At 37.6% G+C, this 68,334-nt stretch overlaps 6 protein-coding genes, 3 long non-coding RNA genes and 1 pseudogene across 16 annotated transcripts in view; 3 read left to right on the plus strand and 7 right to left on the minus strand.

Annotated features, from left to right (window-relative positions):
• LOC116207469 overlaps positions 1-187 on the minus strand; it is a 4,419-nt pseudogene extending 4,232 nt beyond the window's left edge.
• Positions 188-15,776: 15,589 nt separating this feature from the next.
• On the minus strand, positions 15,777-23,919 carry LOC116207904 (beta-catenin-like protein 1). The gene is made up of 8 exons (XM_031541019.1): positions 22,674-23,919; positions 21,164-21,248; positions 17,869-17,965; positions 17,728-17,791; positions 17,594-17,650; positions 16,906-16,943; positions 16,725-16,806; positions 15,777-16,179 (listed from the first exon to the last, which is right to left on the minus strand). The coding sequence occupies exons 1-8, from the start codon at positions 23,736-23,738 to the stop codon at positions 16,090-16,092; spliced, it is 1,578 nt and encodes a 525-aa protein (XP_031396879.1). The 5' UTR covers positions 23,739-23,919; the 3' UTR covers positions 15,777-16,089.
• Positions 23,920-26,077: 2,158 nt separating this feature from the next.
• Positions 26,078-27,226, plus strand: LOC116207976 (NDR1/HIN1-like protein 6). Its single transcript, XM_031541123.1, has one exon. It carries the CDS (start codon positions 26,228-26,230, stop codon positions 26,984-26,986), a length of 759 nt encoding a protein of 252 aa, XP_031396983.1. The 5' UTR covers positions 26,078-26,227; the 3' UTR covers positions 26,987-27,226.
• Positions 27,227-28,728: 1,502 nt separating this feature from the next.
• LOC116207977 lies at positions 28,729-29,636 on the minus strand. The gene has a single exon (XM_031541124.1). It carries the CDS (start codon positions 29,530-29,532, stop codon positions 28,915-28,917), a length of 618 nt encoding a protein of 205 aa, XP_031396984.1. The 5' UTR covers positions 29,533-29,636; the 3' UTR covers positions 28,729-28,914.
• Positions 29,637-34,103: 4,467 nt separating this feature from the next.
• Positions 34,104-35,358, plus strand: LOC116208401 (glutathione S-transferase F11-like). Its single transcript, XM_031541816.1, has 3 exons — positions 34,104-34,362; positions 34,592-34,640; positions 34,715-35,358. The coding sequence occupies exons 1-3, from the start codon at positions 34,216-34,218 to the stop codon at positions 35,155-35,157; spliced, it is 639 nt and encodes a 212-aa protein (XP_031397676.1). The 5' UTR covers positions 34,104-34,215; the 3' UTR covers positions 35,158-35,358.
• Positions 35,359-36,208: 850 nt separating this feature from the next.
• LOC116208404 lies at positions 36,209-38,607 on the minus strand. Its single transcript, XR_004157065.1, has 2 exons — positions 36,719-38,607; positions 36,209-36,620 (listed from the first exon to the last, which is right to left on the minus strand). It is a non-coding gene; the product is annotated as an uncharacterized LOC116208404 (long non-coding RNA).
• A 1,480-nt stretch (positions 38,608-40,087) lies between these two features.
• LOC116208403 lies at positions 40,088-43,658 on the minus strand. The gene is made up of 3 exons (XR_004157064.1): positions 43,224-43,658; positions 40,984-41,471; positions 40,088-40,362 (listed from the first exon to the last, which is right to left on the minus strand). It is a non-coding gene; the product is annotated as an uncharacterized LOC116208403 (long non-coding RNA).
• A 1,707-nt stretch (positions 43,659-45,365) lies between these two features.
• LOC116208400 (NAC domain-containing protein 45-like) lies at positions 45,366-60,711 on the minus strand. 8 transcript variants are annotated; one of them, XM_031541813.1, is made up of 10 exons: positions 60,392-60,711; positions 60,133-60,222; positions 57,637-57,829; positions 50,503-50,545; positions 50,018-50,273; positions 48,742-49,019; positions 47,941-48,336; positions 46,937-47,365; positions 46,570-46,660; positions 45,366-46,358 (listed from the first exon to the last, which is right to left on the minus strand). In XM_031541813.1, exons 5-10 carry the CDS (start codon positions 50,172-50,174, stop codon positions 45,562-45,564), a joined length of 2,148 nt encoding a protein of 715 aa, XP_031397673.1. In that variant the 5' UTR covers positions 50,175-50,273; positions 50,503-50,545; positions 57,637-57,829; positions 60,133-60,222; positions 60,392-60,711; the 3' UTR covers positions 45,366-45,561. The 8 variants fall into 8 exon arrangements, with proteins under 8 accessions (XP_031397673.1, XP_031397672.1, XP_031397668.1 ...); XM_031541812.1 differs by having other exon boundaries at positions 57,637-57,835; positions 60,392-60,710; XM_031541808.1 differs by having other exon boundaries at positions 60,347-60,710.
• On the plus strand, positions 55,746-57,031 carry LOC116208402. The gene is made up of 2 exons (XR_004157063.1): positions 55,746-56,222; positions 56,454-57,031. It is a non-coding gene; the product is annotated as an uncharacterized LOC116208402 (long non-coding RNA).
• A 6,136-nt stretch (positions 60,712-66,847) lies between the features above and the next one.
• The window catches only part of LOC116208635 (expansin-A13), a 2,738-nt gene continuing 1,251 nt past the window's right edge, over positions 66,848-68,334 (minus strand). Inside the window, exon 2 of the mRNA XM_031542168.1 lies at positions 66,848-67,459. Within this exon, the coding sequence (XP_031398028.1) occupies positions 67,150-67,459 (310 nt within the window). The 3' untranslated portion in view covers positions 66,848-67,149. The remainder of the gene's footprint in view (positions 67,460-68,334) is intronic.

Below are 68,334 nucleotides of genomic sequence, written 5' to 3' on the forward strand. Positions count from 1 at the left end.
TCTACTGATACGCTGTGGGCTTGCAACGCCTGAAATGGAACCATCACCTCATAGTCTTCCAAGTAGCCCCCGCAGAGAAGCACAACACACACCCTCCTCTGGACTTTGGAATCCGCCATTGCTGCCTCCTGCTCCTCTTCCCCCACTGACAATGCTGTTAAATTATTCATCCAAAAAAAAATGAAAAAAAGAAAGGGCTGCTATAAATTCTTTCTGGCAGGTAAAACTTTTTTTTTTAAAGTAAAGGAACGCACTATCCCTTATTTTTGGGTAAATTTTCAAAAAAAACTCAACCTTTTCACTTTTCTAATTTTAAAACTTTGTCTAATAAAATCACAAACTTAGCCAAAAATTTCAAGTTTAGCACGCTATGAACTCACCCAACATTTCTAGCAAGAAAAGGTTATGTGGACTATTAACGGTGTCAACATGAATAATGGTGATCCATCACTCGACATTTCTAGCAATAGTGCTCTGTAACATTTAGGGCACAAATATGCCTTATGGGGCTTTTCAGCTCTAAACAAGGGAAATTTTTCAAATTTTCAATTAGTTGTGGACTGTCGTTATTCAAGTCGACAACGTAACGGTTCACATAAGCTTTTTTCGTTAGTTCGTGTTGAAATTTAAAAGAGAGAGAGAGTGAAAAATAAATTCTTTTTTTTATTTTTCTCGCTCATAAATTTTTGTAGAATATTTGGAATCTCCAAATTTATTCATGTTGTTGAGGCATGATATGAAACTTTTGAAGATTTATTTTTGGAAAAATTACACTATTGGTCCTATATGTTTTGCATTTTTTGACTTTTAGTCATAAAAGTTTTACAATGGGTGATCAAGTCCTATAAGATTTCAAAAAGTGTCAACATTGGTCCTAAATCTGACTAACCGTTATCGTCATACCTACGTGGACCTAACACCGTCAAAGTCATCATGTTGGCCGTTAATATGATGACGTGGCACGTTCCTATTGAACCGATTTGAAATCCGGCGGATTTCAACCCGTCTTGCTCATGGCCAACCCGACTAGCTCCTGGTAATCCCATTTCAACCCTGCTTGACTTCCATCTTTTCAACCCGAGTATTAACCCGATTGGGCAACCTTTTAACTCGAACTCGAGTGGCTTCATGGAGCAACCCGTGGCCTCACTCAAACTACTGAGCTCCGAATGAGGAAGCTCGGAAGAAAACAGAGTTGAAGATGAGGTGCAGACACGAGAAGAAGAAGAAGAGGAGGTGTTGACTTGTTCTGACCGGAAGAAGTAAAGACTGGAAAAGCTGAGGAAGAAGACGATTACAGAGGAGAAGCCGACTGGAAGAGCTGAGACTGGAAGAGTTGAGGAAGAAGACGATTACAAAGGAGAAGCAGATTGGAAGAGCTGAGAAAGCTGTGAGTTTTCCTCATCATTTCCCATTCATTTACTGAGGAGATGAGAGGAGGAGAAGAGAGGCGCATTAACGAAGAAGGAGGGGAAAGCTGTGAGCTTTTTTGGCGAGGAAAGGCTCATTGAGGAACAAAACCGACCTTACTGTCAATATTGTTGAATTCTTGTTCTGTTACATTGTTGTTGTAGAATGGATTATTTGCACTTTGTCAACTTCAACTATCATGAATACACTATTAAAATACACCTCAGCGGATCCTTTAAGGAAGAAAGAGGGGAACTGTTATACAGTGGTGGTGAGATTTTGTGTTCGGATATTAACCCAGACAAAGTGTTTGTTACTCATATGGTGAAAGAATTGGAAAAGATGGGGTATAAAGGTAATATAGAGGTGGTCTTGTGTAGGGTCCATGGAAAGGGGTTAAAAGACGGATTATTTGAAGTATACAAGGACGGTTCTGTCATTCAAGTCATATGGTAGTTGTTAGAGCATAAATATTACCAGTTGTATGTGAAGCACATAGCCGACCCTAAAGCATATGTTGAGAACCCTAAGGCAGCTACAGAGGGAAGTGCTTTGGAGACTTCTAAGGGGATTGTGTCTGGTAGTTTAGGAAGGAAGAGAGTTAAAGCAGTTGTAGATCCAACTGTAGAAGAAACTGAAGACAACAGTAGTGGGAGTAAGAGTGATTTTGGTTATGGGAATGTGGCTGCAGATCTAAGTGAAGAAGATGATCCTAAGCTCCAAGACATCATATCCCTAGTTGAAATTGCAAAGAAGAACAGAGCCGAAAAGTTAAAGAGTGTGAGGCTAGAGAAGGATCTAGAGACCATCGTACGAGAAGCAAAACAAGATAAGCAGAAAATCAAGGAGAAAGAAAAAGAGGGTGCAATTGTTACTGCTGATGCAACATATGAAGGATACATAACAGATTACCTATCTTCTAATGAGACATGCAGCATTATCTCTGGTTAATCAAGTTCAGAGTTTTGGGATGATGAAGACACATTGAGAGAAAAGCAACCCAGATGTTACTTTAGAAAGTCATGTACATTCCTTGAATATGAACCGACTTATAAGTTACCCACTTTTACTGTAGGCCAACTATTTGAAGATGGGAAACAATTTAAGGATGCAATTTGTTTAGCTTAAGTGAAGACCCAAAGGAACATATACTTCAAAAAAAATTACAAAGAGTATATAAGAGTGAAGTGTAAAGAGATGAACTGTCCTTGGAAGATAGTTGCTAAATTCATGAAGAACCTTGGTGCTTATCCAGTGAAGAAACTTACTGACAATCACACATGCAATGTCACTTACAAGGATAGTAGAGTGAATAGCTAATGGTTGGCTAGACATTACATAGGCACAGTTAGGTCACTTCCATCCATCAAGTTAAATGAATTCAAAAAGCTAGTGAATGAGCAATTAGGTGTGGAGGTATCTAGGTTCCAGTGTATGAAGGCAAATGAAAATGTGTATGATTTGCTAGTTGATGATAGTAAAGTATAGTATGCATTGATGTGGTTTTATGCTAATAAATTGAGAAGAACAAAGGCCAATACCAACAGAGCCACCTATTTTTTATATGTGCGGTACTACATATCAGATATCCAATGTACAATTCATGATATCATTTAATTTGTCACTTTAAACATCCATGATAATTAGGGGCGGATAAGGAGTACCAATATTGGAGTGGAGAAAGTAGAAAAAAATCCAACTCAGAGATCAATGCAGCTACATATGAAAGCTAGGCATCCCCAACTCAGTCATCAGAACATAACAGAAGCATTACAGCAACAACCCCAACTGTTAATAGAGAATACATTGTCATGAATGTGAGTCAATTAGTATAATGCAAGTGATCCTCTTTTAATTTGATCATGTTATTTGTGGTTTCATACAGTGATACATATTTATTTAAGTGTAGGAGAGTTGCTCGTGGCTAGGGAAGGTGATCATTCAAGCTAAACAGTGACTGCTAACCAACTTCAAGCCCAAGCACAAAGGAGATTAAACTAGAAAAAAGGCATATGCAAGCACAAAGGGGACTGCAATCATCTCAAGGGAGTTCAACTGGAAAAAATGTCTAATGGAATTTGTGTTTAATATATGTACTACGGAAGAAGATCTGTATAGTATTTGTTAAATTTTAAGATGTTAAGATGTCGGCAATTCCTGCAATATTAGCATAGTTATGTATAAACATATGTTTTTTGTTAAATATTTGGCAATGCAGAACATCGGTTAACTGTCTAATGGAATCTGTGTTTGATATATGTACTTGGTTGTGCTGAAGCATAACTGTCTGATCGAAGAAGATCTGTATAGCATTTGTTGAATTTTAAGCTGTTAAGATGTCAATGCATAACTAATAACAATCTGCATAAAAGACTTTACACAAGACATGATAACAAGAATGTATAAAAAAGGACATGACATATTACAATCTGCAAAATCTGTTACAACAAGAGGACACAGTCACTAAGATAGATCATTTATCCCCCACATATGTTCAGCCCTCAAGTTTGTAAAGACAACATCTATCAGGATCCCCCACATCTGTTGCCTCATTTTTCCCTTCTTCATATGTTGAATCATTTCCCCCTCCTTCATATGCTGCATCATTTATCCCCTATATCTGTCAGGATCATCCACATCTGTTCAGTCCTAAATTGTTCTCAAGGGACTAGAGGACACAGTTACCACAGAACAGAGGACTACAACACATAACTGTTGAACTGTTGAACATACACAACATAAGAATAGTCACAACACATCCAAGTAGAATAGTCACAACATATCCAACCGTCACAACTCTAAACTGCATAACCATCAGACAACAACAAAAGCCCACAATTGTCATATCTAACGAAGGCCCCAACACTCACAACTGCCATATCCAACAACACTCACAACTGCTACAACTTGCCATATCCAACTGCAAAAGGCCCCAACATTCACAACTGCGAAGAAGAACAGATTGTCATGTCCAACAACATTCACAACTTGCCATATCCAACTCACAAACTCCCATAACTTGTCATATCCAACTACATATTCAACAACACTCACAACTGCCATATCTAACAATACTCGCAACATATCCAACAGGACAAACTGCATATTCAAGACAAGCATATTCATCATAATGCCAAATGCATATTCAGGCAAACACGGCAAGCCAAATGCATATCCAACAAACCTTGTATTTCATTACAATAACTCAGTACAAAGTACAAGGCTATAAGGCTATCCTACTTGCCAATACATAATTTACAATCCAACCACATCCCAAACACAATTCTTATCATAATACAGATGCAAAATGAACAAACAACTACCCTAACATCACAATAATGACTATTTTGTCGATTCTTTAACTCCTCCTCCAACTCCTAAATCTTAAATTTCATATATTTCATTTCCCATTCAAACGATGAAACTTCTTCTTCAGCAGTTTCTGAAATCGATTTCTACTGACAAGCTTCAAATGGATGATCAATCCACCTAAAATAGCCACACCCTCTATCTTCCCGGTACCTTGGACATCCAACGAACCTTCTACCTTCTTTTTTTTTCATTGAATAAAGCATATATCAATAAAACGTAGAAGCGTTTACAGAAGTAGCAAAGTTCGGATACCTTTTAAAAGTACAAAGCGACTGAAAATTTGACCTTGTGTTGAATTGGCTCAGATCATGAGCAAGAGTATTATCCGACTTAGGAATCCAAGAACACAACCATTCAGAGAAAAACTTAAAAGACGAATTAATATCCAACACTATATGCCACGTAATCGTATTAACTACCAACATGACGACTTTAACGACGTTAGATCCACATAAGCGTGATGGTAACGGTCAGTCAGATTTAGGATCAATGTTGACACTTTTTGAAATCTTATTAGACTTGGTTACCCTTATAAAACTTTTAAGACTCAAAGTCAAAAAATACTAAACATATATGACCAATATTGTAATTTTTCCATTTATTTTTTGCCAGGGTGCACAGGAGCTCTTCTATACTTCAAAGGTGAGATTTTTTTTTTTTGCGTCCTTTACAACTCATGAACAGATGTACTAATTTGTATCTCGGTACAAACTTTCTCTACGGAAAGATTTTTCAAGATTTACATTGACTTTTCTTTGTAATGAATTTTTTTATCTTATTCGTGAGATTAAATTACCATTAGTCTTATATATCTAATAGTATACTGTTATTGATTGTAAATTACTATATTTTTTAACTTGTAATACCTATTTTACAAAATAAGATTAGCAAAAATTATAAAACGACTATGTTCTATCTCGTACAACGCACGAGCATAATGACTAGAATAACATATGACAATACCATTAAGATAATATGAATGCGTCAATGCAAGATTATAATCTCCTTAAAAGGATGCCTATTTCTTCCTTCGAGTAAGAAAGTAAAAATAAAACATTTGCAGTAGGTGTTGTTTTATTTGGATCTTATTATAAAATATTTTTTAAAAAATCATTTTTGTTAAATTATTATAAATTGAAAAACTTCTAAAGTTCCATTATTGGTCCTAGTATTTTTAGTCATTTGGTCGGACACACCATGTATACATTTTATTATATACTAGTTGTAGAGCTTGGGTATTACTCGGGGTAGAATATGATCTTTGGCTAATTTTATTATAAAATATGTGCCATAAATAGTTGAAAACACGATCAATAACAATATACTATTAGATATATAAAATTTATGGTAGTTTAAAATCACAAGTAAGATAAGGAAAAAAATATATAAAAGAAGAGAAATCAATATAAATCTCGAAAAATTCAAAATTATCAAGATTATGTGTAAAAAAATTTAAAAGAAATTCAATCATGGCAAGATGAATTTTTGTCTTCAACATTCTCGAGATTTATATGATATTATATCGTGTCTTATGTAAACCATAATAAAATTGAAAAACTCAAAAATTCTGCAATAGTTTATATGTGATAAAAAGTAAAAAAGTTAAAGAATTCACATTCAGAATTCTAGTTGTAGACGTACTAAAATAAACTTTCGTGTTGTGCAAAAATTTAAGAACACTACACGTGATAATATTTTCCGAAGGCGGATCGACGGTTCATGTATAGTACCTCTACTATTTATAACATAGTGAATACAATATATAATATAGAAAATCTATATCTATAAACAAAATTGTATGCTTTGCTTTTTGAAATGCAAATATATAACACATCATCCCAAGAAAAGATTATCTAATTGTTTTTAAAAAGCAACTATGATCTTATATGATTTGTTTTATCTGGCTATTCTCAAAACATATTTGTGATTTTAAAAAAATTTTAAAAATATCTTCTTCTTTTAAAATTTTTTGAAAAAAATCGTTTCTTAAAAACAACACAAAAATCTAAGAAAATAACGTCCCACAAATCTATATTTATATTATTTAAAAAGTTTCAAAAAATTAAAATTGAAAGTTCGTTTTCTAAAAGGAGCTCAAAAAATCGAGAAAATAACGTCCCACAAATCTATATCTGAAAATTATTGCTACCTATAAAGTTCTTCAATTTTTCCCACAATATGCGAGTTTACTTTAATATGTCGATATTTTTACCCCTTAAATCTTAATTAAGATTAAGGACAAGAAAAGAAAGAATAGGTCTTATTTTTCCTACATCTTAGGAAGATTCGATACAACTAGACTTCTGAAGATGAATTCTTTAACTTTTAAAAAATAAATAAATATATATATATATAAACTCTTGTAAAATTTTTAGTCCTCTAATTTTATGTATGTGATTAACATAAGACGTAATATAAGATCGTATGAATCATGTCAATGTTGAAAAGAAATTTTCTTTTGCAATGGTTAAAATTTTTCTTTTTGATTTTTTATGCATAATGTTGACAACGTTAGATTATTCAAGACTTATATTGTGTTTTCTTCTTTCATATAATTTTTTCATTATCTTATTTGTGAAATCGAATTACCTTTAGTATTATATATCTAGAAGTATATCGTTATTAATAGTATTTTCAACTATTTATAACATATTTTATATAATATAATTAGTTAAAAAAAGATTACATTTTATCGCGTGCAATGCACGGATTCCGGGATTAATAGTAAAATAAATATATCCATTACTTATCACAAACTCCTCTCCTTTTAACACGTGTCCCACATGACCCTTTACTCCTCTCTCTACTCTCTTTTCTGAGTTTTCTTCTCCAATTTCTTTAATGTTTCCTCCTTTACTCTATCCATCCCTTTGTCCTTCTTTTCTTTTCTTCTTTTCATTTTAGGTAACAAGTTATTTTTAGTCCTTAACAAGTTTCTTTTTCATTTGATTCTATCATAAATGTTACACAATTTGTTTGTTTTATTCCTAACGTTAATTTTTCATCAAAAGACCATTTTCCATCCAAAAATATTGTAAAATATATTATTTTATTATAAATTAATTTTTAAAATACAAAAATAAAAAAATAGAAAGGACTAGGGAGACCCCAATTTTGGTGGATCTCTTGATTCCGAGAGGAAAGGGCCCCATCGGCGACTGCCCTTCCCCCTCCGAGGTCGCCTGCGGTCATCGACAACCTCGAAGCATGAGGGGTGGCCGCCTATGGCCTCATACCAAGGAAGGGTCGCCAACGATGGGACCCCCTATCCCTAGAATTAGGAGATCCCAACTGATTGGGCTAGGAACCCCCATTCCCTTTTTTTATATTTGTTTTTTCTTTCTTTTATATTTTCAAAATTTATTTTTAATTAAATAATATATTTTAGATATATTTAGGATGAAAAAATAATTTTTTTTTACAGAAAAATTGACAAAATTATAAAGTGAACAAAATATGTAATGTTAAGGATAGAATTAAAAAAAAAAGGTTTAGGATGAAAATGAAAAAGTAAGTAAAGTTTGAGAACTAAAGTGACTTTTTCCATTCATTTTAATATAACTTTTTTTATTTGAAAATTTTTAAATATGGCTTCGATTAATTTTTATGCCACGTCGAGTGTAAATTCTAGTGTAACTAGGTGATAATCAGCAAATTTCGCAAGAAAGATTCTCTTAATTTTTAATAATAAGTAATATTGTAAATTAAGTACATTATGAATTTGTATTCAAGGAAAAATATATTGTGGATTAAAATTACTTTACCAAAGAATTAAATGAGTTTAGCAAAAAATTATATTTCATTAAGGAGCGAAATTTTAATATCCTGAGTGGACTTTTTATTTTCTTACACTGAAATAACACGCCATTTGAAATTGGAAAATAATCTTCATGGAAAAAAGGAAGTAATGTACCCGGTTTTCAAGTATAAGAAAATGCAAATCTTGAATAATTGTTTTAGGAAAGAAAATTACTAAAAATGGTATCTATTCAAAAATATAATTTTTTCTCCAAGACAATAACCATAATTATAAATTATAATATAATTATTTCATACTATCAATATTCTATTAAGCTCAATTTTTGACAATTTACATTTTCACAATTACTATCTTTAACAAAATGTACATCTCGCATGACAATCACAACTCTCAAATAGAATAGAAAATTTTAAATGCTCAATAAATAGACAGTGCCAACTCATAACAATTGAAAAGATCAAAATAGTATAGAATAATAACTAAATCGTATTGTAGTGGAATTGCTCTATGAATAAATTTAATGAAAATAAACAAAAACCTTATGAATGTGAAAAAAAAATGAGGACCAACAAAAGAAAGAGTATTCTAGCTCCAGTTAATGAAATTATCCATGAAATGATAAATATGTTATTATTTTAAAACAAAGAAAACAAAAACTACCTTCAGATCACATGAGTAGAAAAAATCTACATCCAAATCTGATTCTTTGGTCTAGACGACCAAATATATATACATAATTATTTTCTTAAACTATTGAAAAATTTCTCATCTATTAAAACATTGGACTATAATTATAATTAGCTAATATAACAATACATCTAAACAAAGTACTATTTCACTATGTATTTCATATACCCTTATTAAATTATATTCCGCTAATATGCCTCAATTAAAAATATATTCCGCTGTATACTCCAATTGATGCAAATCGTAGCACGACTTCAAGGGATCCAGTTCAAGTTCCAATTGGACCGATTACACGAGCACGAGCAAAGAAGTTTAAAGATGAATTTAACGGCCTGATTCAAGAGGTTCGGGCTCAAGCAAATTCGTGGAGGCCCATTGGACATGGATCACGTGATCAACAAAAATCCATCAATTTGATTCAAGTTATAGAAGATTCCGGACAATGCTAAATTCAGCAAGTGTTTGAGGAAACTTCTAGAATATTTTATGATCAAGAGAAGATATCATCTGAGGGTTCGTCAATCAAATCTGATAGTGGAACGATCTTGGGTTTCTTTAGTTCTCGAGTCTCGTCATTCTTGGCGGGAATCGCATCATTTGGTATCAGAGCATCATGCTCCAAATCGGGTTTATCCTATCCTTTTTTGTTTCAATTTGCTGAGTTTCGCTTCGTCGAGTTTGTTCTTTGTGAATTGTTAGTAGTAAAAAAAAAGAGCTGAAAAAAAAATCGGTCAAAAAAATACAGAGCTGAAAAAAAAAATGATTGAAAGAAAAGAAAGAAGACATCATTATCAATTTGATCCAAATTCTTTACATCAGACCATTCTAAAGTTGTTATTTCTCGTTCTTAGTAATCTGAATTGATTCTGATCCCATAATTTCATATAACATTCTGGTTTATTTAATCCTTCATAGTAGTTGCCTTCTCTCTTATTTCCTTTCTTCCTTAAATTTCCTTCGACCATTAATTTTCCTTGGTAAGTTCTTGGTGAATTGCTGCTGGAAATTTTAGAGAATTGTTCGTTTAGTTTAAAGAGATCTGAAAGAGAATTATTGAGTGGAAAAAGGCAGGAGTGGTGAGAACATTAGAGGGTTAAAAGCCACGTTTGTTTGAGTGAAAACACGAGTGTAGAGTGATTCACATTCTTGAGTGTAAATACGTAATGATGAGGTCATTTCTTTCTAACTTTATTTTGCAGCAATCATGTCTCACAACAATTCTAAGAGTATTCTCGAAGGTGCTACGAAATTGGCTGATTCGAAAGTACTTATGGAGGCCATGATGAGTGAGATGAGGCATGTGATGAGGTTGGAGTTGGAGCAGGTTCATGAACAGATAGATCGGATGGAGAACACAGGTGTGGAGCAAACACGAAACGCTCCGAATGTACGTAGGGGGAAAGAGTTCAACCGAGGGAAGTAAGGGTTGAAGATGAAGATAATTATGTGACAGGTTTTGATGAAGAAAATGATCGGGATTCGGTTGTCAGTAATAGGAGACGTGCAGGGCGGTTTAGAGAAGTTAAGAATCGGGAAGACAATGTAGTATTAAGATGAAAATCTCATCGTTCCAAGGAAAGAGTGATCCCGAAGCATACCTTGAGTGGGAGAAAAATGTGGAGTTTGTATTTGATTATTACAATTATTCCAAACTTAGGAAAGTCAAATTGGCAGTCATTCAATTCTCGGAATATGCAATTGTTTGGTGGGATCAATTGGTGATAAATAGGCGAAGAAATAGAGAGCCACCTATAGATACGTGGGAGGAAATGAAAAGGGTGATGATGAAGCGATTTGTTCCTAGTTATTACTACCGGAAGTTGTATAATAAGTTGCAAAGTCTTAGGCAATGTAACCGGAGTGTAGATGAATATTTTAAGGAGATGGAAGTGGCCATGATTAGAGCTAACGTAGAGGAGGATCGGGAGACTACTATGGCAAGATTTTTGGTTGGATTGAACCGAGAAATTCAAAATGCCGTTGAATTACAACATTATATGGAGTTGGAGAATATGGTGCACATGGCCATCAAGATTGAGAATCAATTCAAGAGGAGAGGCAATACCCGTGCAAGCCAAAGTCCAAGCACATCCACTTTGAAACCGAATCAGTGGAAGAAAGATGAGAAGCAATCCACGTCGAAGTTGAAAACCGAGCAAAAGCAAGAAGCATCCAGCCACGTTCCTCAAGGTAAAACCGACGCTTCTACCTCCAGGAATCGTGACATTAAGTGTTTTAAATACCAAGGCAGGGGACACATAGCAAGTCAATACCCAAACAAGCGGGTCATGGTGATACGAGACAATGGTGAAATTGTGACCAACAATGAAGATTCTGACACCGATGACATGCCCCCATTGGAGGACGTTTCCGAAGAGGAATATTTAGCCCCTGATGCTTTGACATTGGTGGCAAGGAAAGCATTAAGCTTGCAAACAAAGGGAGTTGAAGAAGTGCAGCAGGAGAACATCTTTCACACTAGGTGTTACGTTAAAGACAAGGTATGTAATGTGATTATTGATGGTGGTAGTTGTACTAATGTCGCAAGCACAACCATGGTGGTAAAATTGGGACTGTCCATGTTGAAGCACCTTAGGCCGTACAAGTTACAATGGCTAAATGATAGTGGTGAGATAACGGTGAACAAGCAGGTGTTAGTTGCATTTCGAATCGGTAAATACGAAGATGAAGTGTTGTGTGATGTAGTACCGATGCAAGTAGAACACTTGTTGCTAGGACGTCCATGGCAATTTGATAGGCGTGTGAAGCATGATAGCTTTACGAATAAATACTCCTTTGTACTTAATCAACGATCAATCACTCTTGTACCATTGACACCGCAGCAAGTATATGAGGATCAAGTGAGATTGCAAAAAGAGAGTGATCAAAAGAAAGAGAGTGAACAAAAGAAAAAGAGTGAAAATCAGAGAGAGGCCGAGAAAAATGAGAGAGAAAAAGAAAATCAAAATTCGGCTATTGAGAGAAAATCAGAGAGAAAACAAAAGAATTTTTATACAAAAATGGGAGAAATTAGACAAGCAATATTTTCAAATCAGCCGATGATTGTACTTTTGTACAAATAGGCATTTTTCAATACTAACGAACTTGATCTCGCTCTGCCTAGTTCTGTTGATTCTCTTTTGCAGGAGTATGAGGATGTCTTTCCCGAGGAAATACCACATAGGTCACCTCCAATCCGAGGGATTGGACATCAAATTGATTTTGTTCCCGGTGCGGCAATTCCAAACTGACCAGCCTATAGGAGCAATCCTGAGTAGACAAATGAGCTTCAACGGTAGGTAAGTGAGTTGTTAGAGAAAGGGTACATGAGGGAGAGCTTGAGCCCATGCGCTGTTCCAGTAATACTTGTACCTAAGAAGGATGGGACGTGGAGAATGTGCGTTGATTGCCGAGCAATCAACAACATAACGGTAATGTATCGTCATCCTATTCCTCGCTTAGATGATATGTTAGATGAGCTGCATGGTTCTTGTGTATTTTCTAAAATTGAATTAAAGAGTGGTTATCATCAGATTAGAATGAAAGAATGAGACGAATGGAAAACTGTCTTTAAAACAAAATATGGTTAGTTATGCCTTTTGGTTTGACTAATACTCCGAGCACTTTTATGAGACTTATGAATCATGTTTTGCGTACATTTATAGGTAGATTTGTTGTTGTCTACTTTGATGATATACTCGTTTATAGTAAAAACTTGGATGATCATAAGGTACATTTGAAATCTCTTTTAGATATGCTTAGGAATGAAAAGTTATTTGCTAATATGAAGAAGTGTATGTTTTGCACCAATAAGCTTGCATTTTTGGGATTTGTTGTTAGTGCACAAGGTATACAGGTTGACGAGGAGAAGGTACGTGCAATCCAAGAGTGGCCGATTCCCACAAGTGTAGGTGCAGTTCTCAAGCAGGAAGGACGACCAATTGCTTATTTCAGCGAAAAACTAAGCGGTGCAGTCTTAAACTATCCAACTTATGATAAAAAGTTGCATGCATTGGTTCGAGCTTTAGAGACGTGGCAGCACTACCTATGGCCTAAGGAGTTCGTGATACACACCGGTCATGAGTCCATGAAACACTTGAAGGGCCAACACAAACTAAACAAAAAGCATGCTCGATGGGTGGAGTTCATTGAGACGTTTTCATACATCATTCGATATAAGCAAGGTAAAGAGAATGTGGTCGCCGATGCACTTTCTCGCAGGTATGAATTACTCTCTACACTTGATGCAAAATTGCTTGGTTTTGAGCACATTAAAAATTTATATGCTGATGACCATGAATTTTGTGAGGAATATCGGGCTTGTGAGAAAATCCCTTGTGGTAAGTTCTTTAGGCATTATGGGTTTCTGTTTCGAGAGAATAAGTTATACGTGCCTAATTGTTCCCTGAGAGAGTTATTAGTGTAGGAATCACATGGTCGGGGATTAATGGGACATTTTGGAGTTACAAAGACTTTAGCTATTTTGCAAGAACACTTCTATTGGCCACATATGAAAAGAGATGTTGAGAGAATTTGTGGTAGATGCATTACGTGTAGCAAGCTAAATCCAGAGTGCAGCCTAACGGTTTGTATACTCCTTTACCAATTCCTAGTGAGCCTTGGATTGATATTTCAATGGACTTTGTGTTATGATTACCTAGGACTAAACTTGGGAGAGACTCAATTTTTGTGGTTGTGGATAGATTTTCTAAGATGACACACTTTATTCCATGTCACAAAACGGATGATGCTTCGCATGTTGCTTATTTGTTCTTTAGGGAGATTGTGAGGTTACATGGCATGCCTAGAACAATTGTTTCGGATAGATATGCTAAGTTCTTGAGCTATTTTTGGAAGACTTTGTGGTGTAAGTTAGGTACTAAACTGTTGTTTTCTACTATTTGTCACCCACAAACTGATGGTCAAACGGAAGTAGTAAATAGAACTTTGTCTACTTTGTTGAGGGCAATCATAAAAAAGAACATTAAAACATGGGAAGAGTGTTTACCACATGTTGAGTTTGCCTATAACAGATCTGTTCATTCCGCTACTAAATTTTCACCATTTGAAATTGTGTATGGATTTAATCATTTAACTCCATTGGATTTATCTCCTTTACCTTTGTCTGAGCGTGTTAATTTATATGGCAAAAAGAAAGCTGAATTTGTCAAGCAGATTCATGAGAAAGCAAGACTCAACATTGAGCGAAGAACTGAGCAGTATGCAAAACACGCCAACAAGGGGCGTCATAAGCTGATTTTTGAACCCGGAGATTGGGTTTGGTTACATATGAGGAAAGAGAGATTTCCGACGCAAAGACGTTCGAAATTGCTTCCAAGAGGAGATGGTCCTTTTCAAGTCCTGGAGCGCATCAATGACAACGCTTACAAACTAGACTTACCTGGTGAGTACAATGTAAGTGCTACTTTTAATGTAGCTGATTTGCTTCCTTTTGATGTAAGTGATGATTTGAGGGCAAATCCTTTTCAAGAGGAGGGGAATGATGCAAATCGTAGCACGACTTCAAGGGATCCAGTTCAAGTTCCAATTGGACCGATTACACGAGCACGAGCAAAGAAGTTTAAAGATGAACTCAACGGCCTGATTCAAGAGGTTCGGGCTCAAGCAAATTCGTGGAGGCCCATTGGACATGAATCACGTGATCAACAAAAATCCATTAATTTGATTCAAGTTATAGAAAATTCCGGACAAGGCTAAATTCAGCAAGTGTTTGAGGAAACTTCTAGAATATTTGATGATCAAGAGAAGATATCATCTGATTTGTTTAAAGTTTAAATCTCATGGAGATATTTTAGGAATATTTAGATTTTATATCTTTATAGATTATGTCATATCTCTATCGATATTCTAGGTTTTATTTTCCTTATCTTTAGGAGGAGATATGGCCAGATTAGTATTACTTTATGTCTATATATATTCATCTTAGTCAATTTTTAATAAAAATGAACATTCAGAAAATTGTGAGAGTATTCTCTTTGGTTCTTGAAGAACTAATTCGAACTTATCGGAAATTTCCGTGACGTTCATCAACGACTTATCAAACGGCTTTCCACCACCATTTGTAGCGTCTTCGTCGACTTATCAAACGGCTTTCCATCACCGTTTGTGACGTCTTCCTATATACCGAGGTTCTTGTTTCGCAATAAACAACAGGTTGATATCAGTTATACCAAGGTTCTTGTTTATATTGTAAACAACGGGTTGAAGATTCGTCAATCAAATCTAATAGTGGAACGATCTTGGGTTCCTTTAATTGTTGGGTCTCGTCATTCTTGGCGGGAATCGCATCATCAATTTCCCTAATCCCACTTATATACCCTTAATGGAATATATTCCATTGCATATTATCCTACTATATATTATTGCCTTGTATATAACATATTCAGCTGAGCTATATGTTAATATAATCTATATATTCTACTACATATATTAAACAAGAAAAATATTATGAATATTTTTTTTCGCCAGATAAATATTTCTTAATAAAAAATTCTAAAATTTCCTCACCATATAAATGATGATGATGTGACATCAAAAGAGAACCCCCTCTTATATTTTTTATAACATGGAGGCGTGAGAATTCAGATCAGAACTTTATTTTTATAATTCTCACCCTATCCTATCTCCAAGTATCACCGCAACAGACTCAAAGGCCCAATACAAGAAACATACAATTCTAGCATGCTGCAAACATCAATGCTCAATCTCCAAACAACCTTGAGAGACTTGTCCCGTAAGACAGCCCAAATTGATAGCTCCAACCAAAGAAAATGTACTTAACCATCGACCAACCACCAATTATATAGATCACGGGCCATCAAGAAACCATACATCAACAGTCAGAGAGCTGAGATGAACTTCTGAATCCTTCCCTGTGCTCGTTCTTTCTCATCTGGACCATCCAAATCACCAATGTTGTCATGATACTCCTGTAAAACACGCAAGATCAATTAGGTCCTAACTTCAAATTGCACTCTAGAAGCTCCCTGAGGTGAAAAACGACATGCTAAAGTCATACATGATCAAGCGCAACAAGCTACCAGCTATTGACCCAAAATCAAAAAAGACATGAAATAAACTATACAACATTTGCAACACCCTTTACATATAAGAAGGTCCCAGTCAAAGTGTCGCAAAAGTGCAAGCAAAGTTAGACTTGCATACGGGGTGCTATGCGGTGAAATTCTACGAAAGGTCTACTGCAAAAGAATCTCGAAAGAAGTCAACATTCTCCTACTACGCATAATAATTAATATCCAGCCAACAGAAGTCCTAATAAGCGTTCTCTTTCAAAATTGAGGGATGAACTTTCCCTTGGTCTTGCATTTTTGGATATTCGCATGTCAACCAACAGTACTCAGTAATTGATAAGAAGCATAAAAGGCTGCAGGTCCAAAATCTCGACCCAAAAAAAGGGAAGAGAAGGAAAAGAAATCTGCAATAATCAACTTAAGACATGAGATTCTACAATCACCTGAAGGATGTCTATGACATCTTTCTTGGTAAGTTTCTGCAGCTTGAGTAGGTTCTCAATTCTGGCTCTCATCCCTGGGTGCCTACACAGCAATTACAAACCAAAAGAACGACAGTTCCTTCACACAATTGATAGATACACTTACAAAATTAATTATGCAAAAGTTTTAAAAGGAACTTACTCCGAGCACCAGAGGTGGCCAAGAATAATAGCAATCAACTGCAGAAACATATAAATGATCAGAGAAATGTAGAACATGATCTGCTGGATATAAAGGGACTAGGTTTGATGTGCTATAAAATAATGCTAGAATGCACTATTTTATGGTGGCAACACAAACGTATCTATGAATTAGTCTTTCATTATAAGACCAACACTTTAAGAGAGTGCAGTAACACTTCTACAGCACATTTATGACCAGAGACCAAGCCATTCATCGAGAATAGCTTGTATGAGATTCACGAGTGTGCTCATTTACATGAAAGTCAATTACGCTTCTAGTGACGAAACAACGAGCAATGGTTTCAAAATGGCATGTATCCACACACATGATGAAGCACGGGAATGTGGTAATGAGTTACTTTATAATCAGTTAACAAGAGAACAAAGTGAATCAACACATCAGTGACCTCCATGGTCAAACCAAACAGCTACGGACTGCCTCAAGTAAGTCTTACTGCAGTAGCACAAGCTAGCTAAAACAGAATAAACAAACATCACATAACTTAGAAGAAACAAAGTTGACATAGTGATCATCAAACTATTATGCAAGAGTACCTCTCTTTATATTAATGAGAGAGAGAGAGAGAGAGAGAGAGAGAGAGAGAGAGAGATAGATAAAAATCAGAGAAGGTAATTCAGAGACTGACCTGGAGAGTGTATAGCCCAGACTCAAGTCTACGGCTGTAGATTTCATCCTCATCCATCTGTAGAATAAACAGCAGATTTATCAGGACAATGTCAATATTGCAGATAGCATTTCTGGAAAAGAAACTAAACTTACCTCCAACTCTTCAAATTTAAGCTGGTTTAACCTTTCAGTCTCTGCCTTAACTCTATCCGAGTATCTGAAGGAAGTACAGAGGAAAATCAGTAAAATTTCAGATTTCAGCCAAACATGACTTGCGGCAAAATGAACAATCACCTTACATAAAGTTCCATCAGCCGGTCTATCTTTTCACATTCATTTTCTACAAACTTGCTCAATAGTCTTTCCCTTCTAGAACCTCTTGAAATTCCATCTGAAAAGCACAGAGTAGTTACAGTGAACTGGTTAACATATATGAAGCCTGCCGCCATATGAAACTGACCTCGGTTTATGCTGACGTTTTTTTATTAATTCATTTACTTCAATTGCTGAGCTGCTTCTACAAATTTTGCCCGCCAAGTGTTCACAAGATTTCTAGACAAACAAAAGACATTTTCTAGGACTACTCGCATTGATTGCTCATTTAATTGGTCAATAACAGAGAGCTTCTCGTTCATGCAGTGATCACTTAGTCATTTCCCGTCTGGAAGATGCAGTCAGCCTATATCTCGCCAACTCCCACCAAGAACATTGTTTGATCACCATTCGCTCCTTCTGGGGAAGGAAGTATGAGATAGACTTAGATTTGAAGACCAAGATGCACTCATCAGTGCTGGAACCTAGAGGACTGGCCAATTCTTTACGACCCCCTTGTATTGCGATTAACTGGCTGGTTTACTGGGTCATGTTACTGCAGGTTTTAGATAAAGAGAACACAAATGGAAAGGCAAACAAGGACAAGATGCAGAAGTGTGTTAAGAGCTACCCATTAAGTTCCCGCATTACTATAATGAAGGCCACTTGCCGGGTTTCATCAATGCTCCATGTAATCTAGCCTCCTCCTACTTATCTGCTTCACTATCTTGCAGCTCTTGCCTCCATCTCTTTCAATCTCCTCCCTCTTCTTGCTCTTGTGCAGATTCTTTTCCTTTCACCATTACAGCAAGTACACTAAAATGATCTGAATTTCCAAGTTTTTTACATAACCAACATTGATGATTACGTCAATTTAGGGGTAGAGGTAAAATGTAGGTTTGAAAGTTTTTATCCTTTCTCCTTTTAAATTGTATGTACAGTTCAATTTTGTCCCCAAGAAGATCTATTTGGTTCTTTATCATTAAAACCTCAAGAATGAATTTACTTGTAGGTGGTAATACTGATGGCTTATTTCTCTTGTTACGCTCTTCACTAGAAGAAGGCACACATATTTATAATACATTATTGAGTATATCCTCGAGTTGCAAGTTTGATACGTTTATTTGCTATTAATCTTATGTGGCAGGACCTGTTGATTCCTAGTTGGATCCACGGGCAAATGAGCCATAACCGAACCACCTTGATGTTCGCCAAAATGTAACACTGTTCATAGGCTCCGTTGTGCAAGGAGATAGCTCAAAAATTCAAAAGGTCTGGCAATCATAATTTCACCACAATCAAGAATGATAGCTAGTCTCTATTCTAAGGTGATTTTGGCAAGGAAACACACCCATATTTACACCCCCCAAGTCACATGCTTCTTACTTCCCCAATCTATCAAGTCACACAAGCAACACCAGACGATATACTCTCCAAGAAGTCAACTCTATCAGTGGTGAATTTGAGACAATTTGTCAAAATTGCAGGGAGTAACCTAAGACGACTAAAGGATTTATATTGAAATTGCAATCTACCCCTTCGATATTCTATTGCTCTTTACCAATCGAAAACCAAACTACCGCAATCTTCAAAGGCCCCCTCTCCCAGATTCCTGTTAAGACTCTTCATTTCAATCCAAAGCGCAGTCATCAAATGTTAGCCACTACTACTATGAGCAAGGCGTTGCTCATACTGGGTGGTCAAGGTAGAAGCATAAATGCTAGGCGTAAGCAAATGCAAATGGATGAACACACCATCCATGGTATTCCCTCCAAAATGCTTAACCAGAGAGTAATTTCGAATTTAGACATCATGTTACAAAGGACGAGCAGTCTCGGCTTCTCAGAGAGGTTACAACAATACCAACTTCCAGTGGCACAAATCAGGTCATTCATGAATATATGGTTTGTCAAGTTAGAAATATCAAATTCAACTCTGCATCTAAGAGGACCAATTCAATCCACCACAGAAGAAAAGAAGAAAAAAAAAAAAAAAAAAAAAGGTCCTAAAAACTTTACTCCTTTCTTTTACTGCTCTCTAGTAACCATGTTTTGCTTTGGTTATATTGCAGCTTTAAATTATTCAAAATTTTCTTATAGATGCTGACGCCTCCATGCTTTATTATGTTTGAGATGGTTGGGGCTTCCAGATGTGGTCCTCCGGCTTTCTACTTGTGGCTGGGTAGTGCTAAACTGTGACTAGTACCTTGATGTTTGGAAAATGGAACTTTAAGCCAGATGTGCTAAGAAAAGAAAATTTTCATGAATATTGTTATGATAATACATGAAATTATTTATGGGAAACGTTTTAGCATCAAAAGCAAATAAACACTCAATCGTCTTTAGTCAGATTAACATCTCGTTTAGCTTATATTATACATATATCAAAAAATATATTTTATCCTAATTAAAGAATTCTCTAGGACATTTCCATATTAATTTTTTGTCCAAGTCAAAGACTATTCTCTTGGACTTTCCCATGTAAACCTGCAACCTCCTCCCAGACCATCGTCATTTCCCTGCTTCTCTCCTTTCCTCTACTCCCTTCACTTCTCCCTCGGCAAAAACTTTTACCTGAGCTTCACTGATACAAAAGGGGGCCAGAGAGAGAGAGAGAGAGAGAGAGAGAGAGAGAGAGAGAGAGAAATCTTTGTGAACAAGAAGAAAAACAGAAGTTAGAAAAGAAGGGCCTGATGCCCGATTAATAGAGGCTAGAGAAGGATCAGCTCTTAAGGAGATGCTATAGAGTTGCAGACCATGAACAATATAAAATGGAAATTCTTTTTTCTTTTTTCGATCATTAATAGATGGTTACAGTGGACTTTTCAGATTGAAGTCCGTTAGAGGAAGCCGAGAAGCTCAGATTCCTCGGCTGTGGGAAGCTGTTGCAACCAACTTCATCTGGCCTATCAGTCCCCAAAATAAAGTTGGGAACCATTTGGAGAAGTCTCCAAGAAGTTCATGGGCAAAAGTCCCCCAAAACATGCTCTTAAATATGATAATGATAAACAAGGGACATTCATAAGAAAAATAATTGAACTTTAACCCACTTTTATGGGAAAAAATAGCTTCATCATCCCATTTTCCTTCTCAATAGTGAATATTTTTAATGGTCTCTGTCCTCCCAGATAGTTTGTCTTCTAACTTTCGATCTATCAAGCAGGTTGCCAAACTGATAATCATTCAGATAAGCATTTGAGAAAATGCTAAAAAAAATTAGCTAAGGCAAGACAATATCAATATGAGCATCTCTTTAAGCACTTAACTTGCATGCTTACCAAATAATGATGCAACCAATGAGACAATGCGCTCCTCTAATTCCTCTTGATACCTTTCTCTCTTGTTCCTCTTGTTCAATGGAATCTGCACAACAAAAAGACAGAGTTCTCCAATGAAATTATTTCTCTATCCATATTAGCAAAAGATATAAACACAGCTTTTCAGCATCCTTTTTTATTTTTTATTCATATTAGCACACTTGAGCAAATGCATTCAAGTTTCCTCATGTGTACTATGATTGGTAGAATGTGAGAGGGAGAAATTGCATACTAGCATTGCTACTTTGTTACTTTATAGAGCAAAAGTTGCCATTTGAAAACATAAACGAGTGTAACTTAAACAAGAAATGCAAACATAAAATCCCTCAACGTTCTTTTAACATGTAAATTGAAACATAATGAAGTAGCAAGTAGCTATACAGAAACATATTCAACTTCCTAAGTGGTACTGGATAGACAACCTCATAGAGAACCACTAAGCCAGCGATGTCAGGCTGACCAGATAAAACAAAACATTTGACACTTTTGAATCATTAAAGAGGCATCAACTAGCACATGTATCAAAGTATACACGTTCCAATGGAAATTTTTTTTTTTCCCCTGATCTGCTTTTCCTTCCCTTGCAACTTTTACACTATCACTGGATTAGTGTTCAAAGATTCATAGTCTTCTAGACCAATTTTCTGCTAATGGTAAATAGTTTTAGGCGATCCATGCTAATGAAAGAATCAAATTGTCAAAGACGATCCAGAACCATTCCAAAGGTTGGTTTGGCTCCCAATGTATAGCCACCACAACAAACAAGAGGTCCAAAGAAAAAGCTGATCGCTGACAACCAAAAAATGCATTTGAATCCATTAGAAACGAACCACTAACTAGTCCGTCCATAAAACCTCTATACGTGCACTCATCTGCCATATTTCCCCAGAATATTTGAATCTCACGCTACTGAGGAACCTAAAAAACTGACAACAAACCCATCCATAAAATGTAGAAATAACTCTCCAGAAAGAACGGATAGTCCATGTGAGTAAACTTCCCCCTAATTCCAGAAGTCCAAACATGCAAGTGTGCGGACTCGAGGGTATAATTTTGCAGCAATAATTTTCTCCATGTGATCCCTTTCAGAGATACAAAAATGCACCCATTGGAGCTCCACTTTTCATTATTATTGCCACTTTCACCACACATGTAATTATAAACGTAAGTGTCGTAATTGTGACTACCACCTAAAATGGAACTCTCAACACAGATTTGAGAACAAAGATAAGAGTCAACGCAACTGTTGATGTGATCATTCCAACTTAGACATGTTCGAGGGTTCCATTAGCTTCCATCTAGTAGGAATTGAACTACGAATTACTATCAACCATTCCACTGATTTTGACAAAGCTAGTCTAGCGGGTCAGCGTACCGGAACCAAATGCACCACCAAATACTTAGAACTGAACTTAGCCAAGGGCGACTCTCGCAGGTGAAAAGTAGAAAAATGGAAAACGGATTTACTTGCCTTACCCATGAAAGCAGCAAACGCAGTCTTCAGTCCCAGCACATCCACGAACCTCTCGCATGCTGGTGGGTACTTGGTCATGGCGAAATCAAGAGCCCTAACAGCAGAACCGTAGGCAGATTTCTTCTGCTTCATAATGATAATCATCAACTCCACCCCTTCAGCTTTGACAAACCTCTCCTTGTTCTCCAAAGGCATCAGCAAGCAGCACAGGCAGTCGAACAGATTCTCCAACATCTCCTCCTCATCTGATGTCTTGGGGTCCTTGGATTTGTACAGGGCCACGGCCTGCAGCACCACGTCCACGCCGTTCATTTGCCCTAGCTTCTTCTGATTGGCCGTGCTATTCTGCAACAGAATCGCAAGGATCTCCGAGGCGTACTGCTTGTTGCTGTCGAACTCCTTTGCCCTAATCTTTGCGAGCAACCAACGCAACAGCTTCGTCCTCTCGCAGACCAACTCTGAGACCGTCGGCTTCACCTCTATCAGATTCTCTATGGTCGCCAGGGTATTGTAAACTGCGGCCATCTCGTCCGAGTCCGACTCCGACAGCCGCTGCAAGTTCTGGACGAGGAGTTCAAGAACACTGTTTTCAACCAAGGCATCGACGAGGGCCCTCGCAGGCTCGTCATTGTCCTCCAACGCATCCTCGTCGGTAAGGTCCTGCAGGAGCTGGACCACGTCGATAGCGATGTCAGTGTTGTCGTGGCTGAGGAGGCCGAGGATGGAGGGGACGGCGTTGAGAGAGACCAGGTCAGGGTAGAGCTCGGGGGATCCGGATAAGACTTTGAGCTTCTGAATCTCCTCGTGGAGCTCAACCTCGGAGTCCGCAAAACGGTCGGGCTGGTCAGGATACTTGAGGCGAGCCTCGATGTTCTCCTTGAGGCGCCGCTCGAAGGAGAAGACCAGCTTCTTAAGGGTCTTGAGGTCGAGCACTTCCACGGTGTTGTGGGATCTCTCTACGGCTTCCAGGAGAGAGAGATCGATGTCGCCGTCGTCGCCCCTCTTCCGCTTTGAGTGCAGCTGCCTTTTATCAGTATCACTCTCGGCTACTTCCATTGTCATCGTCGGTCGTTTTACTATTACTACTAGACTAGAAGAGAAAGAAGAGATCAGTTGGTCAGAAACCCTTTATTATATGCATGAACTTGAGCTGCTGCTTCATTCCACTGGAAGAGTGAGCGAGCGAGCGAGAGAGAGAGCAAGCAATGGACACTGAACCGCATAATTTCGGACCTCAGCTCGGGTTAAATTAAATCTGAGCTCAGCCACGGTTTTATACTTCTAAGGGCCCAGTGTTTTTCAACCGGCAAAACGGCCCAAGTTCGAGAGTTGTCCATCCGGTTAATCGGCCCATCTATATCCACATTACGCGCGATCTTAATATCTTCATAATATTTTTGAATTTTAAATATTTCATTTTTATTTGCATAGTATATGTTTTAAAATCTGTCAATTTTTAAATGGTAAATATAAATAAGTATTTTCGAACAAAATATAGTATTTATAGAATATATTTTCAAACTTTTAGGGAATTTTAGAATTTTCAAAGATTAAAATCTTTCAAATATATATGACGGTGCAAACTTTACACATGTAATTAGTGTCTTAATTTTTAACCCCGTATGTATATCTAATATTTTTTTAAAAAAAATATGTTATTTATAGAATAGAATTTGAGCTTTCAAAATTTTAAATAATATAGTAAAATAATGATAAAAACACTTCCCGTGTAGTTTTGCAATCAAATTTTTAAAATTTTAATTTTAACTTTAATTCTATTCACTGCACAACTAAAATTAATAACACAATTATTACTTTTCACTTTTCCTTCAATTTTTTTAACCATTCAATTCAATTTTTAATACTAAATTCTCTCAACTATCCATTATTTTTTCCACAATTCAACAACACAATCATTATTTTATTTCAATCATTTATTACTTTTTCACACTTTTTTATCATAATTCAACAACACAATCATTACAATCCAATTAAAATCAAAACTCAACTCTACCAGCCCGTTTGGTTTTAGGGTCAGTTTTTAAAATTTTAACTTCAACTTTAACTCTACTCACTATACAACAAAAGTCAACAACACAATTATTACTTTTTCCATTTTCTTCAATTTTTTTAACCATTCAATTCAATTTTTAATATTAAATTCTCTCAACTATTCATTACTTTTTCATATTTTTTCTAATAATTCAACAATACAATCATTACAATCCAATTAAAATCATAATTTAACTCTACTTAACTCTAAAATCAAACGCACTGTACTTAACTCTAAAACCAAATATACCATTAAAATTCGGTAAGGAAATGACTTGTTCCACAATTTATAATTCATTAAAAAATTTATGGAAAATACTATAAAGTACAAGAAAATTTCATTCAGCAATTCAGACATAACTTTTTGCTGTATATATACACTTAGCGTGGGACCACATATTGCAAGGTATAAAACGTGATCAAATTTTCATTTTCATCGATTTAGTTATATAATATGTGCATACTTTACAATCAGTACAAATTTATTATTAGATGTATTTAGTTTATGGTAATTGAATTTATTCAATAAAATGAGTAAAAAAACTAAAAACTGTGAACTAGTACGCCAGTATATTGTTACATTTATTAGATTGGAAAAGTAAAAGAAAAAAAAATTTGCTGAGTGGATCGGAGTTGCGATTCCAGAGTGTGAATGGAACTAGAATTCTAGAATTAGAAGAGAATCAGGAGGCATGACATTAGCGCCCAAGGAAATTGTCAATGCTTTGGTTTTGTCCTTTCCACATCGAAAGAAATTCCTCATTGCTCCGGGTGCATGGATGCACCGGCTATCACTAGGTGGAATTAAGGAAGAGGATGCACGCACCTGGCTCATCGCACAGTTCCCACATATTCATGCGTTGAAATTACACCATCTATTCTTCAGCCGCATGCCTTTATATATTTGTGTATATATATATATATATATACACACACATACATATATCCTGATTGGTTAATTATAAAACCATCCATCCGGCCATCCCACTTGGGGGCCACATCATCATGTATTATCTGAGAAAGAAACTTCGCTAGCTTAACGCTCAAGATGACGGCGGTCACAAGAAATAATAAAGTCAAAAGGGCGGGGCGCAACAAAGAGAGAAGGAAAAATCCAAAGGTTCACCAGGAAATTGAAAAGAAAAGCATGCAATGATGTTATATCCGCGTTCGTCTGAAAGCAGATGAAATTGTTGCCGTGTGGGGCAATATATATACGCCAACATTCTAGAAGCATTGGCATGTTTGAATTTTTTGATGCGTGGGATGGCATATGAATGACTCTTTCCAAATGAAAGCATTTGTTTAGTCGCTAAAGTCAAGAAAAGGAAGCTTTAACCACCCGCATACGACTATATCAAACCAGAACAGCGTTGCCATGCGGGTTTATATAGATTCAGGCAACTCACAGTTTTGGAAGAGAGATTTGAACGATTGTTGATCTCGATCTCTCATTTTGTTTTATTTTATCAGTATATAGAATTACTGGCAAGTTTCCGATGGCTGATCACCAAAGAATCCATCCGGTCCAGGATCCAGAGTTGGCACAGCCTCAGACACCGACTGATCCATTAGTGCCACGGGGTTCCTCAAGATCCGACAAAGGGGACCCGATAGAGTACCAACCTCTTCGACGCACCCTCCCAGTTGTGCACTCCAAGCCACCCAAGAGGAGAAGCTGTTGCTGCAGGTTCCTCTGTTGGACACTGTCCATCCTTTTGCTCCTAGTGATTGCTGTCGGGGTAACTGCTGGTATCTTGTACCTGGTGTTCCGACCGAAGCTCCCAAAATACTCAATTGATGGCCTGCGAATAACTCAGTTCAATCTCAGCAACGATGACAGCTTATATGCCACCTTTAGTGTGAACATTACTGCTAGGAACCCCAATAAGAAAGTCGGGATCTACTACGAGGGAGGCAGCCGCATAACTGTTTCATACACGGGGTCGCAACTCTGCGAGGGGGCGCTACCAAAGTTCTACCAGGGCCACAGGAATACAACTGTGCTTCAAGTGCCTCTAACGGGACAAACCCAGAATGCCAGTGCGCTGCTCCTGTCATTGCAGCAGCAGCAGCAGCAGACTGGTGTCATCCCTCTGAACCTTAGGGTCCGACAGCCGGTGAGGATCAAGCTTGGCAAGCTGAAGCTCCCAAAGTTAAAGTTCTCAGTCCGATGCAGGCTTGACGTGGACAGCCTCTCTGCTCAGAATGTCATTAGAATAACGAGCAGTAGCTGTAAGTTCAGATTTAGGCTATAAATTATACAAGACGAAATATTCCCGGAGGCTCGGCCGACTGGCTTGCGCACAGCACAGAGGCAGTGACCCATTATTCAGGATAGCTACTATACTTACCACCTGATGCCATGTCAAACTGCCCTATTATTTATTTCTCCATTTTTCTCGAGGTTATAAGGTTTCAGTTTTTGTTTTCAATTTCTCTTTGCCATTGTTCACAGCCATATAATAAAGGTATACCACCCTCACTGTACATTTTCATTGGAGAATCATATGATATCACTATTCCACAGCATACCCAGGTAGATTCTGATAACTCAAGCTCGCTGGCCACCAAAAAGTTTAAAGAAAGAGATAAGTAAAACCTTATCTAGGGCCGGTGAAAGGCATAACAATTATAAGTATGATAAGCACATATGAACATATAATTTGACGTGGTAATTTTAAGAGGCAATGCACCAGATAAATCTATTAATAGCTGATCCTTGCAGCACAAGATTTCTGAGAAAATAAAATGCCAGCAGTCAAAGATATGATGAAACTCAGCAGAGACTCTGCGTTCCGACTTGCCTTTGGGAAATAGACTAGGATAGTTGTTGGAGAAATGAAGTAATTGGTAAGATCGAATTCAGCTTGGACAAACCTCCAATTCCAACTAGCACTCCAAAACAAAACGTGATCAGCATGGGAATATAAATCACCTTTGGAGAAATAAAGACCCAATAACAAGATCCCCCTCTCAAACATTCAAATACTGCGCTGCACATGAGAAGACACACCATTCAAGGTCTAAATGCTAGGTCATGCCAAGAGACGGTGAAGAACAGCAGAAAAATATTAACATGTTATCTTTCTTTGGTGCTACACAAGGTCTTCTCAAACCTCTAATTATTTCAATTTCCCATCTGGTTCAGGGAATTCGCACCTGAATTAGATCAGATACCATCTAAGAATCCCTGCATCAAGTATAAGTTGTGGCAGCATCTCTCCGGTTCTGGATTAACTCTGAATTGCCTGCTTGAAACAACACTAAAATTCCGCAAAGCTACAAACTATATGGTATAGGTCAGTACTCATGAAGAAAGCGAACTCAATGCATGAAACACATAGATACGTCATATGCCTTTATTTCTAGCCACATAGTCATCAATTTCGCAACCAATGTAATCTCTATACATCTTTCGGTATTCTCATGAACACACTGTAGTAGCTGGGAACACTGTAATGTTGTAAAGGAACTCAATCATGTACAATGAGATACTAACAGAGCCTGTAGCAGCTAGGAACACTTATCAATTTCAACCACCAATGCAATCTCTTCACATTTTTATGAACCACCAGCTAGGAACACTGTAATCTAACAAAAACATGTGCAATGGGATATTGCTAGAGCCTGGACCAAAAAGAAGAAATTATGGCTATCAATGATGGAAGTCTAACTGCAAAAACGCATGCAGCTGCAGCAGTTTCTCTTCTTGCGTAAGGTATATCTGTACGTACATACATACATACATACATACATACATACATACATCGTATATGCCAGCAAGGCATCACTAAGCAGATCATCAGTAATCCTCTCGCACGTCAGACACCACAATAGTTCTATCGACCTATAGAATTGCTGAGTATCAAATTGAATTCCTACTGCCACATAACATCCAAACCGGATGATGAATTACTTCATTCCTGTCACAGCAGTCTTCTGAACTGATTAAGCCGAATCATCATATATATATTATAAGCTAAGAAAGCAAGTCATGTGCCATAAATTTGCGATTGGAACATGGAAATCGAACAATTAAGTTGTGGCGAATAGATAGTATAGTAGTGCAGCAATGCGTCCAGTTCAGGCCCTTACAATAGGAGCGTACAAACAGAGTAGCGTACACATCTTATTTAAATGTACCATGTAAGTAATTTATCAGACAGACTATTTGATTGGACTTTCATGCTTTGGACGGGAAAGAGGAAGGATTAGCGGCAGGAATCTTGACGTACCCCATTTTCTTAGGGCTCACATCGAAATCATATTCATCATCCGATTCCTGGAGATAGTGACCCCCATTGTTTGAGAACAGAGACCAAGCCATGTACATGGTAACAGCTGTGAGGGCACCGCAGCCGACCCCAAAAAGCAAAGCGATGACGACGCTGAGAATGTCCTTAGACCGATCTCGTAGAGAGCTCAAATCGAAAACGCCCAGAGTGTTCCCTTGCTTGCGCTCCTGTCGCTGTACTTGGCTCGATCCTGTAGGAAATCCGCGGTGACCGAGGAAGAAACCGGGTTTAGAATCGTGTTGGACGGCGGGGAAAGCGGTGGTGAAGATTGTCACGAATCCCGAGGAGGAAGATGACGGATCGGAGGTCGGGAGATTGACGTAAATGACATCGCGTGTGGGATTAGGGTTGAGGCGAAAGATGGGTTCTCTAGTCAGGGTAAACGAGTCAGAGTAGACTAACAGAGTCTTGCAAGGTCTTCCAGCTACCGGCAAGAGTAATCCCAGTTGGATGAGTACCATCGACAACAAAGGGATGAAGAAACGGCCTGCTGTAGTGGACGCCATGATTGACGAGGAAGATGATGGCTCCGATGGATTCTTTTGCAATCCCCAACCCTAACTACAGAAAGCTAACAACAGAGAAGCAATTTGCGTCAATGTTATTGTTGGGGCAACCCAAACCCCAACCAACTTTGGTCTTGTGGGTCCCGCACAAACCCGGAGGGCGACTGTCATTTTCCCCTTCTTCTTCTCTTTTTTTGCCCTTTAGGATTAGTGATCCTTATCACATCTCTCCTTTTCGATCAAGGACAGAGCGGAGAATGGGAGAGATGACAATAGGCCCAATAACGTTACAAAGGAGGCCCAATGGGCAATATTATGAGCAAGGAATATACATGGCTATCTTGCAGCGTAATAGAAAAAAGACAACAGTTTGAAGCCTAAATTTGAAGCCCCATGGGGGCTACGTTTGCACTAAGGGATTCTGAAATTTTCTAAGAAGGGGTTCGGAGGTGTTATAAATCCCTTCGAAAGTCTTGTTTGTGAAAAGTTTAAAAAGGTTTTGTATGGGTTTGAAATACCTTCAAATCCCTCCCAATGCTATGAGATCCTCCAAATTAGGAGGTTTATGAGGTTTTTGTGCACCTCTTTATTAAAAATAATTAATAATTTGACAATTTGACTTTAAAATTCAAAATAATAAAAAATTCAGTCAAATTCCCGCAAACCTCTTAATAAACTTTATCCAAACAATGGTTTCGTAGCCCCTCAAAACCTTACCTTCCATATTCTTTTCTAACCCTTCAAATCTCTCCCCCTCTGAACCCCTTAACAAAGAAAATCTAGACACGGTGTAAGCGTAAAAAACACCATTGGTACAAAACCTTTTAGCATATTTCACGTTTGGTATAAAACCTCTTTTCCGTAACAATTTAGTACAAAATTTTCCAAAATGCTGCAATAAAGTGCATGTCACAATTGTCCAATAACAATAAGGTTGTTATCATTTTCTGATGCGGCAGCTAATATGTCAAAGAGACATATGACATTGCGCCAACATTAAAATAAAATAATAATTTATTTATTAAAACAAAATAAAAGTAAATTGAAATTAAAAAATTCTCTCTCATCTCCACCTTCCCTCTTATCTTTCTTCCCTACTCCCAAGATCTGGGTTTTAGTCTGGGTGGGGATGCACCCGCTGACGACCGCATTCCCGATCAAGCCCGTTGACGAAATCAGATCCATGCTAACAAGCTCGGTTGGCCCGATAGACTTGAAATTAAGGAGGAAAGAAAAAGAAAAAAGCAAGCAACGCATATCTCTTAACCCGTCATTACAAAGCAAAACCAAAGTTCTTTTTTTGCTGAGAAAAACCAAAGTTATCATTGTATTTGGTAACAAAATTAAGTTTGATTTGATTTGATTTAGTTTGATTTGAGAATATGAAGACAAAAGCAGTTAGGAAAAGTAAGTAAGGGAATTTGAAGAAAAAAATAAAAAAAAGTAATAATTGTATTGTTCAATTGAGGTAAAAGCGTTGAATTTGCAAAAAAATATTGAATAGTTGAGAGAATTTAGTATTAAAAATTTAATTGATAGATAAAAAAATGTATGAGAGAGAATTTGTAGAAAAAAGATAGAAAAGTAATGATTGTGTTTTGAATTAAGAAAAATATAAAGTAAAATTAAATTAAATTTGATTGTGTAAACAAACATAGCAATAATACTTTGCCTAAACATGATTCTCGTATGATCTTCGACTCATGGAATTATTCCATTATAGTCAATAATGCACTAAAATTTCAATTTACTCAAAATTTAATAAAAATAAATGAAGTTAGAAAGAAAAAAAAAAGGAGTACAACGACTCAGCCAACAACCCCATAACCAATCGAGCTCGTGGATGGAATTAAACCAAGTCGGCTAGCCCGGTCAGGTTTGTAGTCGTCGGCCAGGCCACCCCCACCCAATTCTTCCAAATCGGGGTGGGGCACCCCAAGATGTGTGACCACACCCCCTTCCAAAAAAAAATTACGCCATTATATTTCTCTTTGTTTTCGAGCAAAGAGATAAGGGGGTTGGATCAAACTACCAACAAAAAAAAATCACCTCATCGATGATATCATAACGACAGTGTTGGGGAACTGTTTCCGATGTATGATGAGGAAATAGGCAATTTCATTCCTGAATTTCACAAGTTGCATCAATTTCATCCCTGACTTATTTTTTGCATCAATTTCGTCATCGACTTTACATTTTTGCATCAATTTCGTCCCTAACTTTTCGGTTACATCAATTTGGTAATCGACTTTGTATAGTTACATCAATTTAGTCTCTAACTAAATTTCGCAGTTACATCAATTAGTGTTACAGTTGCATTAATTTAGTCCTTTTGTGTGGGGTGGTTGCATCAATCAGGTCCGAATGCGGCATCAATTTGGTTATGTCGTTAAGTATGGTCCTTGACGGTGTTAAATAATGCAAATTGTTACATCAATTTAGTTCTCGTGCTACATTAAATTAGTTCATGCACTATTTCAATGCGACTATCATCATCCTCATCATCGTCACAAGGCTCTTCATCAAATGGAGGAGAGGGATCGAGACGCATAGCGTCCTTGGCCCATTGGATCTTCTCGACTTCATCCTCCTCATCGTCAAGGCTCGAGCAGCTAGGGTCTCGATCTCGGCCGTCGCAAGCAAGCGATGTCCCTGAGGGGACCGGATTCGCGAAAGCCATAAAAGGAGAAGATGACGAGGACGAGGAAGGATGAAAGGAACCTCTAAGAGCAGTGAATCGAGCAGAAAGATCATCGCCTAGGACGGTGTTCAGCTCGTCGTCAACTTGAGGCGGAGGAGGTGAGGGTTTTGGTCGTGAGAGGGATGGAGTCGGGGGAGGAGATTTGAGAGCTTGGAAGTAGCGAGAGAGATCGATGATTGAGGGAATGAAAAGTAGTGCGGGCTACGTGGGAGTTGAAGGAAAGCTTCAAAAGGACATCGTCATGTGCGGCCTGCAGAAGCTGTTCCACTTCATCCATACCTGAAGGTGGATTTCCGAGGGTCGGAGGGGGAGGTAATTGAGCAAGCCCTGAAACTCCATCTCCAAAAGGGAAATGACGAGGCATGAGTAGTTGGGATGAGGGAAGGTTTCCTCCTTTTTCTGGAGAAAAACGGGATGAAGTAGGGGCTGGAAAGTAGCCGAGATTCACCGCAGGGGCAGATTGGAGAGAAGCTGAGCGAGAAATGGAAGCTCGCATAAGGATAGGAAGAGGAAGAGGAAGACAAAGGAGAGGAAATTCATTTGAATTGGGACTGTGGGACGAAAGAGAAGGGGAAAGAGTGAGAGAATGAGAGAGAGAAGGCATAGAAAGAAGATGATAATTTGAAGTTACATTAATTTGCCCAGCCATTACATCGATTCAGTCTCTGAACAAATTAACGGAACAATAACGCTATCTGCCCCTTAGCCACTCAGACTAGATTGATGTAACCGGTGATTGATCTAATGTAACGCTACAACTCAAGGACTTGTGTTGCGAAAGTCGGGAACTAAATTGATGTAACCGAGCAAAGTCGAGGACCAATTTTATGTAACCGAAAAGTTATTGACGAAATTGATGCAAAAGTGCAAAGTCGGGGACGAAATTGATGCAAAATATAAGTCGGGAATGAAATTGCCTATTTACTCATGTATGATTGAACAAGTGCGACCATTGTGCCTTTGAAATTAAATTGTGGAATATACAAAAGGTCGATTGTTGGCTCGTACAAAGTTTTGTATGTAATGGATATATCAAGTGTCATTATGTGATAAGATATAACTAAAAACTATTTTTAACATGTCATAAATTTGTAATAACGCGTATTGATGTATTGAACACCAATTAGTTTATGATACAAGTTGCATAATATAATCATTACATATAAGATTTTCTCGTTGGCTGAGGATTATATTTTTGTAAGTGTGCTTAATCAATGAGGAACGCAATATAGATTTTCCTTATTTCGATGCGTCACTACATGGAAAATTCCATAATGTAATCACTTTTTATTTGTGCAATTATTTTGAATCATAAAATTATAATTATTAATAAATAAATAAATCCTGTTGATTATTCAACGATTAAAAAGCTGATTGCCCGTACAATTACTTGTAATATAGACCTTCCAATCACTGTACCCATTTAAAATTAATATTTTTGGAGAGCGGGGCAAGCCAACCGCCGGTAGACGAGGCGCATGTGATAACCCCCGCGGATTGCTGCAACTAACTGCAACTACATGATTTTATTATGTAATTATTTTGCGCGGCTGTATATGCATCTGAATTGAGACTGGTCAGAGAAGAGAGGCGTGCGCGCACTGACCCCACAGTCAAGTCCAGATAGTCAGTGAGTGTAATTTTCTATAAATAAATAACAATCAATTAAAATACTTATAAATACCAATATATAATTTTATTGTGAGCGAATTTCTGAATTTCTGAATTTGATAGGTACCCATTGACTGGTCCCGGTGAATTTCAACGGTTGTCGGTTGGGTCTGGGTCGAGACAGATCTCACGTGGCAACCCCCACCCGTCGTAGACAAAATCACACTTCAGTATACATATTTATATATATGTGTGTGTGTGTGTGTCTGTGCAGCAGAAATCAGATCCCCAACTAGCCTGCACTGTCTTAGCTAGCTAGCTGCTGGGTGGGATATATTAAATTTCATCCAAAATTAAAAGATCAGATCCCCATGGTGGTGAAAGTATATGGACCGGTGAGAGCAGCTTGCCCGCAACGGGTGATAGCTTGCCTTCTGGAGAAGTGGGTAGAATTTGAGGTTGTGCATGTTGACCTTGATTCCGGTGAGCATAAGCGGTCCGACTTCCTCCTCCTCCAGGTATATATTTATATATACGCGCATTTAACTTATTAACTTCGTTCCCTCCCTCCAAAGCGGAGGCACTGCATGTATATATATCTGTATATATGCGCATGTATATGACTAGCTAGCCAAGACTAAACTAACTTCACCGCACAATTGATAATTTACATACATACATACATACATATATATATATATACCTGCATTAACGTTTTCGTTTTGATTGATCTCTGCCTGCATCCAGCCCTTTGGACAAGTTCCAGTCATAGAGGACGGTGACTTACGGCTATTTGGTAAGGGGAAACCCCTAAGCTTATTCATAAATAATTAGATTTGCGATGGCTGACGCTTGGCTGTCTGCATGCAGAATCAAGAGCCATCATAAGGTACTATGCAGCAAAATATGAGGACAGAGGGGACAATCTACTGGGGAGGAGCTTGGAGGAGAGAGCGATGGTAGACCAATGGCTGGAGGTGGAGGCCCACAATTTCAACGACCTGGTCTACAACCTGGTACTGCAGCTTGTGGTCTTCCCCAGGACGGGGCGGCACAGCGACCTTGCGATTGTTGACAGCTGCGAGCGGAAGCTCGAGAAGGTGCTAGACGTTTACGAGCAGCGGCTTTCCCACAGTGCCTACCTAGCCGGCGATGCCTTCACGCTGGCTGACCTCAGTCACCTGCCTGCCCTCAGATACCTGATGGATGAAGCTGGCATGGCCAACTTGGTCCGAGACCGCAAGTCCGTCAGTGCTTGGTGGGACACCATCTCCAGCCGCCCTTCCTGGAAGAAACTCCTCCAACTGCTTTAATTGGTTGATTAAATATCAGGTCAGAGATCCTATATTGGATAGACGCCGCAGTTAATCAGTAGCACCGGGAGGGACCTCTGTTAAGTAATAATCTAGCAAAGAGCATGTCGAATTCATTATGGTTGATAGTTGTTTCGCAATTATGTACTGTTTGCATTCATGAGTAATAAAAGTAATCCTCTCATGCGTCTAATCACCCAATTTTTAAGGGGACTGACTTTTCAATCAAATTTTTGGAAAGTGAATTTTAATAGCTAATAAAAAAGTATAAATAATCTCAAAAAGTATTAAATTTGAAATATTTTAATTATCAGACGAAAGAGTGCGTCACTACGTTATACTATCTTTGACTGTGAGATGGAACTAGAGATGATTATTTCATTATCTCCTTATGAGACGGACCTAGAAATGGGACGATTTATCTCATGTATAGAGTTGGAATTTGCTATCTCAATTTTCCATCTCTATACCTGGTTAGACGGCACAATATGTCTCATGATTTGCAATGCAGTTTTTATAGAGGGAATTGAGAGAAGGAAACGTCTGACTCTATGGGCGTATGGAGACGGATCTTGGCTGTCTCTACGAAGCCATTTTCTAGTAGAGCCTGTCCATTCCAAGTTTGCTCACTGTACATATTTTATTGGGGGAATTTTAGTTAAATTGAGTACGTGGGTAGGTTATCTGAAGCTTCTTGGCTAACCCGCAATGCAACTGTCACGCAACCTGCTATGTCACCAGCAACAATATATCAACTGTCGAAGTCTAGTCGGGAAAGGGTACAAAGCCACGACCAACCCTAAAAGAAATGACGGAGTCAGTCAATCCAAATACCCACCAACATGCCGTAAACAGTATTGTATGGAATTAAACAAACAAAACAAGAGAAGAAGAAAAGGCAAAACCAATTCATTGAGCCATGAACAACAGTAGGAGACCTCAATGCCAGTCCTCGACGTGGCACTAGATGATAAGAACTTCATCAAATGCTCATTGCTCAACCGTATAACTCATCATGAGTAATATCACTGATAGCAACCTGGACCAGGCATTCCAACAGTACAAATGAGATAGTGCAATACAAGCGAGCAGATTAACAGAATAGAACAGAACAGTACAAGCCTCCCTTGCTGAGAGCTGTAGCCTCAAGAATTCACAACAAAACTACCCCTTTGGGACAAGCAATGAAATCATGGAAAAATCAACATTTCATGGATTTGCTAATTGGATTTTGGAATCTCAGATGAACATTTCATAGTAAGGAGGGTTTCGCAAGAGAGAAGGGTTCGTCAGCTGATATTTCCAATCCTCTGGTCAAAAATCAACAGCCAGAGCAGAACTGCGAAGCCCTTTCCATCTGAAACAACAACAGATCGAGCTCGTACTTGACACATTTGCTCAACGGTGCCAATTTTCCTCTTCTCCTTCTTTAGGTCACGCTCTGTCTGCTGCCTCGTATTTACCTTTACCGATTGCCAAACAGAAAATCATTCAGCCGAACAGCGTTGAACTGCACGAGATCATCAAGCTAAGTGAGGGCAAGGGGATCGCATCGACTCACAGTTTGGAGAGGATACGTGATGAGCTGGGAGATGATGCGCCCGCCACCCCCTCCCCTCCGCCCGCGCTCCTGCGAGCCCGTTGATCAGAGCGTCAAACATGGCTTCCCCGAGAAAATTCCCCGCTTGTTTCCCGGGGAATTTTGTAGCGAGAGAAAGAGAGGAGGGGGAGGGAAGACTATCTCTGGCTTTGGCGGTAGCGGAGGAACATGCCGATGGGGAGGTTTTTCCGTTCAACGAATCGAAAAAGCCAGGCAGCAGCAGAGAGTGCGCCGAGGACGAGAGAGAGAGAGAGAGAGAGAGAGAGAGAGAGAGACAAATTAGGTTTTAGGGATTTGGGGGGAAAGAGCAGAGGGGTCGAGCGGGGTTTTCAATTTTTTGGGTTTTAGAGATTTCTTTGGCGGGATTGAACTTTTTTTTTTTGAGTAAATAGACAATTCCATTCCAAATTTTTGTAAATTGCATCAATTTCGTTTATAACTTATTTTTTGCATTAATTTCTTTCATGACTTATTTTTTGATTCAATTTCATCCCCGACTTTGCATGGTTACATCAATTTAATTCATAATTTTTCACGGTTACATCAATTTAATCTTTAACTTTCGCAACACAAGTTCCTGAGTTTTGACGTCACATCAGAGCGATTCTTGGTTACATCATTCTAATCCGAGTGACTAAGAGGCAGATGGTGTTACTGTTCCATTAATTTGTTAAGAGACTGAACTGATGTAACGACTGGACAAATTAATGTAACATCAAATTATCATATTATTCATCTACCTTATCTTTTTCTCTCTCTCTCTCTCTCTATATATATATATATATATATATATCTTCTCTCTCTCTCTCTCCCCTTTCTCTTTGTTTTACCGTCCTACTTCAAACGAATGTTTTCTCCTCCATCTTCTTCTTCCTCTCCTTGTGCGAGCTTTCATTTCTCGCTCAACTTCTCTCCACTATGCCCCCGCGATGAACCTCGGCTGCTATCCAGCCCCCATTCCATCGCATTTTTCTCCAGAAAGAAGAGGAACCCTTCCCTCATCCCAACCACCCATGCCCCGTCATTCCCCTTACGAAGATGGAATTTCAGGGCTTGCTCAGTTACCTCTCCCTCCGACCCTCAGAAATCCACCTTTAAGTATGGACGAAGTGGAGCAGCTTGCCGCACACAGCAATGTCCTTTTGAAGCTTTCCCTCAACTAGTACGTTGACGACCAGCTGAAAGCTGTTTTAGGCGATGATCTCTCTGCTCGATTCTCTGCTCTCAATGGTTCTCTTCATCCTTCCTCGTCCTCATCATCTTTTCCTTCTGTGGCTTCGCGAATCTAGTCCCCTCAGGGATATCGTTCGCTTGCGACAGCTGAGATCAAGACCCTAGCTGCTTGAACTCTGACGATGAGGATGATAAAGTCGAGAAGATCATCCAATGGGCTAAGGACACTGTACGTCTCGATCCCACTCCTCTGTTTGATGAAGAGACTCGTTACGATGACAAGGATGAAGATAACCACCTTGAAATAGTGTAGGGACTAATTTGATGTAGCACGAGGACCAAATTGATGTAACAATTTGCATCATTTAACACAGTCAGGGACCTACTTAACGCAGGACCAAATTGATGTAGCAGGGGATCAAATTGATGTGGCATTCTGACGTGATCGATGCAACCACCCCACACAAGGACCAAATTGATGAAACTGTAGTACTAACTTGTGTAACTGCACAAAGTCATGGACTAAATTGATGTAACTGTGCAAAATCGATAATCAAATTGAAGTAACCGAAAAATTAGGAACGAAATTGATGTAAAAGTGCAAAGTCATGGACGAAATTGATGCAAAAAATAAGTCAGGGACGAAATTGCCTATTTACTATTTTTTATTCCGTCTTGCTCTTTATCCCAGTGTTATCAGAACCAGACCGGATGATGAACCGGAAGGGGTACGGGTTCATGGGTTTATGGGTCCAACCGAGGGTTCGATGGGTCGGACCGCACGTTTATTTAAAATAAAATAAATATTCATATTATTAAAAAAATTATGATAATTAAGATAAAAGTATGATGATTTTAAATAAATATAACAATAGTATAAGAAAGTATCTATATTTAATATTTATTATTTCAAAATAAATATTTTATTTTAATAAGTACTTAAAAGTAGAGTTAAAAGAACAAAAAAGTGGTGATAACTTGGTTGGTAATATGCTAGTATGAGAAGCAAGAGATCATGAGTTCAAATCCTTATACAACCAACCAATTTTTACATTAAATAGGAAACCCATAGAACCGGTCGATTTTAAAGCTACAATTTCGGTTTTCAGGCGAACCGAACCGGACATGGTGCTGGTTCCCAGTCGAACCGGCCGGTCCGGTCCGGTTCTAATAACAATGCTTTATCCTTATTCGAAAACACAGATTGACAAAAATTATTGTTTTCGAGACCCGAGCGATCTATATAACACAAATAATCAAAATTGACCATATATTACATTCAAAAATTGTCCATACACTACATTAAGATATTAACCATATACTGCAACTTAAAGGCTTGAACCGACCATATAGTGAAATAATCGTGTTACAAAACTAATGAACTCAATTGCGTAGTCATTTCCACCTAGACTTTCATCTTCGCTAGCTTTATCATCATTTTCATCGGATTTGTGGTCATCATCGTCGTCCCTATCCACTTCTTCGAATACAGCTCTGTCGACTAATGTTGGATCATTAATGTCATCGAGATTAAGCATTGTACTTCATACGCATTCATGCTCATCATTTTGATAGGCCACTTCTAAAGAATCTAGGGGCCCGTTTGATATTAGAAAAATTTTTAACTCTACTCCACTTATCTTCAATTCAACAATATAATTATTACTTTTCCATTTTTCTTTAATTTTTTAAACCATTCAATTCAATTTTTGATACTAAATTCTCTCAATTATTTATTATTTTTTCCACAATTCAACAACACAATCATTACTTTTTCTCAGTTATTCATTACTTTTTTCACAATTCAATAATACAACAATTACTTTCTCTCAACTATTCATTACTTTTTCACACATTTTCTCATATTCAACAACACAATTATTACAAATTAATTAAAATCAAAACTAAACTCTACTCAACTCTAAAACCAAACACAACCTAAAACTTCTACACAGTCAACGATTTTTGATTTAATGACAGCCCAACGATCTTCTTTAGCTTTGATTTTGCCAAGGTATTTAGCAAAATAAACTTGGTGGCATTGTTGAGGAATAATGAAGGGATCATGGGTTTGATACCGGCGCATAACCTTGACACGCACCATCTGATATTTCAGATGGATTACGCGGGTGTCATTTTTGGGAGTTGATCGAACCATTCACACATAAACAAGACTATCACTTTCATTGGTTCTCCAAGTTAATGTACTCCAACGACTTCCTTCAATATCCCATAGTAATCTCTTATGCCTGCACTAACATTCCCTTTAACCCAAACTCTACTATTATTTATCAACTTACCTTCATTATTCTCCATTGTGTCAAATTTAAAACCATTGACGAAGTATTGTTTCCACTTCGTAACCTCTCTCATAGGACCTTGGGCCAAGTATTGTAATTGTGGTTTGCCTCATGGTTGCTTGGATGATCCATCTGTTATACATGCAAATATGAATTTTACATAATTAGCCATTAAAATATACATATATATGTACATGGATATTGTTAGTCTACTTACGTAATTTTCAAACCACATTAGGAACTTTAAGTCCACCAACAATATGGGATTGAAGATTTTTGAAACCCCAGGTTCGGGTTTACAGAAAGAAGAGAGAAAGAAGTTTCAAGTGAAGTATTACGAGTGAAAGGACGATTCTGTATTTTATACTTATGGCTAGAAAGAGACAAAAATTTCCTTCTCACAACCTGAAGAGACAAAAATTTTCGTCTACAGTTTTGTCTCAAAATAGAGATAGAGTGAGAGACGGACTTATTTGTCTCATTGGTCACATGAGACGGAGGACAAGACGGTAATATCCCTCCCTTAACTTTAACCGTCTGACGTTTTCGTCTCCACTTCCGTCTATTGGATAGAGACTAGACGGAAATGGTTGTCTCTCCTTATAAAGACAAGAATTTATGTCTTTTTACCAAAAAAATCCGTCTCAACTTTGAGACGTTTGGGCCCGTCTAATGCTTCTGTCTCTATGGAGCCTAATTCTAGTATTGAAGCTTTGATGAGAAACTATGAAAAGCAAAAACTCGTTTTCTCACATCAGCAAGAACATGTTGCAATGAGGTTGAAGTAGGCAATCGACACCTTCTTGTAAATCCTTGCATTTTTCTCACGCCACATCCAATAGATATAGTGTGTCCACATAAGCTTCAAGCAAATTGTATCCAACTTCTTGCCTCTAAGAGAGGAAATCCAACTCAGTTCAGAGAACCAGTCAATAAGACCTCTCTGCAAGCCAATTCTAGCCATCAGACTTCGCCAAATTGCTTGAGTAACAGGGCAGCCAAAGAGAAGATGATCACGTGTCTCCAAGTGATTACCACAAAATTCTCATTCCCGGACTCGAACTTCAACTATCCACTTAGCTAACCTGTCCTTTGTGCTTAATCAGTCCAGCAGATAAAACCAGCTCATGAATATTGCTTTAGGGGTGTGCCCATTGAACCAAACAGCTCCAGTCCATCCTACTTTTTGCCCTCTCGGTCTTAGACATTTGCAAGCACTGGAAGTGGTGTCCTAATTAGTCCTGTGAAGTGTCCAAACGAATGTGTCATTGGAAGTAAATTCAACTTTTGCAGCTAAAGCATGGATTGAGGTAGCCTGAGGTTCAGGGCCTCTTGGCCAACTCCATCTTCAATCAACAATCACTGTGCATAACTTAGCTTGCTCCCTAATAGTTGGGAAATACTATGTCATAATACTGGGTTAATGGCCCCAGTGATAACCAAGGGTCATACCAGAAGGACATATTCAAACCTGTTCGAATTTTGCAGCCTATATAAGGTAGAATTAGGGGTCTGAGCTGCAATAATTTTTGCCAACTCCATGAGCAATCACTTGGTAACTTTAACGACTAGAGAATCTTTCCTTTGATCAATTTTTTTTTTCAGTAAAACTAAGCAATCACTTGGTAACTTTTGTCAGTCAAATTTTGGGTAAATAATGAATTGCATTTTTTTGGTGTAGACCATGGTATCCGAGAATCTAACGAATCCCGACTAATTTAGTTTGAGTTCGATCTACCTATCAAAGAGTAAAGCTCTCATAATAACGAATTTTCTCCATTCAAAAAACTCGAAATCAAAATATTTGCTTTAAGGGGAAATTTCTTAATTGGCAAATGACTTTGCAGTGCTTCTCCCTTCTATATATGAGACTATGGAGAAAAAAAAAAAACACCCTCATCCCTAATTGCTAGGGGTGTTCGGTTCCGGGTATCCTGTTTTTTTCTCAATACTCGGACCCTACCCTGTAAGGGACCGGTTTCAAGATTTTAGAACCGGACCCTACCCTATTGAATCCTAGAACCGAAACCTACCCAGAACCTGTATTATACCACAGGTTCCGAGTACCCTGTTGGAACCTGTAAATTTTTTATCTCGCTAAATAAAATAAAAAATATATCATCCATAATCAGACAAGCCTACAGTAGTTGGTGGTGGTGGTGAAAAGAGAGAAGGAAAGACAAGGTGAAAAAACCGGAGTTTAAGGTTTTTGTTTGGTGAAAAGAGAAGATAGAAGCATTGAAGATTTGGTAGAAGGGAATGAGTTAACTCAATGGATGGATGGACTAGGGCAATATTCCATCCCTATAATGAAACTACTGCCAATAATAATATCGATAGCCCAATTTCAATATTTACTCAATCTGGAACGGAACACAACTTCCAGTGGCTGAAATGAAATGTACAGACAAATGTATTGTAAACTCATCATTGATTATGGTCTCCCTCAAAATTATTTGTCATGAGCTGTAGTAGCGATTTCTATAAGAGTTGACTACGCAAAGAATCCGAAAAACAAACATAAAGTAAGTTGTGGAATTCCATGACGTTTGCAGACCAATCCTATGGCCCGGACAGCAGATTTCAAGATCACTCAACTTCAATATTACATAAGAGACAGTTGAACACCTAGAAAGGCTCTTGATTATTAATTAATCAAAGAGGCTGCTTTGCACAATAGAAATGGTGGGTAGGTATCCAAGGCATCTGAACGCTTGAGAAACAGAGGAAAATTGAATAAAAGTGAAAGTGATTGACCATATTCTAACAATTTCAATCAACGCCAAGCAAAGAAATCGTTCCAAGACCATCTCAAAAGTAGAGATTTCAACAGCCAAGCACCCTAATATCGGTGATCAGTAGCATCGAAGAGAACAGCGGAAGACAAGAAACCCTAACTCGGAGAGGAAGAGATGGAGCAGAGCACTAGAACAGGGAATCAATCACAATTCAATTGAACTCGATATCAATTTCAAGCTCAATTTTTGCGATACCTGTATACAGGTTTCATCCCAATCGTGGCCGAATCAGATGACGGCGAGGCGCTCCTCCTCAGCTAGGATTGCCTGATCCACAGCTTGTCACGAGTGCAGGTGCGGCAGAAGATACGACATTGTTCCCCATCAAACTTCCCTCTCCCTCTTGCATATGAGATGCGGAGTACCTCTACTTACCTGAACTAAAGCAGGGCAGGAGCAACTCGAGTAGATCGACGACGGTCGGTCACGACGATGAGTGGAGAGGAACGGTGAGCTGCTGCGAGATGAGATGAGATGAGGGAGTGGAGTGGAGAGGACTAAGGAACAGCGGCGACGAAGTCGAATGTCAGAGTCGACTCTCTAACTCTTGCGATTAGGCTTTGGGCTTTCTTCCTCCTTCAAGGTGAAATTTGCTAAGGCGGCAATGAGGGCTAGGGATTTGGTGTTACTGTTAGGTTTCAGATTTTTTTTTTAAATTAATGAAACCGGCGGTTCTGGATACCGGTTCCGGATACTGGTTCTGATTCTGGTTCTGGTTCTGGGTACCATATATGTAAGAATCGGAATCGGAATCGGAACCGATTTTCACCAGTTCCTTACTTTAATACCCAAACCTTATTCTATTTTCAATACGAGCTATCCGGACCCTATCCTAACGGGTAGGTTCTCACCAGTTCCGGGTATACCCGGTATCCGTGCACACCCTTACTAATTGCAAGGATAAATGATTTTCAGGGTGTATAACGGGAAAAAAAAATAATGACAAAAATTGATTTTTAGACTGGGCTCGAGATGTCATGGGCACGGGATTTTTCGTAGGATCATTCTTGAAGTTGATTAAGAGATAATTCTTCACTTCTTCACCTCAAGACAGCTTGTATAAGGCTAGAATGGGGGCCTGGTTCAGGATATACGTAATCTTATTTTACGACACGGATTATCACTATTTGTCATTCATATCGAGAAGGAAATTCTTGTACTGATTGATTGTCGATTTTACTTTTCACTTTTCGTTAAGGGACCATTACTTGTCTACTTGCCCTACTGGGTTAGGCGTTTTGCTGTTTGGTGATGTTTATGGGGCCTCCATGCATCATCCTTGTACTACCTAATTTTACTTGTCATATTTAGGGTTTCGACCATGTAGTTCACCCCAAAAGAAGCTAATTGGGGTTTGGATAAACGGGAGGAAAAAAAAAAACTTAACTCATATTGATTTGGGATTTTTACCTAAAATGACCCATGGTTTACCCGTTTTGTCAAATCTATCACATGGTTTACTTTTTGCATCAAATCTATCACGACGTTATCTTTTCCGTCAACATTTAACGGTCGTGCTGACGTGGCATGTGGAGAGATAGTGGGTCACACTTGCCACGTAAGCGTCACGTCAGCACGACCGTTAGATGTCGACGGAAAAGATAACGCCGTGATAGATTTGATGCAAAAAGTAAACCATGACATATATTTGACAAAAAAAGCATATAATAAATTTGACAAAACGGGTAAATCATAGGCCATTTTAGGTAAATTCCCCTATTGATTTTTATTTAAGTAACATGTCCATACCATTATGATCCTTCAATCAGCAAAAGAGACACTTTTCGGGATACTTTTAAACGTCGGATAATAATAAAAATGGGCGAGAAAACTCCAAATGACGCCTCTGATCTTGCCCAATGATAGTCGATCACTAATAAAATGGATCTTTGGTGACCCTCTGAAAAATTGTGCCACGATCACACTACCTTTTTTTCGATTATAAGAGAGGCACATGAAATTAGTATAAGGATATGAAATAAAGCAAAATAAAATGGTACATAAATCTGACTTGTGATTTAATATGGAATCTTTTGGTTCTGAATCGGCATTTTATATCTCTACACTAAAATCCATTCCTCAACCATGGTGCCTTTCGTGGCCAGAAAAAAACAAAGAGAGAGAGAGAGAGCTATATTCTCTGTCCGGTATTTTTCCATTGTGGTAATAAATATGCTATATTCTTCATATATGATATGCTGCATTCTCCAGTATTTTTCCCTGTTTTCCTAAAACGCCCGATATATTATGGTAATAACTAACTGAGAATCAAAAGTGCGAAATTTGATCGAAAAGATTATCATATATAATAATTTTTTTCTATGATAAAGAGTATCATAATTCACATATGTGTATCATGTATTAGCATGTGTAACAAGCTAGTTGCATCCGACGACTACCCTAGTTATACAACAAATGGAAATTAAAATTGACCGGCTCCTTATATATCTAAATGATAAGAGAGAGTAAAAGGGGAAAAAAAAGATTAATTATTTGACGGAAATAATTAGTTTAAGTCCACCGAAAAAAAAAACTAGTTGAAAAAAAGAAAGAAAGAAAGAAATATGTGGTTGACCCAGACAGCAGAAAAAGCCAAAGCAATGGTGAGAAGGAACCCAATCCTCCTCAAGCGCACACCAAGAATCCCTTTGCGATTGAAAAGTCCAGGTGGTGAGACGACGGTCAGATGATGCTGATGCTGATGCTGCGTCTCGTTATAATTATTATTACTCCATTTCGCGGATCCCTCCCTTCTTCGTCTGTTCATTGCCTGGGGGGCGGCCACATCCTCCCCGGAGAGGAAGTGAGTGTCTATCAGCATCATCTTGTATGCTATTTCATCCCCGAGATGAATAATACACATAATCCACATGATCCCCAGCATGCACAATATCGAACTTCCTGATTCAATCCACGTCGTTATTGTCATAGATTTCCTTCCACACAGACTCAGAAGAGGTCTACTAGCGCAGCCGCATCTTCCCTGTGCTGCTATTAACGATGATTCCCATTGAACCCCAGCTTGATTACTCGCTGATGGGGTGTTGGGCATGGACGACATTGGCTTCATTAAGTGAAGGTTTTGGACCTTCACAGTTTGTGATGGCACCACCTGATGAAAGAAGGTCTCAGCTACTTGGCGAGTCGCAATAAACATTCCGTGGCTTACTTTGACTTCCTCCATGACTTGGATGCTATTAGGGGAGCTTCCTCCAGAATTGCAGCCGCCAGCGCTGCCTGTAAAGTTGACATCATGGTCTTCTTCGCTGAAGAATGAGAGTGGGAAATCATCGAGTTCCTTGTCTTGGTTGCTGCTCTGCGTCACTTCTCCTGCATAGTGCGTTCATATGCAAAATGCATTCATAATCGATCTCACATGCGATAATGTTATACAAGTACGTAAGACTTAATATTCTCAGATCATTCATGAACAACAATATATATAATATTGAGACCAAGGGATCATTTAGCTAGCCAGGCTGATCAGCTGTTTTGATTAGAACCGGTCAGTTGTTAAATTAATTGATTAGGTTATAGTTACCTTGCACTTGCTGCTTCTTTTCCCCTTTCTGGAAGGTTGATGAGATGCTCTCTATGGGGATGAGCAGCTGCTTGTTTTCTTCTCCAAAAGACTGGAAAGAAAACCAGAATAATCCACATCAACAGGCTATTACATATATATGGACTACTCCTGGGACCCAAATTGGAATTATTAACAATATATGTATTTGGATAAGTGGTAATTCATTGATCAAATGACATATACACCATTAAAACAACCACCCATCTAGTACAACCATAAGCATCTAAACAATCATCAGAACCAGCTATTAACAATATTAATCAACTGTTAAAATACATACATACATATATATATATATATATATATATCTGGTGAATTAATTTACCTTCTCTAGGTCTTTGTTTGTCATTCCAACCCATCTCAAGTTCTCTGCTTTGCAGTATCCCGTGGCATCCTTATCCACATCTCCAATCTCTATGGCCCCGATGCTTGTATTGTGCCCCATGTGTCTTGAGAAGCTGAAGTCTTCTATTATTGGAGAATAATTATTGTAATTTTCTCCAACCCCATGATATTTAGGGTGTGAGTAAGATTGATGGTGCTGTAATAGATCTTGGGAGGCTTGAGCAATGGATAGAATTTCCTCTATGATGTCATGAGAGGACTCATTGGATGCGCTCTCACGTATTGGGAAGTTGTTACCACTGCTGCGATGATATTCTCGATCAGGCTGGAAGTCGCCCATCTCCAATGGCGAAAGCACCGGAGCTAATAGCCTGTGCTGCAACCTTGCGCACTCTAGTGCTACATCATCCTGCATATATAATTGCATAACCCCCATAGATATATAAGCTAGCTTGCACACGTGAACTAGAGAGACAGATAATTAGTTAATATTTTTATCTTTGGTGGCGTTTGATAAATTAAGTGCTTAAAAAATAAGCACTTAATTAGTTAAAGAAAGAAATGTATACGAAGAGTGGATAAATGATAAGGATGAGAATATGTTTTGTGAATTAAAAACGGCACCAATAAGTGAAAAAAAGGACATATTTCATTAAATCAAATATTTTTGTTTAACTCGTTAAGTAATTTTTTACTTGATAATTAAGTAGTATAAAACCCATTTCTCATATTTCTCTCTTTCTCTCATTCTTTTTCCCTTATAACTAACTTGTAATTAACTTTTAAGCACTTATTTTGATTAAATTGAAACAAATATACCCTTTTCTGTTTTAAAATACTAGGGAAAAAAAAAGAAAAAACAACTAGAGAGAGAATATTAAAGCAAGAAGTTAAAGAAGAAAGAAAGAATTTAAGAAGAGCAGGAGAAGGAGAGAAAGGAAAAAGGCGTTACACACACACACACACACATATATATAATATTACCTGAGAAGGAGGGTAGTGTATGATAGGAGCAGGAGCAGCAACGGCAGCATGATCTGAGAATGGAGGAACAGCATTAATGCCGAGAGCTTCTTCTAGGTCTAATGAGGACTGCCCTGGCCATGTCTTTGAATCGCACATTCCGGCATAGTCATCGAATGATGATTCGATGATGCTGATGCTCCGCGGAGAGCAGCTTGTATTCAGTGAATATAATGAATAGCTGGTATTCTCCAGTAGTTCTTCACATACTGATCTTCCGCCTAGCGCCGATGAATACAAGTCTCCTGATGATGACGATGACGCTCTTTGGTTTCCCATGGTTGTAATGTATCGATCTCCAACTTTTTGTAAATTCATCGCACTCTTTTTGAACACACGGCACAGTGCATATGCATCCTTCACATTTGATCAATCAAGGGAAAAGCTTATTATTAAATTCCTACCAGTTCTCTATCAATATATACATATAAATATATATATTTGTATGTGCGCGAGCGCCCAGAAGAAGCATTTGGGACTATATCTTTCAACCATTGGTGGGGATCAGGGAATAAGCATAATGTCCTAGCTACATAATAGTAGACCATGTAATTAGTTTCTCTCAGCTTTAGCTACCTACCCAGCTTCATATATAGAACTATATATATGGCATATCATATATATATAATAGGCATTCCGGGAATCAGTCGAAACATTTCATTTTTGTTTTTTTTGGTTCAAGTTTTAGTAACTACCAAATTTTGAATTGTCTCCTAAATAATAAGCAGAATTGTTTACGGGGAAAAAAGTTTAAGGTTGTACCTGCAAGCCAGAATTGTTTTCGCACTCCCTCTCATCAAGGCGATATTCATGCATAACCCAATCTGTGCGAGAACCATGCGGAGCTCTTCCCCGGTAATAAACCAATGTCTTCTTCATGCCCACAGCTCGAGTTTGTGAATTCACTTTCCGATCCTTTCCAGTGGCCTTCCAGTATCCTGCTTTAGTTGCTCGATTAGTGCGCGAGCCGTTGGGGTACTTTCGGTCACGAGGACTAAAGAAGTACCACTCAAGATCCTTGCTAGGTAGCAATGACTTCCCTGCACCATATATATATATATACACACCTCTTTCAGATGTTTGTGTAGTAACTCTAGGTTATGCAGGATGCATTTCTTATGTATTAGATAACAAATTAATAAATTACTGTGCACACTAGCGCTGCCCGATATAGTAAAAAAGAAAAATTATATGACGAATCAATATTCTTCCACTCTACTTCTCCCCCTCTTGAACATTTTCTTCATAGACATGCTATATGCCTCACCAAAAAAAAAAAAAGAGAAATATATATATATATATATATATTTATACGCAAAGGGCGGTATAATATGTATATTTACTAAAGAATGACAATATAATATGGAAAGCTGGAGCCAATTTAGAAAGAAATGATGATGAGGAGCAAATCCTTTCGCTTTTCTCATAAGCTTTTTGACTTGGTCTCCCACTTAGACCTTCACCTTGTCTTTTCATATTCTGCTGAAACAGACTCTAAATTTGGAGATTAGTACCTCCGTTTAATCCATATCTATATATAAATACACACACACAGAGACAGATATATATAGATATCTAAATGAAATAAAAGTCTCTAAGCAGCTCATTGTAGTAAATATATTAATCTGAAACTTTTCTTTTTTCTGAACAAGATCCGAGGGTTTAGGTATTAATTTGACAATTAAATATAAGCATGCTAAAATTTCACTTAATGAATATTGCCTCATCAAAATCATCCAATGTATGCATATATATAGTGCGTCCCTTATAAATTCATAAGATTCTTCACTACCCGAAGAATTTATTAAATTCTATAGACACGTAAGTTTGATAAATTTTTGTAACTTCTATGTCACAGCTAGCTGTGGCACAAGAGATTTTATAGTAAAGACTTATTGAATACCAAAGTGACGGCTTTATGTTCACCGAAAATAAAGTGATGGCTCTACGTTACCCAGGCATATATATATATATGTGTGTATGGGAAATTAAAGATTTATTAGTAACAATTAAACGTAAAATGTATAAGAGTTAATACCGGGTAAGTCCCAAGGTTCACACTTGTAGAGGTCAACCTCGGGGATGATCTCTAACTCAATCTTGCGTCCATTAATCTTTCGCTTGAGATAGTAAGCGACAAGTTCCTCATCAGTAGGATGGAAACGGAAACCCGGCGGCAATGCAACAGGAGCCATCTTCTTCTTTCTTTCTTTCTTTGTGTCTTTCTTCCTTCTTCTATATTGACTCTCCTGCTATAGTAATATTGGGGGTGCAAGTCTTGGGAGATCAACCTTCTGTGGTAAAATGAAAGACAAATAAACTACATCAGATTGTGAACCCAGCCGCTCGGGGAAATAAACCGAATAAGCAAGCACACAAATATACATATTTATATATATATATCACCAGCTGGGATACATAGACATCTATACATGCATAGATATAGACAGATATGTATATCTGCGTGTGTGTGTGTGTGTGTGAGAGAGAGAGAGAGAGAGAGAGAGAGAGAGAGAGGCCTACCTAATTATCGGCTAGCCTGCGTTGCGTAGAGAAACAAGAGTTGCTGTTGCACGACAGGGAGAAGATCAGAGAAGAAGGGAGATCAGGAATAGATCATCGGGGTTCCCAGTTCCAATTAATAGCAGCAAAGCAACAAGGAAAGGAGCTAGCTAGGAGAGAAAAGAAAAGGAGAGAGAGAGAGAGAGAGAGAGAGAGAAAGGAAGGGAGGCTGCCACCCCTCACCACACTTTATCTTTTTGTTTAATTTATAATTGATAATTTAGTTTTTTAATAAACACATTTTTTTTCCCTTCTTTTTAGCTCTCATTCGTGAGTTTTTACATATTCTCATTATCGTTCCTCGCAAGCTTAATATCATCAGCTGCAGCTTCGATCTCTCTCTTTCTTCCTTTCCGGCTTTGTGCTTTAGCTTTCAGATGATGATACATGACGATGTCGAGAGAGAGAGAGAAGAAAGATACTTGGGTTCTTCCTTTGTCCTTTCTTGGATTCTGAGCTTCTCCATATTGTAATGTAATGTCCATTCACATTCACATGGCGATTCCTGGTTCCATGCAAATTGTCCTGTCCCAAGTATCTCTCTCTCTCTCTCCACCCCCACCACCCCCCCCCCCCCCCCCCCCCCTCTTCTTCTTTTCTCCCCATCAAAGGGAGAGATCGCAGCGCGGAGGTTAATGAGTCGTTGATAAAGAAATTGCGGCGCTGCCCATATCTCTCTCTCTCTCTCTCCGTTTCTTTTATTTTCTTTTATCTTCTTTTTTTAAAATTCTTTTTTTTTTCTAATTATTACGAAGGAGGTTTATGTCGTAATACAAAGAAGTGAAAATCTAAATGAATTGGCATAAGTAACTCCATTTACGAAAATAGAATTTATAACATCTTGATACTAAATGATAATATGTGCCACTATAATTCCTCTACTTATCAATTGTTTTTCTTTTCCAGTATATAAAATACTTATCAATCTTAAGTAAAAATTAGAAAATTCCCTTACTCCATATTAAATTGGCCTTCTATTTCTTTCCATCTATGAGTATACCAAATTTTCCAATATTTTATTTGTTTTAGATTTGATGGATATTAAACTATTTGTTCGTATATATTAGACTCTACTCGCGCATACCACGTGACAACTATAATGGATTTTTCCAATATGCTTATGGGTGGATTAATTTGAAAGAGAAAAAAATTAATATTGAGAAAAATAAAAAGTAAGAGTTGAAAATAAAATTTTAACACGAAACAATAGAAATGTGATAGAACATGGATTTAGATGTTAAGAGGAGAGAGAGCAAAATAAATAGAGGTTGGAACATGGAAGGAAAAAAAGAAACGTGGAGAATATTGTTAAATAGACAATATTGTCTTTTAATTCCTCTATTTTATTTTGAATTTTGTCATATTTGAACCAAGAATAAGTGTGACACTGTGACTTTCAAATTTTTAACCACCCTATAAATGAGGTGGTAGTTTAAAAAATCGGGTTGTTCACTTAAATAATGATACAATATAAGATATAAGATATATGAGGAAGTGAGTTTGGCGTAGTGTAAACAACATTCAATTGATAATAAGAGATTGTGTGCTTGATTCTCGTGAGTAGGACTCTCGTGTCCCTTTATAGTTTTTTTTATCAATAAAAGTATATTGTATTAGATATATATATATATATGACTAATATTGAATAAGAAAATATTCTATTTTATTCAGATCTTATCATAAAATATCTTTTAAATATTAAAGTGTTTTCATTAAAAAATATTTAGAAATTAGAAAAACTAAAAAAAGGAGAAAATTCCATCAAATAATCAACATTAGAAAATTCAAATTTGAATATGTTAATTTAATATTCGATATTAAACATTGAGAAAACTCAAAACCATGTTGAATTTAAAAATTCAAAAGTTTGTGATTTATTAAATATTATGTGACTGACCATATCTCATGAGAAAATAAAAAAATCCTTTATTAGATTTTATCCTGAAAAATCGTTTGAAAATTTTAACAAATTTTTATTAAAATATTTTATAAAAATTTAAAATTTTAAAAACCATGAAAGTTTTGATTAGCAATCGAGCGTTCTGAGACTATCTGACCGAGCACACTATGTTCTTACTTTCATATATATATATATATATATATACATATACATATGGATATGTTATCTTATATATATTATTATTTAAGGGAAAGTTTCATTTCGTAATCACCATCATTTTTTCAAAAGTTCAACTTTGTTATATACATAAATTACTAAAAACTCTCCTATTTCCATGAAAAATTTGAAAAACAAAAAAGTGAAAACTCAATGTTCTATTACTTGAAAAATATTCCCCATTATTTCATCCGCCATCTATTTTAAAAAATTAACAAATTCCAAAAGAGTTAAAACTGAGATAATTTTTCAAAAATATATATATTTTTAGCTTGCACAAAGATATGGATTACGGAGCAAGAGAGCTAGTGTGTTATATAAAGAGTAGATGTTCCACACTACAAGATAATGTATTTTTGGCAACCATTTTTTGCGGACCCATCAAAATGGATCACTAAAAGTCCCATGGAATGGGTTTGGGGCGACCCAAAAAACTTGGTCACCCAAGACAGGTCTTTGGCATAATCTTTCCGATGGGTCGGCAAAAAATGATGGTCATAGGCAAGCTTATACCGACCCACAAAAAAGGATCGGCATAGGTATGATTTTTGGCGACCCATTATTTAATGTTGGCACAAGTTAGTCGTACTAGATCGGGTCTATTCCGGCTATTGCAAACAAGTTGTCCCAGGTCGTACTTTAGCCGACCTTTACAAAAGAATCGACAAAAAAGGTCGTCTCAGCCCTACGTATGTCGACCCTCTCGTAATGGGTCGAAACAGGCGGTGCTTAGGGTGACCCATTGGTAATGATCGGGAGTAAAGGTCGCTAAACGTCTCCTGCTTTCTTGACCTTATTGGACACGTTGCCATAAATGTACATAGGACGACCCTTTTATGGTTGGGAAAAGCCGATTCTATTTCAAATATTTGTATTCACAACTGGCAGCACGCTAGTAACACGCTGCCATTAGGAGCAAAGAACAAAAAGGGAAATCAAAGGGCCATCAAATAGTATGTAGTTGCAGCCTATTTCGACCTAAAAAATGGTCATGTCAAGCGAGACTTTACCCAACCCAAATTTTTGGGTCGGCCAAACAAGGCCTTGTTCTATCTACTTTTTACTCTTTTCCAGGGATGAACAATTGGAAAAAAAAATGATTTTATTCACATTTTTTCTTATCTATTATTAATCATAATAATATAATTAAGCAAGCGGCCCTTTCGACCCATAATGGGTCGGCCTAAACATGTAAAAGTCGACCCATCTTTTTTGGATCGGACAAACAACCCCTATGCCGACCCTTACATATGGGTTGCCCAAGACCAAACATTTAGTGCTAAAATGGAATTTTGAAAATTTGAAAATTTGAAAGTTTTGAATTTGAGAATTTAAATGTGGAAGTAATATAAGTGTGTTGCTCTCTATATCTCCCTGCCTTTATTTATGTTTGTTTATATCTTTCTTTGTCTCTGCCTTGGTTTTCTGCAACACGTCGGAGCTCTGAGCCTCAGCCACCTTCAGCACGTCTTCCTCCTTCTCGGTCCAAGTTCCTCTGCCACTGGGTTCCTCGTCTCAGCCTCCATCTCTACTCAGAAAACGTGTTTCCTTTTCGACGTCTTAGGCTTGTTGACGTTAATCGATTGACGTCCATGAGCTCAGCATCAACTCTTCCATAAGATCTCTTGCTATCATTTACATGCTCGTAGCCTTCATTTGCCTCCGCTTCTCTACTACCACAAATCTGATGCCTACTCGAAAGTCAACCCGGGCCTCGCACTCTTCATGGCAGCCTTTCTTATTGTCCCCATCATGAAAGCCATGTACATAAAGGACTGGTATATGTTGCTTTAAGTGGTTTGTTGCTTCACTAATTCTTTTTCAAATTTTCAAATTACTTATGTTGCGTTTGGTTTCAAAGTGGGATTTTAAAATCAGATTTTAATTTTGAAAAAGAGTGGTATAAATAGGACCCACCATTTGACTTTGTATGAGTTATTTTGTTTTGTTGTGGAAAAATAGTAGTATAAATAGGACCAACCCTTTGACTTTGTATAAATTATTTTGTTTTGTTGTTGGTAGAATTAAGTTAAAGTAGGATTTTAAAATCCTACTTTGAAACCAAACAAGCCATTAATTTTTTGGATATAGGGTTTTCTATTGTAGCTTCAATTTCAACCTTTTTTTTAACGGTATGACTAGTATTCGGTAAAATTCTCTAGTGAATACAGTGAAGTAGGTCAACAACATGTTTCGAGGTTAGATTATTGGGATTAATTAAATAAGTTCATAAGGCATTTAGACGTTCTTTGATTCCATGCGAACAAAGACAATCGAGAGATAAAAGGCGGCCCTAGCTTCCCAATCCCAGTGACGGTGGCACCAGATGGGCTGGTGAGGTGGCTTAGGTTAGGGTTTCTATTTTTAGAGGACGGAGAGGACGATAAATGCTCATTACATCATATATGTATATTTACCATTATAAAGGAAGAAAAAGATAATCTATCCCACTTTCTGTCTCTAATTTTACCCATATCACAATAGATTATTTTTTTAATTTCCATTAGATTAAAAACAAGAACGTAACGATTAATAAAATAACAACATATACCCATCTTTTTCTCTCTTCCCCGTCTTTTCTCTCTCCCCAGAACCAAATGCCATTTTTGTAGATTTTATTAAAGTTTTTATTAGATTTTCCATTTTATAAATTTCTTTTTTACTATGAGGGAGAAGAATAATTTTAATTTTAGGGAAAAAAGGGTATAGATTAAAATGTAAATTTCATTCACAAGATCCTTTTTTTCCTTCGAAACCTATCAAATTATGAATTTCTTATAAATTTATTTTTATATTATACGGGACGTACATATCACCATTTATTAATTCTTAAAGATCAAGGCCTTGTTTAGTTTTGGAGTAATTTTTTTTACTCTATTCCAATTTAACTCAGTGTTATCAGAACCAGATCGGACCGGACGGTTCGATCGGTCGGACTGAAAATCGGACCTTTATCCGGTCCGGTTAGCTTAAAAACTGAAAATGCACAAAAAAATCGGTGACTCCAAAAAACCGGCCGGTTTTAAAATAAACCCATCAAACCCATTCAAACCGGCCGGTTATATGGGTTCGAAATTTTTAAAGGAAACCTGAATCCCCCGACTTGAAATCGAAAAGCTCAACTGAATCAAATCCAAATCGATTGAAATGGTGAAACTTGAATGAAACCCTAGTCGTCATCTTCTTCATCTTTACTCCAGTCTTCAGTCATCGTCGCCCATCATCAGTCAGTGACTTCTGCTGGAGGCTGAGTTTCCTCTTCTCCTTCGAGCTCAAGCATCGCAAGATTGCAACAGGTTCGAGCTTCCTCTTCTCCTTCTGTCTCTTCTAGGCTTCTCCTCGTCCAAACGCAGCAGAGCGACGACCGGGGTGCGGATTCCTCACCGGTAGAGGCAGAGTCCAGACGCTGATAACCCGGGTGCGGATTCCTCCCTGAAACGCAGACGCAGACGACCTAGAGCGACGACTTGGGTGTAGATTCCTCCCTGAAATGGCAGGGAGCCAAAGTCTAGACGCAGCGGAGCTTCCTCTTCCTCCTCCTTCGAGGCACATCTTGACCTGAAAAGTAAGCTTTGCTTGCGGTGACTGGGGCGAAAGGGTGCTTGAGATGAATGACTGGGACAAATTTAAGAGGGGGGAAGGGAAGAGCGATCGCGAGTTTGAGAGACAGAGAGAGAGATGGTGAGAGGGAGATCGATTGATCGATCAACCGGAAAAAAAAAATATCAGTGAACAAGTGATTTATTGGAGAAATTTCATCTTTTAATTATGCCCTTAACTTTGTTTTGAGCTGTAGTTTGCAAACGAATCGGATCGACATGGATGGAGGCAACGGTGAATTTGGTTTGGTACGTATCTGATGAAATACCCGTGTGAGAAAGAGGTGTTGTTGGTTTCATGTGCAAGGGAGGACGAGAGTTACTTTTGTGAGAGATTTGAAAGGGAGTGTTGTTGTCGTGGTCGTGGTCGTGGTCGTGATGTGAGCTTCGAGCGTCCGAGCTAAAGGAAGAGAGGTATGTGTCTCTTTGAGTGTCTTAAGGTTTCTCATACAGCTTTCCTGTCACTGCCTGCGCTGGTGCCTCAATGGAGCCGAAGCTTATGGTGAGTCCTTATCTTTGTCCATTGTCCAATTCTGTTTAGAAGATGGTCGTTTTTCAGGTAATTGGAATCGGCATCAATGTAGGTGAAGATCTCAGTTTGTTGTACTGCTTTTAGAAGTTCATTATGCGGAGGAAATGGGGAGGTGGTCCATCTTTTGGTTTTTTCCCAAGTTGTAAGCTATACTCTTAGTTATATGTGTTTCAGTTTGGATAAATGTAGATGTTTATCTCATTAATCTGATATGAAATTAAATTAATTAATTAATTATAAAAATTATTGTTGAGTAATTTCATAATTTATATTATTATTATTTTGTATTTTATATTATTTTCTTAAAATAATAAATATTTATTTATTTTATAATTAAACATGCGGTCCGACTCATCGAACCCCCAGTTGAACCCATAAACCCATGAACGCATAGCTCGACCGGTTCAATGTCCGGTCCGATTCTGATAACATTGCTTTAACTCCACTTATCTTAATTCAATAGCACAATTATAATTTTTCATTTTTTCTTCAATTTTTTCTTAACTACCATTCATTTCAATTTTTAATACTAAATTTTCTCAACTATTCACTCATTTTTTCCATCAACACAATCATTAATTTTTTATTTTCTTCCTCCACTTTATTATCACAACCCAATTATATATATATATATATATAGTTGAAATGGAATTGCCTTTAACTCATCCATTTCCAAGTAAGGCCCAAAACACTGAAGCAAGTAAATCATTAATTAAACTACAACACAGGTCGCTATGACTGATTAATTATATACTTCATGAGCGTCAGGTCATGTATGAATATATTTAGATGGCAGAGAATTCCAATTCTAATTCCAGTGGACCACGAGATCTCATGTGGGACCAGACCTGCTTTTGGCAGGCACGTGGCAGGGTAGGGATCACTTGTTAGTTCTCTCATCCTTTTCCCTCTGATGCAAAATTTGTGAGAGACAGAGGGAGAGCCACCCAATTCTTTTCCTTTTCATGAATCCTTCTTTCTTTCCTTTATCATTCGGTTCCGGTGCGGTGCCTTTCCCTTTTCCGGGTTTATGCCTTCTCTCTTCTCCTTGCATATCATCAAACAAAAAAATATTTATTATTATATATTTTGTATAATAAATAAATATTAATATACTTAGGATAAATTACTTTTAAAAAACCAAATTTACGTTTTTTATAATTTTAGAGCAAACTTTTTTTTTAGAATGAAATATACGAACTTTCATCTCTTTCATCATGTCTACCATCTCGTTAATTTTAACTGGACATGCTGAAGCGGCAATTGACAATGCCACACGTATAAATTTTGATTGAGTGGGCCCCACGTATGAGAGAAATGAGAAAGAAAGGGGATAAAGGGGAAAATGGACAAAAAAAAATAGCGGGAGAAGTTAAGACCAAACCCAGTGCTCATCTCTAAAGTCCGACAGAGACACCACCCGGCGTCTATAGAGACTCGGCCCAGAGACTGGGGCACTAGGGCGTCTCTGTCAGAGAGACGCGTCTCTCCGATAGAAACTCAATGAGCTGCAAAAACATAGTGGCAGAGGGCCCTTCGCAGCATCAATTTTCCTTTTTTTTTTTTCTCTCTTTTTTTAAATTATAAATCTAGTCGTTTTTGGCAATGCCTCAACGACAAGATTTATGGCAACAGCCACGGCCTTTTGACTATGGGTCCCATAGCCTTTTACTTTGTTTTATTTAATATTTATATAGGTTCCAATTAAAAAATAAATTATAGTTGATTGTGTTTTTAAATGATCTTGCGATTATATGGCAGTGATGAGCTCATTTGAGATATTCAAATTGAGACCAGCGCCGAACATAGTCTAAGAAGTGGATGGTTAGGAAAAATGAATTCACTAGTACATACCTAACAGTAAGCGCAGTAAATTAGAGCAGCTAGTAAGCTGTGAGAACTGTGTGTTGATGCAACTTAAGAAAGGCCAGTTAATTAGTTATTAACAAGTTACAGCAGTATGCTTAAAATTGATTGATTAGACTCGATTTTGAGTTGCAATTTGCATTGTGTTACAACAAAACATTATCATCCAACTCCTGTCCCGCCCTAGTTATATATATATGTGCGTGTGTGTGTACGTACTTAAGCTGTACAGCCTCCAGAGGTATGTACATACTTACGTATCTATGTGAAGACTAGTGGTGGTACTTGGTGGGTCTGGTAATGAAGGTAGGAGCAATTACAGAGAATTTACACATATTTTCCACGTTTCGCGGTATTTGGGACATAAGGACGTGAGCCGGATTTTTTGAGACTTTGAAATAAGGGCCAATACATGGCGAAGAGGCCCGATCCAATGATTTGGGTTAGGGCTCACTTATTCAAGGCCAGATGACGGGGAAGAAGGCCCAGCAGCCCAACGCGAGGAAACAACCCATTGAATTGTTTTGGGGGAAGAAACCGTGATGAGACTCCGATCCGTTGACCCACGTCCAGGCAGGACCCGACCGGAAACCATGTCACAACCTAGATTTGGTTCGCCAAGGATAAGGAAAGGCAGCTAGCACGCGGAAAGGCGAAATTTAAATCCAATTAAGGTTAATTTGGCCTCAAGACATGGAAATAGGCTTAATTTTGAATGGTTTTTCCTTAATATTTGGTTGAGCTTTTTTAAGCATTGAATAAGTAATTTCTAATTACAATTCCTAGATATTCCTTAGATAGGATTATTACTTTGTTTGTTATATCTTTTCCATTTCTTGGCATTGGGGGAGTTCTTGGACCTATAAATGTCAAGAATGAAGCGTTTGTAAAGACCATTTTCACCTATAAACTGGGGTTGTTCATGCTGTCGTTCTGTTCAAAAATCGAACCAAACCGTATCAAACAGCAAAGATGGTTCGGTTACTTGTGTACCGATCCAAACGAACCATTTTATAGCCAAATAACCAAATCATTTTTCGAATCGATCAATTTGGTTAGATTAATCGGTTTCACACGGTCTAATATGCCAAATTGAAAAAAAAAATCATGATTTAGGGTGTATTTGGTTTTTAAAAAATTTCAACTCTACTTAATTAAACTCCATTTATCTTCAATTCAACAATACAATCATTACTTTTTCATTTTTTTAATTTTTTAACCATTTTATTCAATTTTTAATATTAAATTCTTTTAACTATTCATTACTTTTTTCACCATTCAATAATACAATCATTACTTAATCATTACTTTCTCTCTACTATTCATTACTTTTTCACATTTTTTCTCATATTTCAACAGTACAATCATTACAAATTAATTAAAACTAAAACTCAATTCAACTAAAAAACAAACACATTCTTAAATATTTTTTTTTTCAAAATTTTTAATGACAATTTATACGTATTTGAAAATTTTACCGATAATTATCATTAGGCAGATGGCTGGAGGCAGACGAACTTCAGCTCAGCTACGCAGTGGACAAGGGCTGAACTACACCGTAGACGGACCTAAGAGATTCAAAGTGAAAGTGTGAGAGTAGAGAGAGAGAGAGACTCAATCAGATTGTGCAAATCGAAATTAGGGTTAGGGGTATGCAAATCGAAATTAGGGTTAGGGATATGCAAATCGAACTTCAATCGACAATCGAGAACTCGCCAATTAGCTCGGATGCTCAACTCGACCGTGTGGGACCGTTGAAGACTCGAATTGGAAAGCAGTGAAAGCTGGCAGAGCGAGGGCCGGAGAGTGTCGACGAACTTGTTAGCTTCAGCCTTTAGAGGGTCCTGCCTGGGGGGGAGGGGCGCGCTACCACCGTCGGCATTGACTGTGTTGGGAGTCGCGTCGGTGTTAGGTTGGGATGGACATTGTGGCGTCTGGTCCATCTCTCGGTCTGTGTTTGTCCGTCCTGTTAAGTATCGAGTGTGAGTCGAAGAGGAGAAGAACAGTGAACATGAGAATATATATGTATATATATATATATACAATAAAATGGTTTCAGTTTATTTTAACCATAGTAAATCTTCTGGAGAGGGTTCGGCAACTAACTAAACCATTTATGCCCTATCGAACCAAACTGAAAACAAACCGGTTCAAATGGTTCGATTAGAAATGGTTCGGTGGTTCTCTGATTCGGTTTGGTTCTCCTCTTCGGTTCAATTTCTTGTTCTTTTTAACAGCCTACTATAAACACAACTTGCTTATTCATTATCCCTTTATTTTATTACACTTTTGCTTTTTTCGCACATTTAGTGTGTTTGGTTTTAAAAAAATTTTCAACTCAACTCCACTTATCTTCAATTTAACAACACAATTATTACTTTTTTCTTTTTAAAATTTTTTTTAACCATTCAATTCAATTTTTAATATTAAATTCTCTCAATTATTCATTATTTTTTCTACAATTCAACAACATAATCATTATTTTCTCTCAACTATGATTACTTTTTTATATTTTTTCTCATAATTCAACGATACAATCATTACAAACCAATTAAAATTAAAATTCAACTCAACTCAACTCTAAAATCAATCACAACCTTAATTCCTTGTAGTTCAATTCTTCCACCCTAGCTAATCCCTTGGCATATCCTTCTACCTAGTTAGGGTTTACGGACTCCCATAAGCTACCCACCCAAACCATGGCTTCTGAGCTTAGGTTCGATCCCTCTTGGTCATACCTGGCCAGGATCCATTCACCACGATCCTTTTGGAAACGTTTAGGAGGATCGCGTGATTAAAACCTCAAGTCGCAACGTCATCTAAACATTATCCAAACCTATCGTTAAACCCAGCCGCCTACGACACTAACACACAGGAAGATTAATATTAGTTAATTTGGACATCACTTGGAACTAACGCAAGCCAATACATAGAACTTCTTACTTAGTGTATTTGGAATACTAGCGCGTTATTATTTGAGATACACCTCATATTGGTATCAATTGGAACTAATTACGTATATATGTCATTGCTTGTGTTACACCGGAGACTGGTGCTCCTCCCACCATTTGTTTGCATCCTCCTCCGAGAAATGCTTCCAGCTGCACCAGATATCATCAAGCAATTATTTGTTTATGGATCGACCACTGACCCCAAGATTTAAGCAGCTAAATTAGCAACCTGGTATCCATCATAAGTAGCTACGAGAGGATGTAATAATCGAGAATGAAAGTCAGTCAAATCTCCAAGAATAACAATAAGGTAGTACACAGCAAACGCATTATATCTCGAAGGTTGAAGATAAATAGTGTTAGATCAATTGCAGCACATGTAAATAATTGTAGCGGAGATAATCATATCTGCATGCAATGCAGCAGAAAGGGATATATGGTATATTCGTAAATTTCACACGCTTAAGCCCCCTTTTCTGGTTTGGCAAGATCACAAACGTATTTACCAAGGAAAAAAACAAAAGATCACAAACGTGAGGTATACGCCGGGTTCATGCTGCTGCGCCTATTCTTCTTTCCCTTGAAGGGGTTTTGCTCTCAATCAGTTATCCTGGGACTTGTCATCCAGCCTATGAATCAATCTCGACGTCTTATTTAATGCAGCAGGGCAACTGCAGGAATTTGGGGTAAAAATTGTTCGGGTTTTCCAAATTCGTGTCGGGTTGGAAAAAAAACTCCCATCCATAATAACCCAACCGCTAGTGTGTTGGGTCCTCGACTGACCCGAATTTATTTTAAAAAGATAAAAATAATAATTAACTTACATTTTCTGGTTCAACTCGACACAAGACAGAGAAAGAGAGGGCTGGTGAAAAACTCTGGATCCGCATCACAAATAACAATCAATTGTGACCCATCGTGGAAGAGCACCAAATTTGCTTTGGGGGAGCAAACAGAGAGGAGGAAGAAGGATAAAAGAAATACGAGATTGGAATCACTCCTCCCATTTCCTTTCCCAGCCTAAAAGATGTTAAGAAAAATCTACAAACTTACTTCGGATTTAAGCTCATCTGCAACTCAAAAACTTAAATTAATGGATTACTAGACTATTGTCTCTTATAAACTTATGAATTTCCTCTCAATTTTTTCAATGTGGGACTATCTCCAATGCCTACCATCACTAGTCTCCATATAAAAGAGAAATCGTCCCAACAATTCTCTCCCCTTTTCGACTATGTGGAGGACTTTGAGTCGGGCTTCCACTTCCAGACTCGGATACCAATTATTAGGCCTTTCACTAGCCACGAGTTCCACACTCGGGCCTTGGTGTGGTGTGGGTTTCCACACATAGCATGTTGCACTTCTCCAAGATCGTTACCTTGAGCTCTGATACCACTTGTTAGGAAAAATCCATAGGCCTACTTCGGATTCGGGCCCATCCGCAACTTAAAAGCTTAAGCTAATGAGTTGATCAATCATTATTTCTTATAAACCTATAGATTTTCTCTCAACTTTTTTCATATGAAATTACCTCCAACACCTACCATCATATATGAGTGAAACCGTCCCAACAAAAGAAAACTTCCAAACAAAAGAACATGCTCTCCACTCAAATCCCACCATACTAAGAAAGCAGAAGATGATTTGTCACGGGAGGAGGAGGTCTGTGAGGAGTGTCATAGGAGGCGGAGAGGCAGACGAAGAAGTGAAGAACTAATCATTGATTTAAGGTTTTGAGATTTGATTAGACCGTTTGGATTTAGAGTTAAAGTTACTTTGATTTTGATTTTGATTGTGGAAAAGGACAAATGAGATATAATTATAAATTTAACTTGGGAAATGTGTATTTTTATTGTGTAGCGTGTTGAGTTAAAGTTAAAATCAAATTTCTTGAAATCCAAACGGGCCGATTTATTTTTATTGTTTTTTCGAGTTGGTTCAGGTCCCCGGACGGGTTTGTCAAGTTGGGTTGGTTGCTGACCCATAAAGCAATAAGATGTGTACAACCTGCCCCTAATTTAATAATGGGTTTTGGTGGTCGGGTTTTGCAGGTCCGGGTCGGTTTTGCTTGCACCCCTAGCAGGAACTATATATTGCCAGAGGGTAGTCTTTCATGATCTCAAAATTATCAGCCGAATCTGTAGCACCAGGCACAGATCGAGAGGGGCTTCCTCTGCAAGTCATGAGGCTATTCTTTTGAACTTTGATCCGGCTGTTTATGCCCATCTTTTTCTGCTCCATCTCCATCAAACGATCTCTTTGACAATTTCTGAAGCTGGAAATGTTATAAAATCTGCGTGTATATCAAATGATGCCAGAGCTTTAATGACATCCTTCCACTGTATACTTAACAGCTTCGTTCCTGGCCCTTGACCATGTCTCCTCAAGTTTTCTTTGAAGTTCTTCAATCATCTGGTTTTTAACCGAACATTCTTCTTCAAGATTCCATGCCAGTCACAAGAATTATACTAGTCTTGACATATAGATACTGGTTAATTGGCATTTAGCTCATGCAGATTTGTGAACATGAAGTCAGTCTATCAAGAAAGTTCACGCTATCTACGTGATAGCTGCAAAAATCGCAGTCATGTGACTTCAAAAAGCCTTATGACCACTGATATATGACTCTCACATACATATGTAGCTTCTATCTGTTTTCCAAAAGCTGAAGGATTGTGCCTCCCCCGGCATGGAAAATTCTGCCTGGTGCAAGAAAGATACGCAACCTAACTCTCTGTTCAAGAAGTAGTTAATTACCCTGATTGCCGGATGATCCGGTCTTTATGATCGTACCAATTACTTTAAAAAATTAAAAAATTTCATATAAAAAATACTAGATGTACAAATTAGGATATTTTCAATATTTTTTTCAAATTTTAGGTTGCGAACTCCTAATGTTTTATTTCCTTTTCATTTTCACTTTTTTTTTAAATTTTCCCTTCTTTTTTTTCTAGACCCAAAGATGAATATTTATGTCGTTCATAATTTATTTTTCATAAATTTATAAAATGCGAGCATTTTCATTTTCTTAACTGCATCATGTTCTCCTTAACTTATCATTTGTAAAATTTCAGATATTATTCATACCACTTACTTTGTAAAAAAAAAAAAAGCTTTCTACTCAAAAGTCAACTTATTTAAGCATTTATAGTTCACTCCATAAAATAAAGATAAAAAAATAAACTCTTATATGAATAAATATCCCTATAGTTGAGTTAAGCTAAAACTCACATTGAAAATTACGAAAAATATGACATATAGGAAGAATGAGGTCCACCATGTACCAAATTTAAATTTTAAATGAAACATACGTTCACAATAAATTTTGTCACCCATTATAGGCTCTTATAAAGAAATAACACGGAATAAACTCAGATAAATTTGTACAATAAATTATACTAAATTCTAATAGGGAGGATAATCATAAAGTCAATATTAGTGTCAATGAAAAAATTATAAAAATAATGATTAAATAATGGACATGACCTTAGCATATCTGGAAAGTTATATCTAGAAGTTGTATATATTTAAATGAGTCTACCTAAAAAGAATACATTTTAAGGATTGTATAAAATTATATGTATTATAGTGTCTTTGTATTGGAATGTACCAAAAGAAAAACAGAGATTGTCTCAATATGATGGCTAGATTTTATAAAAAATAGACATGCAACGAAGTGCGGGTTATCATACTAAAAAAAATGTCACCATATTATATTTTTATCGGTTGTTTTCTGTGTTTGATTGTTTCAAATATTTGATATTCTATAAGAGGATCAATTAAGGATAATAATGATGGTTATTTTATAATGAGTTTATGATTCATGGACTTCTTTAATAAGTATAATTCATTCATGGACCTATAAACACTTCGATCGTATTATCTTAAGATATTATCATTATTAATAAGTATAATAAATAATAATTTCTTCATATTACATACGTGTAACGATTATTTGAGTCAGTTTTTAGATCCGCGACTAAGTGTGGAAATTTTTATCTAGTTACAAATGAATTCCATGGAATGGAGCCGCACTATCCCGGGAATCTTAGTCGCGACCATCTGCAGAAACTCGGAAGCATATAAAAATCCAAGAAGCAGAAGAAGGAAGACACCGGGATAATTGTGATTTTGGACCATATGTGTTGACTCTTGTCTGTCGGCCTCTTTTATGGCCGCAAGAGAAATAGTTATATGGACTCATTACCCGCACGAGCCAGATACAAAGGGAGGAGAAACGACAGAAATGGAGATCTGCGTGTAGGTTTAGTGGACAAAAAAATGGTTACTGCAAGCTCCAGCATATAATCTCACAAAAAGGTATTGTCTACAGTGGGTATATCATATGCCACATGTTGCAACTCAATAATAGCTTGACACATGAACACAAATGTTTTGTGAATGCTGTTTCAAGAAGTTGAGGTTTCGATTTTTATGATGAGATTACCTGTATCATTTATTAGTTATTGTGATTTCTATTTCATTGTACTAAAATATACGAGCCTCCCTTATAATAATAATAATAAAAAGAACTTTCTTAGATCGATGCCTAGGACTGTAAGAGCCTGACAGGGGTGAAGGTGAACGCAATTCTTTGACGCCTTCTTCACATCCTTAGCTCTGGAACTACATTGAAACTAACGAGGGTATTCTGCCAACAAATGCCAGGAATTCGGGTCCCTGCATCCTATTCCTATTGCTACTGGTGTGTACACACAGAAGCACCACTTTTCATCCTACCACCAAATCACAACTTCCAAAGAAATCACCGAATGCAAACTAATCTTCACCTAGTAAACAGAAGCACGAGAACAATATGATCACTTAAAGTGCAAGGTAGTTGCCTAATACGTCGCTTCACATTGCTAGATTAGAATTGCTAAGAAGATAGATTTTGAGCAATTAGCTTGGAGAACCGATAACATGAATTAGTTTAAAGTACAAAGACATGAAGAAACGAAAGAGCAGTTCTTGAGGTCAATTCAGCTTTGAGCATTACAACATCCACATGTCAGGAGTGACAGCAAGCAGCATATCAGAGGCTCATTATTAAGCAAGAACATATCATGTGCAATAAATGGGAGGATACTCGGGACTTTACCTTTAAATCATCTCAGAGACTTCCTGTGATGCAAGAGATGAGACTGGTATTATAATGGAACAGATCATTACCATGTTAGTTTGGCAGCAAGGGATCATTTGGAGAGTGCTTTTAGAAGGTAAGTTGACAAGCACAGCATCATAACCAGGAACTGAGTTGTTTATGCTTTGAAAACAGATGATACATCTACTTTATAAGATCAAATTAGACTGTTTGGATTGCTGATTAGTCCACTTTCTTTTCTTTCTCTGGAAAAATAAGGTTTCTTAAAGTGGCAAGCTCACACAGACTGATCGTCTTTTCTGTTTGCAGGATCAAACTCCATTCAAGGTAAATCTCTGCATCCCCTTTTCATTCCACACAAAACTTCACATAGAACCATCCCCAAAACCGATGGGGAAAGAAGAGATTGAAAGAATTGACCCACATTAATCGCCCTATTATCAAGACTCAAATTGCTTGCCTTCAAAGGTTTGACCAAAATTCCAGTCCTTGGGAGCGACATTGTAAGAGGTAACAGTCAACCCATTGGTGGCAGTGACCTCAAATGAGAGAGGTTGATTCTTCAAATCAGCATTTATGTGCCAATTCTGACCCCAGTTCCTCCCCATGGGAAGCCAACCAGTCCTTGAACCTTTAACTTTTACCGCCACTATGTCTCCAGCACCAGCAACATTGCTGATCAGGACCGAAATGAAGATACTAGAGCCATCAATTGTAAACCTGATTCCTCCTTCCTTTCTGCATTTGATTCTGCTTAACAAAATTGAGTGAAGTAAATGAACCAATTTCCAAGCAGAAAGAAAGAAGCATGCCTGCAGAACTTTAAGTTGAAAACATAAATTACACAGCAATACTGGAGCGGGTCAGCCTCCACTCTAGAAAGGCATATTTAAAGTTGATCCTTCATTAACCTTAACTATGATATCAGAGAAGCAGTCCAAAATCAGGATGCAACTACTCTAATTTTGCAAGATAATGCAAGATCACAGAACCATAGACATTGATTGCTGAATAGGGTGTTCCTAAATCTATTCTGAAAATGGCCGCCACCCTGTCTGTTCCATGCATTCCATGCAACAAACCCGGGCCAACTGATTGATACATACAAGTGATGGGAGCTCGTCAGCAAGCCAATCAAGAGCAGGACTCCCATATTCAAGTTTTCGGTGCAATATGCTAGCATTAAGGCCAAGGCACAGCGAATGCCTGAGTGGTAATAATTTTACAAAAAGGAAAACTCATGACATGTCGTGCTCATGTGCATAGGATACCTGACCTCATCACTTTGCTAACCTTGTACATCATAACAAAATCTGAAGACAGATAGAGGTGAAAATCATCAACTGTTCCCATCAGAACTCTAGACGAATACATATCATATACTATATATAAACACACACTCACTTTACCTAATGAAAAAGGGATTTGGGATTGTTGGCATCGCCCTGGACCCCGAGCCAAGAGGTCCTGCTCTTTTATTTCTTCCTTCTCTCTATCCACTTCTAGGCCCTTTGACTTCCTTTGTAATTCGCAAACTGACACCTAACTCAACCGACCCAACCCCCCAAACCCCGCCCACACACCGCCCACACACACACACACACACACACACAAAAGGAACTATC

This window comes from Punica granatum, chromosome 5 (genome assembly GCF_007655135.1).
Source record: "Punica granatum isolate Tunisia-2019 chromosome 5, ASM765513v2, whole genome shotgun sequence".
NCBI lineage: Eukaryota > Viridiplantae > Streptophyta > Magnoliopsida > Myrtales > Lythraceae > Punica > Punica granatum.

What these genes read in the sequence shown, in the direction of transcription:
- LOC116207904 (XM_031541019.1), bottom strand. Translation starts at nt 23,738, where the DNA reads ATGACAATGGAAGTAGCCGAGAGTGATACTGATAAAAGGCAGCTGCAC. An exon ending in ATTGGTTGCATCATTATTTG is followed by an intron (nt 17,966 to 21,163) that starts GTAAGCATGCAA and finishes TGTGCTTTTCAG; the next exon opens with ATGGAATTTCAAGAGGTTCT. An exon ending in ATGTCATAGACATCCTTCAG is followed by an intron (nt 16,180 to 16,724) that starts GTGATTGTAGAA and finishes CGTGTTTTACAG; the next exon opens with GAGTATCATGACAACATTGG.
- LOC116207976 (XM_031541123.1), top strand. Translation starts at nt 26,228, where the DNA reads ATGGCTGATCACCAAAGAATCCATCCGGTCCAGGATCCAGAGTTGGCA.
- LOC116207977 (XM_031541124.1), bottom strand. Translation starts at nt 29,532, where the DNA reads ATGGCGTCCACTACAGCAGGCCGTTTCTTCATCCCTTTGTTGTCGATG.
- LOC116208401 (XM_031541816.1), top strand. Translation starts at nt 34,216, where the DNA reads ATGGTGGTGAAAGTATATGGACCGGTGAGAGCAGCTTGCCCGCAACGG. An exon ending in CCGACTTCCTCCTCCTCCAG is followed by an intron (nt 34,363 to 34,591) that starts GTATATATTTAT and finishes GCCTGCATCCAG; the next exon opens with CCCTTTGGACAAGTTCCAGT. An exon ending in CGGTGACTTACGGCTATTTG is followed by an intron (nt 34,641 to 34,714) that starts GTAAGGGGAAAC and finishes GTCTGCATGCAG; the next exon opens with AATCAAGAGCCATCATAAGG.
- LOC116208400 (XM_031541813.1), bottom strand. Translation starts at nt 50,174, where the DNA reads ATGGCTCCTGTTGCATTGCCGCCGGGTTTCCGTTTCCATCCTACTGAT. An exon ending in TGAACCTTGGGACTTACCCG is followed by an intron (nt 49,020 to 50,017) that starts GTATTAACTCTT and finishes TATATGGTGCAG; the next exon opens with GGAAGTCATTGCTACCTAGC. An exon ending in AAAACAATTCTGGCTTGCAG is followed by an intron (nt 48,337 to 48,741) that starts GTACAACCTTAA and finishes TCAAATGTGAAG; the next exon opens with GATGCATATGCACTGTGCCG.